The following is a 72,089-nucleotide window of genomic DNA, read 5'->3' on the forward strand; positions in this document are numbered from 1 at the left end:
TCAAGGCTGGGGTGTGATAACTAGAATAATGTAAGAACGAGTTACGATCCGTCTCCTTTTTAAAAACCTCTGTGTGTAATGAGATGCCATCTGGGGCTTTCTTGATCAAAACATCGAGGAAGGGTAAATTATACATATCAAACTTTAATGTAAACTTTATCGTTCTTCTACAGGAGTTCAGGTACTCAAGGAAGGCAAAAAGTTCGGATGATGAACCAGACCAAATAAAAAACAGATCGTCAATATAGCGCATATACGATTTGACACATTTCTCAAACAGGTTATTATTAAAGATATGATCCACTTCATATTTGGACATATAAAGATTGGCTAGGTTCACAGCGGCTGGAGAGCCCATGCTGAGGCCTCTGTTTTGTAAATAGTATTTATCTTGGAATCTAAAATAGTTTCTAGTTAGAACTAGATCCGTTAAACTAACCAGCGCTTCTGTAGGGGGGAGTAATACTTCCCTCGAGTTTAAATAAAAACTCAGCGCGTCCAACGCATCTGCATGTGGAATGCTGGGGTAAAGGCTGACTACATCTATCGTAACTAGTAAGTCTGTAGGACTAATGTTGCAGGACGAGAGCCTGTTCAAAAAAGTAGTAGTATCCTTCAAGTAACCACGCTGAGAAGAGGCCAAATCCTTAATATGCGCATCAATGAACTGAGAGATTTTTTCTGTGGCAGAGCCAATACCGGAAACAATAGGTCTACCAGGAGGGTTAATCATATCCTTATGGATTTTAGGTAAAGTGTAAATAATAGGAGTAACCGGGTACTCTACGAACATAAACTTGAATTCATTTTCTGTAATTGCCTCAGACAATCTCAGGCTTTTAAGGACCGTTTTGATTTCCGTAGAAAATCTGAACACAGGGTCTGAATTTAGAAGGGTATATACCTCAATCTCATTCAATTGTCTGTTTATCTCAGATATATACGAGCTCTTGTTTTGGAGCACGATACCAGACCCCTTGTCAGCTTTTCTAAAAATTAAATCTTCCTTCTTCATGAGCTCCTTCAGTGCTGCAGACTCCGATTCAAGTAAATTTGGATAAAGATGGGCTTTGTGACTGGTCTCACATAACTTAAGGACATCATTTTGTACTAATCTGCAGAAAGTTTCAACTGAGGGAGGATTGAGATGGGGAGTAAACAGACTACGGGGTTTAAATACTTTTCTTTTAAAGGTGTCTGGCTCTATCTCAGGCCTAGCATCAGCATCATCATCACTTATCAACACATTTTCATTAGCGTATTGAGTTCTCTTATCAAACCCTCTGGCATAAAATGCTTTCAACTTAATATTTCTAAAAAACTTAAATAGTTCTACCTTAGTAGTAAATGCATCCACCTTGCGGGCTGGTACAAAAGATAAACCTTTAGACAGGATATTATGATGTGGGTCGCTCAATAATACATCTGAAATGTTGACAATGTTAGATGTAATGCTCATCACCGGAACCGTGGATTTTTTCCTCTGGCCCCGCCTCGTCTTCCTATGGGTTCTCTCTCCGGTCGGGGCGGGAGCGGAGCGTCCTGCTCGCCTCGAAAAACAGACTGGCTCCGGAGCGGGTATCTGCCTGGCTGAGAGGGCGCCTCGTCGGAGCTCACCGCTGTGGAGGAGGAGTCGGTATGTCGTTGCCTGTCTCTGGGCTGCCAAGTCGGCCTGCGGTTCCTGGAAGGTGGATTGTGGAGCCATGGATACACCATATGTGTTGCGTAGTCTTGAACATCTCTTCTCCTCTTGGCTCTCTTGTGCAGTTCGATGTCCTGTTTATACTTATCAAGTTTCTGGTTCACTGACACGAGCAGTTCGGTCAGTTGGTCAGGGGTTAGAATAGTTTTAATTTCTTCCTCTAACAAGGCAAGATCCTCTCTGACTTTGGCTAATTTAGAGCCTTCATTATCTATGATTAAAAGCAGTAGATCCATGGAACACTTATCCAGGATCGAACACCACTTTTCACAGAACTCAGGTGAATCTCTTCCCAGCGTGGGTTCTTTGTTGATGCGAAGGCCCCTCGGTATAATGGCATCCTGCCAGTAATTGGTGAGGGTCGTACCGTGGAGTAGGGTACGCGTCTCTCTCTGCCTTAGACGTGAGAGCGACAAGGCCAGTGCTTCTCTTCCTTTGGGTGGAGCAGGTGCCGAACTCTCTGGCACTGGGAATAAGCTGCAGATTCTGTCGCTTTCCCCCTTGGAAAAAGCAAAGCCTCTTTTCTCCATGTTTAGCAGTATGAGCTGCTGTCGTCCTCCAGGGAATTGGGTTCGTAGAAAAATGTTTGGAGCTGCAGGTCTCGAAAGCTATTTGGGTAGCTTTGAATCAATATAGTCAAGTTAGACCGCGCTCACAAGTACTCACACTGGGTGCTGTAATCCCATAAAGTTCAGTATAACAAAGCAGGATAGCCGGACCAGCACTCACAGGTTCAATGTTTTTTTAATTGGCAGCCTGAATCAAAGCAGACATGTTTCGGACTAATGTCCTTCTTCAGTGGTATGGCTAGCACTGGAAATGAATTCAAGGTGATGATTAAATACACCTGGCAGGTAAATGACACGGCAGGAAATGACATCACAACGCAGGTGTGCCTATGCAATATGACTAAATGAATGACCTATCAAAATAGAGTACAATCATAATTTATACATATGTATAGATATATCTATATCTATCATCAATAAATATTTATAAACAATACAATACAAAACGAAACAAAATTACCAGAAACTTGATAACATATAACATGCCCTTTCATTTATAGGGCTAATTGAGCCACTTTACTTGAATTGAATTAATTAATTTCAAATTATCCATAGGGCATCTAGTTTGGCAACAAACAACATCTTAAATCAGACCAGAAATAACAATGTGGGAGTAAGGAGGTTAAAGGAAACAGGTTAAGACGTTCTCTTCATTCATACCTTTAGGTTCGATACAATTAAACAGGTGGATATAATAACATTCACGTTGCAGCAGCAGCTTGTGTCTGTCTCCACCTCGCGCTGGCCTGAGTACTAGCTCTAGTCCCATATATTTGAGGTCGTTGACGGTATGCTTACACTTAGAGAAATGCCGAGCTACCGATGACTTGACATCTAAATTCCTCACAGCACATTTGTGTTCACTTATTCTTGATTTAAAGGCTCTCGTTGTTTTGCCCACATAGGAAAAATTACAAGGACATTTTAGCAAATACACCAGATTGGACGAATTACACGTTATCCGTCCTTTGACTCGGATATTTTTCCCCGTTTTTGGATGTGCGAAAAATTTATCTTTAATCATACCCTGGCACTGAACACAGGATTGGCAGGGAAAATTTCCGTCTGGGATGTTGGACATAAAATGAGAAGGTTTCTTTAAGGGCAAATCAGTTTTGACTAGGAGATTAGATAAATTTGCTTGTCTCTTGTAAAAATAGTTAGGCGAATGCTGAAACGCTGTCCCTATGAGAGGGTCGGACTGCAGAATATGCCAATGTTTATTGACAATAGTCCGCGTGTCTCTCGTAATAGGGCTGTAAGTAGACACGAAAGATACTTTGTCAGGTTTATCTTCTTTCTTTCTGGGGGTAAACAACGTGGCCCTGTCGATATGCTTGGTTTTATTAAAGGCTTTTAGTGTCAAATCAGCACTATATCCTCTCTCGTGGAAACTGCCACGGAGTACCTTTGCTTGTGCAATAAATGTATCGTCAGTATCACATATTCTCTTATAGCGAAGTATTTGGCTATAAGGAAGACTGTTCTTCAAGGCTGGGGTGTGATAACTAGAATAATGTAAGAACGAGTTACGATCCGTCTCCTTTTTAAAAACCTCTGTGTGTAATGAGATGCCATCTGGGGCTTTCTTGATCAAAACATCGAGGAAGGGTAAATTATACATATCAAACTTTAATGTAAACTTTATCGTTCTTCTACAGGAGTTCAGGTACTCAAGGAAGGCAAAAAGTTCGGATGATGAACCAGACCAAATAAAAAACAGATCGTCAATATAGCGCATATACGATTTGACACATTTCTCAAACGGGTTATTATTAAAGATATGATCCACTTCATATTTGGACATATAAAGATTGGCTAGGTTCACAGCGGCTGGAGAGCCCATGCTGAGGCCTCTGTTTTGTAAATAGTATTTATCTTGGAATCTAAAATAGTTTCTAGTTAGAACTAGATCCGTTAAACTAACCAGCGCTTCTGTAGGGGGGAGTAATACTTCCCTCGAGTTTAAATAAAAACTCAGCGCGTCCAACGCATCTGCATGTGGAATGCTGGGGTAAAGGCTGACTACATCTATCGTAACTAGTAAGTCTGTAGGACTAATGTTGCAGGACGAGAGCCTGTTCAAAAAAGTAGTAGTATCCTTCAAGTAACCACGCTGAGAAGAGGCCAAATCCTTAATATGCGCATCAATGAACTGAGAGATTTTTTCTGTGGCAGAGCCAATACCGGAAACAATAGGTCTACCAGGAGGGTTAATCATATCCTTATGGATTTTAGGTAAAGTGTAAATAATAGGAGTAACCGGGTACTCTACGAACATAAACTTGAATTCATTTTCTGTAATTGCCTCAGACAATCTCAGGCTTTTAAGGACCGTTTTGATTTCCGTAGAAAATCTGAACACAGGGTCTGAATTTAGAAGGGTATATACCTCAATCTCATTCAATTGTCTGTTTATCTCAGATATATACGAGCTCTTGTTTTGGAGCACGATACCAGACCCCTTGTCAGCTTTTCTAAAAATTAAATCTTCCTTCTTCATGAGCTCCTTCAGTGCTGCAGACTCCGATTCAAGTAAATTTGGATAAAGATGGGCTTTGTGACTGGTCTCACATAACTTAAGGACATCATTTTGTACTAATCTGCAGAAAGTTTCAACTGAGGGAGGATTGAGATGGGGAGTAAACAGACTACGGGGTTTAAATACTTTTCTTTTAAAGGTGTCTGGCTCTATCTCAGGCCTAGCATCAGCATCATCATCACTTATCAACACATTTTCATTAGCGTATTGAGTTCTCTTATCAAACCCTCTGGCATAAAATGCTTTCAACTTAATATTTCTAAAAAACTTAAATAGTTCTACCTTAGTAGTAAATGCATCCACCTTGCGGGCTGGTACAAAAGATAAACCTTTAGACAGGATATTATGATGTGGGTCGCTCAATAATACATCTGAAATGTTGACAATGTTAGATGTAATGCTCATCACCGGAACCGTGGATTTTTTCCTCTGGCCCCGCCTCGTCTTCCTATGGGTTCTCTCTCCGGTCGGGGCGGGAGCGGAGCGTCCTGCTCGCCTCGAAAAACAGACTGGCTCCGGAGCGGGTATCTGCCTGGCTGAGAGGGCGCCTCGTCGGAGCTCACCGCTGTGGAGGAGGAGTCGGTATGTCGTTGCCTGTCTCTGGGCTGCCAAGTCGGCCTGCGGTTCCTGGAAGGTGGATTGTGGAGCCATGGATACACCATATGTGTTGCGTAGTCTTGAACATCTCTTCTCCTCTTGGCTCTCTTGTGCAGTTCGATGTCCTGTTTATACTTATCAAGTTTCTGGTTCACTGACACGAGCAGTTCGGTCAGTTGGTCAGGGGTTAGAATAGTTTTAATTTCTTCCTCTAACAAGGCAAGATCCTCTCTGACTTTGGCTAATTTAGAGCCTTCATTATCTATGATTAAAAGCAGTAGATCCATGGAACACTTATCCAGGATCGAACACCACTTTTCACAGAACTCAGGTGAATCTCTTCCCAGCGTGGGTTCTTTGTTGATGCGAAGGCCCCTCGGTATAATGGCATCCTGCCAGTAATTGGTGAGGGTCGTACCGTGGAGTAGGGTACGCGTCTCTCTCTGCCTTAGACGTGAGAGCGACAAGGCCAGTGCTTCTCTTCTTTTGGGTGGAGCAGGTGCCGAACTCTCTGGCACTGGGAATAAGCTGCAGATTCTGTCGCTTTCCCCCTTGGAAAAAGCAAAGCCTCTTTTCTCCATGTTTAGCAGTATGAGCTGCTGTCGTCCTCCAGGGAATTGGGTTCGTAGAAAAATGTTTGGAGCTGCAGGTCTCGAAAGCTATTTGGGTAGCTTTGAATCAATATAGTCAAGTTAGACCGCGCTCACAAGTACTCACACTGGGTGCTGTAATCCCATAAAGTTCAGTATAACAAAGCAGGATAGCCGGACCAGCACTCACAGGTTCAATGTTTTTTTAATTGGCAGCCTGAATCAAAGCAGACATGTTTCGGACTAATGTCCTTCTTCAGTGGTATGGCTAGCACTGGAAATGAATTCAAGGTGATGATTAAATACACCTGGCAGGTAAATGACACGGCAGGAAATGACATCACAACGCAGGTGTGCCTATGCAATATGACTAAATGAATGACCTATCAAAATAGAGTACAATCATAATTTATACATATGTATAGATATATCTATATCTATCATCAATAAATATTTATAAACAATACAATACAAAACGAAACAAAATTACCAGAAACTTGATAACATATAACATGCCCTTTCATTTATAGGGCTAATTGAGCCACTTTACTTGAATTGAATTAATTAATTTCAAATTATCCATAGGGCATCTAGTTTGGCAACAAACAACATCTTAAATCAGACCAGAAATAACAATGTGGGAGTAAGGAGGTTAAAGGAAACAGGTTAAGACGTTCTCTTCATTCATACCTTTAGGTTCGATACAATTAAACAGGTGGATATAATAACATTCACGTTGCAGCAGCAGCTTGTGTCTGTCTCCACCTCGCGCTGGCCTGAGTACTAGCTCTAGTCCCATATATTTGAGGTCGTTGACGGTATGCTTACACTTAGAGAAATGCCGAGCTACCGATGACTTGACATCTAAATTCCTCACAGCACATTTGTGTTCACTTATTCTTGATTTAAAGGCTCTCGTTGTTTTGCCCACATAGGAAAAATTACAAGGACATTTTAGCAAATACACCAGATTGGACGAATTACACGTTATCCGTCCTTTGACTCGGATATTTTTCCCCGTTTTTGGATGTGCGAAAAATTTATCTTTAATCATACCCTGGCACTGAACACAGGATTGGCAGGGAAAATTTCCGTCTGGGATGTTGGACATAAAATGAGAAGGTTTCTTTAAGGGCAAATCAGTTTTGACTAGGAGATTAGATAAATTTGCTCCGCCCCGACCGGAGAGAGAACCCATAGGAAGACGAGGCGGGGCCAGAGGAAAAAATCCACGGTTCCGGTGATGAGCATTACATCTAACATTGTCAACATTTCAGATGTATTATTGAGCGACCCACATCATAATATCCTGTCTAAAGGTTTATCTTTTGTACCAGCCCGCAAGGTGGATGCATTTACTACTAAGGTAGAACTATTTAAGTTTTTTAGAAATATTAAGTTGAAAGCATTTTATGCCAGAGGGTTTGATAAGAGAACTCAATACGCTAATGAAAATGTGTTGATAAGTGATGATGATGCTGATGCTAGGCCTGAGATAGAGCCAGACACCTTTAAAAGAAAAGTATTTAAACCCCGTAGTCTGTTTACTCCCCATCTCAATCCTCCCTCAGTTGAAACTTTCTGCAGATTAGTACAAAATGATGTCCTTAAGTTATGTGAGACCAGTCACAAAGCCCATCTTTATCCAAATTTACTTGAATCGGAGTCTGCAGCACTGAAGGAGCTCATGAAGAAGGAAGATTTAATTTTTAGAAAAGCTGACAAGGGGTCTGGTATCGTGCTCCAAAACAAGAGCTCGTATATATCTGAGATAAACAGACAATTGAATGAGATTGAGGTATATACCCTTCTAAATTCAGACCCTGTGTTCAGATTTTCTACGGAAATCAAAACGGTCCTTAAAAGCCTGAGATTGTCTGAGGCAATTACAGAAAATGAATTCAAGTTTATGTTCGTAGAGTACCCGGTTACTCCTATTATTTACACTTTACCTAAAATCCATAAGGATATGATTAACCCTCCTGGTAGACCTATTGTTTCCGGTATTGGCTCTGCCACAGAAAAAATCTCTCAGTTCATTGATGCGCATATTAAGGATTTGGCCTCTTCTCAGCGTGGTTACTTGAAGGATACTACTACTTTTTTGAACAGGCTCTCGTCCTGCAACATTAGTCCTACAGACTTACTAGTTACGATAGATGTAGTCAGCCTTTACCCCAGCATTCCACATGCAGATGCGCTGGACGCGCTGAGTTTTTATTTAAACTCGAGGGAAGTATTACTCCCCCCTACAGAAGCGCTGGTTAGTTTAACGGATCTAGTTCTAACTAGAAACTATTTTAGATTCCAAGATAAATACTATTTACAAAACAGAGGCCTCAGCATGGGCTCTCCAGCCGCTGTGAACCTAGCCAATCTTTATATGTCCAAATATGAAGTGGATCATATCTTTAATAATAACCCGTTTGAGAAATGTGTCAAATCGTATATGCGCTATATTGACGATCTGTTTTTTATTTGGTCTGGTTCATCATCCGAACTTTTTGCCTTCCTTGAGTACCTGAACTCCTGTAGAAGAACGATAAAGTTTACATTAAAGTTTGATATGTATAATTTACCCTTCCTCGATGTTTTGATCAAGAAAGCCCCAGATGGCATCTCATTACACACAGAGGTTTTTAAAAAGGAGACGGATCGTAACTCGTTCTTACATTATTCTAGTTATCACACCCCAGCCTTGAAGAACAGTCTTCCTTATAGCCAAATACTTCGCTATAAGAGAATATGTGATACTGACGATACATTTATTGCACAAGCAAAGGTACTCCGTGGCAGTTTCCACGAGAGAGGATATAGTGCTGATTTGACACTAAAAGCCTTTAATAAAACCAAGCATATCGACAGGGCCACGTTGTTTACCCCCAGAAAGAAAGAAGATAAACCTGACAAAGTATCTTTCGTGTCTACTTACAGCCCTATTACGAGAGACACGCGGACTATTGTCAATAAACATTGGCATATTCTGCAGTCCGACCCTCTCATAGGGACAGCGTTTCAGCATTCGCCTAACTATTTTTACAAGAGACAAGCAAATTTATCTAATCTCCTAGTCAAAACTGATTTGCCCTTAAAGAAACCTTCTCATTTTATGTCCAACATCCCAGACGGAAATTTTCCCTGCCAATCCTGTGTTCAGTGCCAGGGTATGATTAAAGATAAATTTTTCGCACATCCAAAAACGGGGAAAAATATCCGAGTCAAAGGACGGATAACGTGTAATTCGTCCAATCTGGTGTATTTGCTAAAATGTCCTTGTAATTTTTCCTATGTGGGCAAAACAACGAGAGCCTTTAAATCAAGAATAAGTGAACACAAATGTGCTGTGAGGAATTTAGATGTCAAGTCATCGGTAGCTCGGCATTTCTCTAAGTGTAAGCATACCGTCAACGACCTCAAATATATGGGACTAGAGCTAGTACTCAGGCCAGCGCGAGGTGGAGACAGACACAAGCTGCTGCTGCAACGTGAATGTTATTATATCCACCTGTTTAATTGTATCGAACCTAAAGGTATGAATGAAGAGAACGTCTTAACCTGTTTCCTTTAACCTCCTTACTCCCACATTGTTATTTCTGGTCTGATTTAAGATGTTGTTTGTTGCCAAACTAGATGCCCTATGGATAATTTGAAATTAATTAATTCAATTCAAGTAAAGTGGCTCAATTAGCCCTATAAATGAAAGGGCATGTTATATGTTATCAAGTTTCTGGTAATTTTGTTTCGTTTTGTATTGTATTGTTTATAAATATTTATTGATGATAGATATAGATATATCTATACATATGTATAAATTATGATTGTACTCTATTTTGATAGGTCATTCATTTAGTCATATTGCATAGGCACACCTGCGTTGTGATGTCATTTCCTGCCGTGTCATTTACCTGCCAGGTGTATTTAATCATCACCTTGAATTCATTTCCAGTGCTAGCCATACCACTGAAGAAGGACATTAGTCCGAAACATGTCTGCTTTGATTCAGGCTGCCAATTAAAAAAACATTGAACCTGTGAGTGCTGGTCCGGCTATCCTGCTTTGTTATACTGAACTTTATGGGATTACAGCACCCAGTGTGAGTACTTGTGAGCGCGGTCTAACTTGACTATATCTCTCTGGAGAAGACAATAAGCTAATTTCCCAAAATGTTGGCGTGTTCTTTTAAGTACAATTTCAAGCGTATACTTGTACTTTACGTGAGTATTTTCATTTTAGGGAACTTTATACTTTTTACTCCACTACATTTATCTGAACCCATCGGTTACTAGTTACTTTTAAGAAAAATATTTTGCATAGAAAACATGGCATAAATATATGAAGATTGTGTACTTTTAATATTGAAGCCTGTCAACTTCAAGATGATGTAATCAGAGCAGCATAACTGGACCACATACCACTTTAACATAACCTTTAATCAGAGCAGCATAACTGGACCACATACCACTTTAACATAACCTTTAATCAGAGCAGCATAACTGGACCACAAACACCTTTAACATAACCTTTAATCAGAGCAGCATAACTGGACCACATACCACTTTAACATAACCTTTAATCAGAGCAGCATAACTGGACCACATACACCTTTAACACAACCTTTAATCAGAGCAGCAAAACTGGACCACATACTACTTTAACATAACATTTAATCAGAGCAGCATAACTGGACCACATACCACTTTAACATAACCTTTCATCAGAGCAGCATAACTGGACCACATACCACTTTAACATAACCTTTAATCAGAGCAGCATAACTGGACCACAAACCACTTTAACATCACCTTTAATCAGAGCAGCATAACTGGACCACATACCACTTTAACATAACCTTTGATCAGAGCAGCATAACTGGACCACACACCACTTTAACATAACCTTTAATCAGAGCAGCAGAACTGGACCACAAACACCTTTAACATAACCTTTAATCAGAGCAGCAGAACTGGACCACATACCACTTTAACATAACCTTTAATCAGAGCAGCATAACTGGACCACACACCACTTTAACACAACCTTTAATCAGAGCAGCAGAACTGGACCACATACCACTTTAACATAACCTTTAATCAGAGCAGCATAACTGGACCACATACTACTTTAACATAACCTTTAATCAGAGCAGCATAACTGGACCACAAACACCTTTAACATAACCTTTAATCAGAGCAGCATAACTGGACCACACACCACTTTAACATAACCTTTAATCAGAGCAGCATAACTGGACCACATACCACTTTAACATAACCTTTAATCAGAGCAGCAAAACTGGACCACATACTACTTTAACATAACCTTTAATCAGAGCAGCATAACTGGACCACATACTACTTTAACATAACCTTTAATCAGAGCAGCATAACTGGACCACATACTACTTTAACATAACCTTTAATCAGAGCAGCATAACTGGACCACAAACCACTTTAACATCACCTTTAATCAGAGCAGCATAACTGGACCACATACCACTTTAACATAACCTTTAATCAGAGCAGCATAACTGGACCACATACCACTTTAACATAACCTTTAATCAGAGCAGCATAACTGGACCACATACCACTTTAACATAACCTTTAATCAGAGCAGCAGAACTGGACCACACACCACTTTAACACAACCTTTGATCAGAGCAGCATAACTGGACCACACACCACTTTAACATAACCTTTAATCAGAGCAGCAGAACTGGACCACAAACACCTTTAACATAACCTTTAATCAGAGCAGCATAACTGGACCACATACCACTTTAACATAACCTTTAATCAGAGCAGCATAACTGGACCACACACCACTTTAACACAACCTTTAATCAGAGCAGCAGAACTGGACCACATACCACTTTAACATAACCTTTAATCAGAGCAGCATAACTGGACCACATACTACTTTAACATAACCTTTAATCAGAGCAGCATAACTGGACCACAAACACCTTTAACATAACCTTTAATCAGAGCAGCATAACTGGACCACACACCACTTTAACATAACCTTTAATCAGAGCAGCATAACTGGACCACATACCACTTTAACATAACCTTTTAATCAGAGCAGCAAAACTGGACCACATACTACTTTAACATAACCTTTAATCAGAGCAGCATAACTGGACCACATACTACTTTAACATAACCTTTAATCAGAGCAGCATAACTGGACCACATACTACTTTAACATAACCTTTAATCAGAGCAGCATAACTGGACCACAAACCACTTTAACATCACCTTTAATCAGAGCAGCATAACTGGACCACATACCACTTTAACATAACCTTTAATCAGAGCAGCATAACTGGACCACACACCACTTTAACATAACCTTTAATCAGAGCAGCATAACTGGACCACAAACACCTTTAACATAACCTTTAATCAGAGCAGCAGAACTGGACCACATACCACTTTAACATAACCTTTAATCAGAGCAGCATAACTGGACCACATACCACTTTAACATAACCTTTAATCAGAGCAGCATAACTGGACCACATACCACTTTAACATAACCTTTAATCAGAGCAGCATAACTGGACCACATACCACTTTTAACATAACCTTTAATCAGAGCAGCATAACTGGACCACATACCACTTTAACATAACCTTTAATCAGAGCAGCATAACTGGACCACATACCACTTTAACATAACCTTTAATCAGAGCAGCATAACTGGACCACATACCACTTTAACATAACCTTTAATCAGAGCAGCATAACTGGACCACATACCAGTTTAACATAACCTTTAATCAGAGCAGCATAACTGGACCACATACCACTTTAACATAACCTTTAATCAGAGCAGCATAACTGGACCACATACCACTTTAACATAACCTTTAATCAGAGCAGCATAACTGGACCACATACCACTTTAACATCACCTTTAATCAGAGCAGCATAACTGGACCATGTACCACTTTAACATAACCTTTAATCAGAGCAGCATAACTGGACCACATACCACTTTAACATGACCTTTAATCAGAGCAGCATAACTGGACCACATACCACTTTAACATGACCTTTAATCAGAGCAGCATAACTGGACCACATACCACTTTAACATAACCTTTAATCAGAGCAGCATAACTGGACCACATACCACTTTAACATAACCTTTAATCAGAGCAGCATAACTGGACCACATACCACTTTAACATAACCTTTAATCAGAGCAGCATAACTGGACCACATACCACTTTAACATAACCTTTAATCAGAGCAGCATAACTGGACCACACACCACTTTAACATAACCTTTAATCAGAGCAGCAGAACTGGACCACACACCACTTTAACATAACCTTTAATCAGAGCAGCAGAACTGGACCACATACTACTTTAACACAACCTTTAATCAGAGCAGAATAACTGGACCACATACTACTTTAACACAACCTTTAATCAGAGCAGAATAACTGGACCACATACCACTTTAACATCACCTTTAGAGGTCAATGGTCAGAGGGTTGAACGCTCCCAAGCACTGGAATACACAAACATCACGTATAATGTGTCGTTTTACTTTAGACACTTAAGTACAATTCAATGGCAAATACTTCTCTACTTTTACACAAGTAGAATTTTAATGGATGACTTTTACTTTTACCAGAGAGTACTCATTTGTCTGGGTATTTCTCCCTTGAAATCTAACAAGCTAACTGTCAATCAAAGGAGGTGGGACTTGTTACAGCTTCGCCAAACAGAAAGTGAAAGTGAACACACACACAGGTGGGATCATTATTGCGAGAGCAAAGAAAATGGTGGCCATGGACTTTGCAGCGGAGCGGTTATACGAGGTAGGGAATGTATTCACCTTGTAGATTACAGAACAGCAATGGAAAACAGTTTGGGGGTGGAAATGTGAATATAAACAAAAGCGGGTTGTTTACAACAAAACGCCATTGGATACCTTTACACTGACAACAAGAGAAACGTCAAATACTTCCCAAAGGTCAGTGAATACCACGATCACAACACCAGAGGGAGCTCCACAAATCATGTTAAACCCAGATTCGGCTCAAACAAGGGACCCTGATGTAAACAAGACGAAAGTCTTTCTCAGGTCTGCATCCCCTTAACAATTGTGTGTATTGAGATGTACTGTATTGTACCCATTCTGCAATCTGTTAAATAACGTTTTCATTCATTCATTCATTCATTCATTCATTCATTCATTCATTCATTCATTCATTAATGCATTCATTCATTCATTTCTCTGGTCTGCATCCCCTTAACAATTGTATGTATTGAGCTGTACTGTACTGTACCCATTCTGCAATCTGTTAATAAACTTTTCAATCAATCAATCAATCAATCAATCAATGACAACAACAACATCCCTTTTTAGATGTGAAACACCTCTATAACGGGCGCTCACTCACTCATCAGTCACTCACTCAAGATTCAAGATATGTATTTGTCATATGCACAGTTAAACAGACAAGTTACACCGTACAATGAAAATCGTACTTTGCTATCCCCCCCCCCTTCACACAGAATCACACAATATAGACTTATATTATAAAATATTAAGAAAAACTTGAATGCTAAAATAGAGAATCTTGAAAAAGACAAATAAAGTAGAAAACATGTCATAAATGTCTAAATGTAACAGTACTGTCTACCTGTATGTCATGTATATATGTTATGATGAATTGAAAATGGGGGACCCTGATGTAAACAAGACGAAAGTCTTTCTCTGGTCTGCATCCCCTTAACAATTGTGTGTATTGAGCCGTACTGTATTGTACCCCATTCTGCAATCTGTTAATAACATTTTCAATCAATCGATCAATCAAAACTCACACGTAGCCACTCTGCCCCCCTAGTGGCAACTCACAGGCATGGCACTTTGTGTAAGACCAGTTCAATGTGAGAACGCTTCGCGATCTGTGACATTATGTGTTTTGACTGGGAGGTGGTGCTGGTGCTGCTGGTGTGGTGGTGGTGGGGTGAAGAATGAAACATGTATTGATGGAGTCAAAGGTGAATCATAGTGACCTCTAACCTTGGCCCTCCTGGTTCACATGACCTGGTCTGACCCACTTCTACCAAAACACAACAAACTCAGCTTGGGACTGAACACACGCCGCAAGCAGCATCTCTCACGCTTGAAACCCGCCACCAGGCGCGGGTTTCGTGCGAGAACAGCGCGCGTGGCCGTCCACACCGAGTCCGACTTCAGAGCGGGCGAAAGCACACGGAGGAAGAGGCACATTTACATTAGAACAGCTGTAAATGCCTATAGTCTATATGCGAAGTCAGTCCCCGTTTGAAGATATTTTTTTTAAAGATTTCCAGTTCCAGTGTTCTATTGTCCATTTTGCATGTATAACCAGCTATTATATAATTAGAATGTTAGAATTCATTTTAGAATGATGAAATCAGTGTGACTGGGGGACCCTGATGGAAACAAGACAAACGTCTTTCTCAGGTCTGCATCCCCTTAACAATTGTATGTATTGAGCCGTACTGTATTGTACCCATTCTGCAATCTGTTAAATAAAGTTTTCATTCATTCATTCACACTGTACTCCTGAAAAAGTATAGTATGGTTTATTTGTATTGGGAAAGTCGATACAGACACATTAGCTGGTTGAACAACATCTAATATGTGTGGTAATCAGGGGTGCGTTGCTCATGGGACGGGGGTTGCACGCCGAACAACCGGCTCTGTGAGCAGAAGCACGCGCACCGCACGCACAATGCGGTGCACTCGACTGATGCGCCAACTCACCAAGTAGTACCCACCTGGCTACAGTGCATAACAACAGCGCAGGTCGTCAGGTGTGTTCAAATACGTTCTCAGATACATTCACACACAACTTGTGAATGAAATGTGTTACATTCCGTTCGTAGAGGCAATTAGGCATTGTCTTTAGTCTGTGCGAACACGAGGGAACATTTATGCGCATGCACTGGAGAGCGTGCACGCGCCCCGGAGCGTGCACGCGTGCACGTGGCGTCATTAAAACACAGTGCAACCAGCTTTGAAATCACCAACGCACCCCCTGGTGGTAATAATGCAGCTATATTGAGTGTAATATTTCTGTGAAAATGCGCATGGTGCACGCCTCTGAATCCAACCAAAGCAATTAAATTCGCTTCCCGCCCGCGCACGGCCGGTGCGAACAGCAACCCCTGTTAACATGTCACACCACTTCTCAGGGACCTGCACTGGCTCCCCATTGCTGCACGAATCCGCTTCAAGGCCCTCGACCTAGCATACCGTGCGGCAAAGGGAACTGCTCCCGCCTACCTCCGGTCAATGGTCTCTAACTACACACCCTCAAGACCCCTACGCTCTGCATCTTCTGGCCGCCTCAGACCTACTCCTATCCGAGCTCCGGGAGGGTCATCAAGGAGAAGTCGCCTATTCTCAGTCCTTGCCCCACAATGGTGGAATGAACTACCCACCCCAGTTAGGACAGCCGGAACACGTCCAATCTTTCGCCGTCGACTAAAGACGCACTTCTTCAACCATTATCTGAATTTTAAAAAAAAACAATAAAAAAAAAAAAAAATCTAACCCTAACTAACCTTACTGTCATACACTTGTCCTAATAAACTAACCTACACTGTAGCACTCAACACTTTGATGAACATTGTTACTCAGCTGATAGAGTTGTACCCTTCCTGATGGCTTGTCGTACAGAACTTGTAAGTCGCTTTGGATAAAAGCGTCAGCTAAATGACTAAATGTAAATGTAATGTAAATGTAACATGTGAAAAGTGAAAGTGAAACTGATCGCACGCCCGCCTCATGCCCGCGTCCCGCGCCCGGTGGGTTTCGTGCGTCAGTCTGGATGCTCAGACCCGGGTTCCCAAACCTTTCCACGTCAACGCTAATGGACTGTTGTACGTTTGGCAAGATTTGGCCCCAGGGACCACATTTTAGTTGTACAGTATTATTATTATTATCATTATTTAATTAATCTTTTATTTTTATATTATTTTTTAAAACATGTGCCTGAAGTTGTCTTCTGGTTGGAGAATCCTCTTGTATATTTTAAAATGACTACTGAATAAATTCAATCACTCAAATATATTGAGTATATTATTGAGTGATATATATTGTAAATAAATACAAGTCACCTTGTTGATGCTATTATAGAGTATGGGATTACAAAAACATTATATGGTTAAAGTATGCAAAGTAATCCTTTTCATATAACCATACTACTGAGTGTCCCTATTATCTGCGGTCTTCAATCAAATTATATTCTATTTTATACTATACTACTATACTGTTGAACAGTAATCCAGAACTATTTTATTGCACTGTAAAAAAACTGATTTTATATGTCTTCACTTTATGTGCTAATTCTATATCTATCTATTTTATTGCACTGCACTATTGCACTATTTTACGATGTCTATTTTATCTGTACTCTTTTTATTATTGTCTATTTAAAACTTAATCAAACAATAAACAAGGTGGCCTGTTGGGATGTTAGATCCTAATGTGAAAAACTGTGATTTTATACTGTATGTCTGCACTTTATGTGCTATTTTCTCTGTTGTGAAGCACTTTGAGCTGCAGTTTCTGTATGAAAGGTGCTATACAAATACAGTTTATTATTATTATTATACAGAATTGTATAACTGTCTATTCTAACAGTGGGGTTGAATGAAACCTATAATCAAAGTAGACGTTATATTTTCTCTCATAGCATGAATGGAATTGATTAATTACTCCTCATTTGACCAGGAACCTGCTGCCAGACGAGTGTTTAACCCTTTCACTACCACACAACAAAGGGTTAAACACGGGGTCACCTGCTGGGAAGCGGACACCACAAACAGCACCTACTTCACTGACATCATGAAGGTAATCTTGTGTTTCTGAACCCTGGCATGTTACAGTGTTAAGGAAGACATTCTGTATACTTAGTATATAGCGTACTGTACAACTACTGAAACAAGAGAGGTAAAATATCGGTATGTTAATATAAGAAACATGTTAAAGGTCCTGTGTCTTATAAATGGCATTTTCCAGTGTTTGGCATTGTTTCCTAGCAATGGGGGATTATATCAATGTGGTCTGTGTCTCTAATTATTATTTTGACTCATCAGTCTAGTCTCGAGTTCACGAGATCCTCCCTCACTCAACTAAGCCGTTCTGATTTGACTGTTTTGCTGACGTGAAAAAGGCACTGATCTGCGGAACTAACGCCCCCTCAACAGCAGAGCGAGTGGAACTACCATCACTTCCTCAAACGGGTGGGTGCCGACAGAGAGAGGCAGAGAACGAGCGAGCGAGAGATAGAGAGAGAGAGAGAGGGAGAGAGAGCGATAGATAGGGAGAGAGAGAGATAGAGAGGGACAGGAGTTTCTGTCGGGGAAACAAACACACAACCTGACCGGCGCGCGTGGAGGGACTTCTCCCGGAGCACGCTCATATCACTGTCAAAATATCTTTGACTCCCACGCGCACGCCCATATTCCGATCCGTGCAATAATATTCACAGCTGTATATATTGTCATTTGAAACAAGTTACCAATGCATTGTCCCGTGGGATTATGCCCCTCGCATCTAAATGAATTAGTATCCCCCTCCTCTATCTCTCTATCTCTCTCTCTGTGCCAGTGCAGACTGTGGGTGACTGTCACTCAAAACATTCTGCGAGTATGGGCGGAGCCCATCCAAAAACAGCCTGAAATCCTGAAGTAGAAAAATTATGCTTTTGAGTACTTCATTAGAAATACAAAACAATGAATAAAAAAACTAAAAAACTTTACACATGTGTTCCATAGACTCACAGGAATTGTGTAAAGTTGCCCAAATAGTGGAAGGAATAGCAAGACATGGGACCTTTAAGGCAATATTTGTGCTGTGAGTGTGAACATAAGAATACTTGCTTGTAAAAAAGTGAATAATTCAATTGCAGTGTATAATTGAATCTATGAGAGTAGAGTCATTTGAAACTTTGGACCCAAATACTGTGGGTCCTGCAAAAAGTGATTAAACAGTGATAAAAAAAAAATACACAGTGTTAAATGTACTCCAAAAAGAAAATATACACAGTGAATTAACCAAATTACAGCAATTAACATTCATTGCATAATGTGTAGTGAAGGTCCATCGCTACAATCCTGTTGAACCACAGTGTATATCGGATTTCACTTTTACAACACAGAAGACAAGTCAAAGACCAATGCAGACTAACGCTGACAGAACATAAAGAGAACATGAAGATAAAGAGAAGGAAAGTATAATTTAAGAGGGTTATGTATTCTTAAAACATGTAAAAAGCTAGATGTGTTTACATTTTGGGAGTTAAACTATGGAATAGCCTTAGTGACGGGTTGAAGTTGTGTACTTCTCAGGGGAGATTTAAAAAGGCCTTAAAAAGTTAAATAATTCAGGAGTACAGTTTTGAGTAAAACATCTTCTTTTTTTCCTCTCTCATCTTGCAGCATATTTAAAGTATTTTTTTTATATACAAATTAGTGCCGTCAATAGATGATTTTTTTTAACTAATTAATCTCACAATTTCTGTAATTAATCTAGATTAAAAAAAATCTACTTAAAACCGAAGCTTGTAACAGATATTTACTTGAGTAAAATCATGGAATTAATGTAAAATCAACACAAAGAAAGTATATTTAGATTCGAAGACTATTTTAATAGCTATCTTTGAATACAGTTTCTCTCCTGTGAAATACAAATGTTCAACAAAACCATCAACAGTGACTCAGCTAGACCTCTTTCTTATATCCGCGGCGCTAAGATTGAAGATTTTTCACTCCATAGATTAATCTAGATTAATTTATTTTAATGCTTTAAATTATTTAAATGAATCTCAAGTTAAAGCATTAACTTTGACAGCCCTAATTAAAATATATTTAGTTTTTAAGAATTGTAAAAAAGAAAAAAAAAAAAAAGCATGTGCTTCAGCCTATTCCTTTTTTCGGTCATTGAGTTGGGATTTTGTGTGTGAGCTTACTTTGAATAATGTACATTTGTGATTTCTTTTCTTTTTGTAAATCCACACAAGTGTGTTTTTTGATTTGTTGTAAACAAAGACCGAAAAATAAACTACTCACTCACTCACTCACTCACTCACTCACTCACTCACTCACTCACTCACTCACTCACTTACTCACTCACTCACTCACTCACTCATTCATTCACTCACTCACTCACTCATTCATTCATTCATTCATTCATTCATTCATTCATGCATTCAACATAAAGACGCATCGTGAGCTCGTATGTCTTCAAACAGGAGGAGGCTACAGCGGCGGTCTGTGGCAGTCGTCTCCTGGGAGCCGGTCCGTGGTGGGAAACCCCAGCGGAGGGTTAAAGGTAGAGGCTGGAATGCGTCAGCTGATGCGTAGCCCCGACGTCAGGGCGGTGGGGGGGGGGGGGGGGGGGGGGGGGGGGTGGGATGGTCCTCCGCGCTGAGCTCCCAGCCTCTCTCTCTCTCTCTCTCTCTCTCTCTCTCTCTCTCTCTCTCTCTCTCTCTCTCTCTCTCTCTCTCTCGGCACGACGCAGCTTCCTGACAAGTGGCTCGCTCTCCTCCTCGACACACACACATCATGTGCCTCTGTAGCAGGAAGTCAGCCCCGTTCAGCCCCCTCTCTCTCTCTCTCTCTCTCTCTCTCTCTCTCTCTCTCTCTCTCCCCCCCCCCCCCCTCTCTCTCCTCCCTTCTCTCTGTGTTCCTCTGACATCCCCCTCTCACACACCCCCTCCCTCCCTCCCTCCCTCCCACTCTCTCCACCCGCCTCCCTCTTTATCCCGTTTCTGCTTTTCACTTCACTCTCCTCTTCCGCTCCGCCGGGCGTCAAGAGAGGCAGCCTGTCAAATGCGTGCGGCGGTGTAGCAGCTGAGGCGGAGGGAGGGAGAGAGAGAGAGAGAGAGGCAGGCTCTGCGAGGGGGAGGCTGGGCAGAGAGGACCGGGAGAGAGAGAGGCCCCCCCACACCACCACACGCTTCGTGTCCTTTCCCCCCCCCCCTCCCCTCCCCTGGGGGGGAGAGAGAGAGAGAGAGAGAGAGGGGAAGCCAGCCATGGAGGCCCCGCTGCCGCTGCTGCTGCTGGAGGAGACGGAGCTGCTGCCGGGGACCAGGTCGGTGCCGTCGGTGCCCCCCCCTCCTCCTCCTCCGCCCACACTCGGCCCGGCCGTGCCCCCCTACGTGACGCTGGGCCTCACCGTGGTCTACACCGTCTTCTACTCCCTGCTGTTCGCCTTCGTCTATGCGCAGCTGTGGCTGGTGCTGCGCTACCGCCACAAGCGCTTCAGCTACCAGACGGTGTTCCTGTTCCTCTGCCTGCTGTGGGCCGCGCTGCGCGCCGTCCTCTTCTCCTTCTACTTCAGGAACTTCGTGACGGCCAACACCCTGGGGCCCTTCCCGTTCTGGCTGCTCTACTGCTTCCCCGTCTGCCTGCAGTTCTTCACGCTCAGCCTCATGAACCTCTACTTCGCACAGGTGAGAGCAAGAGGTGGTGGTGGTGGTGGGTGGCCTGTGTGGTTAGGTCACACCACCCCCCCCTGGTGGTCACTCACTCACGGCGCCAAACGCGGGTTCTGTGCAGGGATGCACCGGTCCGATATTGATATCGGATATCGGCCCCCCGATATGACTAAAATAGCTAGATCGGGTATTAAAAAAAAATGTACTTTTAATTTTCTTTTTTATATATATATTTTTATTCAGTACATTTATTATCTATGTGTTAATTTGTTACATTTTGTTTCACTAGGTTAGGAAAGTAATGTTTTAAGTCGAGCCTGATGTTGCCTTGCACAAAAGAATGATCCCAGTCTCTTCCACACAGTGAGGCGTACAGTTTATTAATTGAACAATGGGTATCGGATCGGTACTCGGTATCGACCCAAAGCCCAGGTATCGGTATGGGGACTGAAAATGCATCGGATCGGTGCATCCCTACTGGCAAGTATTGTATTCTGAGAACAGTTGTTTGTCAAACTCCAGGCTGATGCAGGTGTCGGTATCCACGGTGTTGCCGAATGGCCCTTGGCCCGGTTGCGTGTTGCTTTTTAACAGCGGAGGAGTGCAAGAATGTGACCATGTGACCGCGGCAGCGCGAGAGAGTGGCAGCACGGAAATAGGCTGTCTATTGCCATTCTCTAAGACAAACGCTAACCATAACCAGCTCCTTAACAGCGCCTAAACTTAACCTTTCTAACCTTAACCAACTCCGAAACAATGCCTAACCTTAACCTTAACCTTAACCATGCCTAACCTTAACCTTAACCATAGAAAGAATATTGCCATTCTCTAAGACAAACTCTAACCTTAACCAGCTCCTTAACAGCGCCTAAACTTAACCTTTCTAACCTTAACCAACTCCGAAACAATGCCTAACCTTAACCTTAACCTTAACCATGCCTAACCTTAACCGGCGAAAGAATACATGTTAAAAAAAAAGAAAAAAAAAATTGATGGGATTCGAACTTGAAACCAACGGACCGCAGGACCGGAGGACCGCCGCGCTGCCAGGTGAGCTAAGTTTCAAATGAAAATCATCGCGGTTTACGGGTACATAATGCCGCAAGCTCTGCCGCTCCGCTCTGCGGCTGCCGCGCCTGCCGCGGGGCGTGTCGCAGCCAATCAGGGAAAACGCGGAAGCATTCGGCGCACTCCTCCGCTGTTAATAAGCAATAGGCGGCCCGGTTAGCTGTAGGCTCTTTTCTGAAGGTGCAAACACAGCGATTTACATGATGCACTGGATGTTTTTTACAAGACGTTCGTTACTCGTTTTGGTAGCGTGTTGTGCTTGTGAAACAACAGTGTCGTCGTAACACATGATTGAATGGTTTGCTTCAGAAGAAGGCAGGGGCGTACTGTGATCCCACCTTCTTCTGTGTTCTAATGAGAATTAAGATGATAGAAGGCCAGAGGAAGACGTGGGTATATAATAATAATAATAATAATAATAATAATAATAATAATAATAATAATAATAATAATAATAATAATAATAATAATAATAATAATAATAATAATAATAATAGATTTCATTTATATAGCACACTTTAAACTCAGTGAGCTCTCAAGGTGCTTCACAGCAGAAGGAAAACAAAATTAAAAAATTTATAAAAAGGTTTAAAACAAGAAAACATTCAAATGAATAAAACTTTTAAGATAACAATAAAAAGGTTTAAAACATAAAAACATTTCAAATGAATAAAATAAAATAAACAAAACAAAACATAGGAGCAGATTAAAAAACAGGCCCTATTGGAAGGCAGAGCAAAACAAATGGGTATACTCTATATGACTGTATACTCTTATCTACAGTATATGACTGTATACTCTTATCTATATGACTAAACTCTATATGACTACAGTATACTCTATATGACTATACTCTATATGACTACAGTATACTCTATATGACTGTATACTCTATCTATATGACTGTATACTCTATCTATATGACTATACTCTATATGACTACAGTATACTCTATATGACTGTATACTTTATATGACTGTGTATACTCTATATGACTGTGTATACTCTATATGACTGTATGAGCTTTACAACTTGTTCCTCACTCAATGTGGAAGTGAAACTGACTCCTCGTGACGACACAGTGAAACTGACTCCTCGTGACGACACAGTGAAACTGACTCCTCGTGACGACACAGTGAAACTGACTCCTCGTGACGACGACACAGTGAAACTGACTCCTCGTGACGACGACACAGTGAAACTGACTCCTCGTGACGACGACACAGTGAAACTGACTCCTCGTGACGACGACACAGTGAAACTGACTCCTCGTGACGACGACACAGTGAAACTGACTCCTCGTGACGACGACACAGTGAAACTGACTCCTCGTGACGACGACACAGTGAAACTGACTCCTCGTGACGACACAGTGAAACTGACTCCTCGTGACGACACAGTGAAACTGACTCCTCGTGACGACGACACAGTGAAACTGACTCCTCGTGACGACGACACAGTGAAACTGACTCCTCGTGACGACACAGTGAAACTGACTCCTCGTGACGATGACACAGTGAAACTGACTCCTCGTGACGACACAGTGAAACTGACTCCTCGTGACGACACAGTGAAACTGACTCCTCGTGACGACGACACAGTGAAACTGACTCCTCGTGACGACGACACAGTGAAACTGACTCCTCGTGACGACACAGTGAAACTGACTCCTCGTGACGATGACACAGTGAAACTGACTCCTCGTGACGACACAGTGAAACTGACTCCTCATGATGACACAGTGAAACTGACTCCTCGTGACGACACAGTGAAACTGACTCCTCATAGGGCTGTTTCCCCGAAGCCTGTCTTTGGGCTTCGAACTTCGTCAGGGTTTTTCGAACAGACGTTCGAACCTTCGTAAAAAAAAAAAAAAAAATTACATTTTTTAAAATAAATATCCTCAAACTAAATCCTCAATTTGAATAAAGTGATTAATCTGATTAAATTAGTTTTTCTTTTATATCAACTTTCTTTTATGAATATCAGTTTTAATACTATAATATTAGTGTAGCCTAATCATTATCTGCAACTGTGACGAAAAACCCCATTGGTTTAAACAGAATGAATAGACACATAAAAAAAAGATATACACAAAAAAGAATAAAAAATGTATTTATTATTATTTTTTTATTTTAAATTCGAATGTTGATTTAGAATTCGAATGCCAACGTAACGAACGAAGGTCCGAAACGTTTGAACGTTTGGGCTCAGCTCCTCATGACAGTGAAACTGACTCCTCATGACGACACCGCGACATGATGTGATGCTCTATTGATCTATTTCTGTTCCAACAGGTTGTTTTCAAGGCAAAGTCGAAATATGCACCAGAGCTGCTGAAATACAGGTAAGCCCCAGTCAGGAGAAACGTACCTTAGCATTGTATTTTATTGTCATGACTTTTTTGTATCATGTCTGTAAGGGCCAAATGGATGTAAATGTGTAATGGATTTATGTGACCATGGGGTGGTGCTTGTTTATATAAGCGCCAGGTACACTGTAGGACAGGGCTATTCAACTGGCGGCCCGCGGGCCAGATCCGGCCCGCGGGATGATTCTGACCGGCCCGCCAAAGATTACATGATAATAAAAAAATAAAAATAATAATAATAATATTTTTTTTTTTTTACTTTTTTCTTTTCATGTCAACGTTAACACGCACAATTGAGCCAAAAGTCACTCAATTAATGACAGATTTCATTGATAAATTGAGGGAAAACTTTGCAAGTCGATTTGATGAATTTGACATGTCCAGAGAATTGATGCATTTTGTGAGCAACCCATTTGCCAATGTAGCTGCTATTTCCACAAAAGGACAAGAGTTCCTTGCATCACTTCACATTGATGAAGGTCTCCTGCAACTTGAAATAATTGACATGCAAGCATCATCTGCTCTGAAGCAGGCACTTGAGAATGAATCCACCACAACATTTTGGATAAAGTGTATTCATGTCAAGACATTCCCCAAAATAAAAACGCTGGCAATATCTGTGCTAACAATGTTTGGCTCAACATACACCTGTGAATCCAGTTTCTCTCACATGAATGCCATTAAAACAAGCAACCGTGCCTCCTTGACAAATGAGCATTTGCATCACTGTTTGCGGGTAGCCCTCACTTCCTATGAACCCTCTTTCTCTGCCATTGCCCAGTCAAAGAAGTGCAATCGCTCTCATTAGATGTGTGTATGATGTTTGAGAGTTAAGAGTGGACAATAAGTGCTAATAAGATGCTGTGATTTGCTGTTGTTGCACAGACATGAAGCACTTTTTCATAAGCTCAGCTGCACTATAAATGTGTTTTTTTGTTCAAGTGTTGATGTTAGAATGTTCAGATGCACATCATGCACTTGTTTGTTTTTTATTTTATTTTTATATTGAAATGTTGAAGAGGAGATGTTGCAGTTGTTGCACAGTCATAAATGAAGCACTTTTTGCAGGAGATGTTGCAGATGTGGCACATAAACGAAGCACTTTTTTTGAAAAGTATACTACTTTTGCAATGTAGTTAAATAAAAGTTGTGAAAATGTGGTTGCGTGTTGTGTCAAGTGTACATATATTCATAGCACGGGGAGGCGCCGTGGCAGTCCGGCCCCTGGCCCCTTGGGTTTCTGACAATGTGGCCCCCTGAACAATTTAGTTGAATAGCCCTGCTGTAGGAGGTAGGAGTTTGACCCAGAAAGGGCAATGGTTTTTGACCGCAGGTCGCAGGTTATCGCTGTATGAACACGCCGCAGGGTGTAAATGTTTGTATATGCAAGTTAGTTATTGTAACAATTATTATTGATCAATTTATGTAGGCCAAGTTCAAGATATCCTGTTTGCACGGTGAAGCAAAATAAATATAATTTTCCAAGAAGAGCTGCCTGCATTTTATCATTGGAACACTGACGGTTTGGTATCAGATCAAACAAATATATAACGGCGCATCAGCCAGGTCCATCTACGGGATCACATTTCTTAGTAGCTCCGTATAAGACAGAAGCTCCTTTTAATAATGTGTATTTTGTTTTTGTATTATTAGTATTTTTGCACAATCTAGGCGGGCAATTGGCCACCGTACATTTCACTACATGTCTTGTATGTGACGAATACAACTCTTTGAATCCTGTGACCTCCAGGTTACCCCTGTACCTGCTCTTCCTGTCCATGAGTGTGGTGTTCCTGGCGGTCAACCTGGCCTGCGCCCTGCTGGTGAGGATGTCCGTCGCGGGGGCAGAGACCGTCGTGCTGGTGAGGGTGGCCATCAACGACACCCTCTTTGTCCTGTGTGCCGTCTCGCTCTCGCTCTGCCTCTACAAGATCGCCAAGATGTCCCTGGCCAACATTTACCTGGAGTCCAAGGTAGGACATTTAATTTAATATTTTTTATTAATTTTTTTTTCTCTTTTTTTGTCCATGGATAAAACAATACATGACAACACATAATACAAGAATAATAATAAACAGACCAACACCAGACAATAATAATAATAACAATAATGACAATAGAATGACAGTGGAACAACAAAAATTATAAATACAGAACCTAAAAATATAAACACATTATATTATCACAAACACCACAAAAGACATTTCCTCCCCCACTCCCACCGCCCCCCCCCCCCCCCCCCCCCCCCCTCCCACCACAGGACCCCCGGACTCCCCAGGACCTCATTTCATTTCAAACCTTCATTTCAACTCGTAAGACACTGAGGTTACCCGATTTACAGTGACGGCGAGCTGACGAAACGAGACCTAGTTTATCAGCAATTTCATACATATAGACACAATATAAGAATAAACTATATAAAATCTGCTATAATCAGTGGTCGGAGATCATACTTTTAAATGCGGCAAACGAAGGAAGAGGCTTCAGAGTCAGTCGGAGGGCATTAGAGTGTGGTGATGTAAGGGGGGAGTTTACCAATGCATTTATAATAATAATAATAATAATAATAATAATAATAATAATAATAATATAATCATCATTATCATCACCACCTCATTCTTCATCATCATCATTTAATTTTTATAGCAAAAAGTCAATAAGACTATGATAATAATCAGACACAAAATAAAACAATGAGAAAAACAAGTCAAAATCCATGAGACAAACACGATTTACATGAGAGAGAAAAACAGACAATAACACAAGAATGAAATCAGTAAAACGACCCAGGATTATTCTGCCTACTACTGTTCTAGAGACACAAGTAGTAATTGCAGTATGGTGCCCTGTATTGCCCCACAACTGGCTTTGTTTACATGGAGATTTACTGGATTGAGGACATGTTTTCACTCTTAGAGTAAACATATTGCCTGAGCTTCTTAAGGACTGCCATTGTGCAACAGAAAAGCAAGAGTTTTCATGACCGAACTCATTGGACGCCAGACCCGATGATAGTCGTGTTAACTCGCCATCGCTTGAGCGCCAGACCGAGTATAGTCGGGTTTTAATCGCTTTGCGCTTTTATTAGCGATATCCATTCATTTTCATCCATCCAACCTGATGTTATCGTTGGGAATGTGTCTGAGCTTGCAAAAGGGCAAATACTGCCGCCTATCGTCTCCCGGATGGTATTGCACATCATTGGAATCCCTCTGGCTGGGGCTGTGCATCAAAAAAAAAAAGTCTGGTCCAGGTTTTCCTTCTCGGGCATGCAGTATCGCTATAACACATTGACTGGGGACACTCTGAGCAGCGTGGATTATGTGTTTTGGATATATAACGTTGGATCAATAAACGCAGCCCACCACTTCTTTTCACCTGGCAGCGCGGACTCTCACTGAGAGAGTGTAACGTGTGGAAGTGGAAGGTCACACTACCTCTCTCAGATCCTTCCCTCGCTGTGCAGGCGCCCCGACCGAACTGTAGGAGTCGCTGTCCACAACGACCCGGACCCACCCCGCTTCCCTCCCGCTGACTCTGCCAATCGAGCCAGTATGACGGCCGGGCCAAGCCGGAAGCAACGCTGACAGCTGGATTCGATACCAGTGTCTCTTGCGTTGGTGACGAGCGCCTTGTCCGCTGCGCCACTCAGCCGTTTTTTTTTTTTTTGTTTTTTTTTTGTGATTTGCTCCACAACTACAAATCAAATATATTATTATTAGTATTCTGCGTGAAACTGTAATATATTTGTGTTGTTTAATTGAAATCAAACCGACTGCCTGCTGTGTGCAGCACCTGCGTGGGGTTGCATTTGCTGCGAGGATGTTTCCACTTAATTGAAGCTTTACCCTTAGTGAGTGTTCCTTAGCAACTCAGCTTGCGACCTGTGCATGACTGCATGCTCAGTGTGCACGTGTGTGCAGGTGTGTGTGCAGTGCATGTGTGTGTGTGTGTGTGTGTGTGTGCACGTGTGAGCTCCATGAGTCACCAGGCAACAGCACAGTTGGGTGGTCAGTATTTTTTGTCTCACACCCACTTATTTATTCATTTATTTTAAATCTCATTCACTGATATATGTGATCGTGTTGATCATGCCCAGAAATTCGCGGCACAAGTCTCCCTCTGTCATTTTTCGGATTTTTACAGATTACGAAAGTACAGTACACAGAATGTAAGCTTTCAAATGATGTAGAAGATATGCTTATTTGAAGTTTCAGAGTAGAGAAAAACAGAGAAAGTTTGGCTGCATTTTTAACACCAGTCAGGTACTAGGTGTCACAAACTGCCTTTTTTTTTTTAAAACAAAGGTTTTTACTATTTAGTAGGGGTGCAACGGTACGCAAAAACCACGGTTCGGTACATACCTCGGTTTTGAAGTCACGGTTCGGTACGGGTTTTCGGTACAGTGGGGGAAAGTTTGCCTTTCCATGTTCCACTCAGGGGTGATGTAGTGTGCAGTAACTAATTGTACTTGTAGGGCTGTCAATGAATATTCTCTATATTTTTTTGATCCACTTTTTTCTCCTTGTTTTCTATTTTTCTCCCATCCCAATTTTCGTAGTTCCAATTCAGTACTGTATCTACAAAACCTTCTGTTTAATCGTCTTCCATTTATTAATTTGCTTCGATTTTTCAGGTCTGGTCAATTTCAGCATGGTGATATTCACAGTGAAAGATAAATGTAATTGATATTCTCATTTGGTTCCTTACAATTTACTCAAGCCTAGTAACAGACACAGTATTTCTGACACTGAGAATACATTCCCTGAGATCCATAGATCCATACGTCTGTAAAAGGCGCTCCAGTAGCACACCATGTACTGCGTTGCGGATCGGCCCACCCGAGTTCGATTCCCGGACCCGCCGTTATTTGCCGAATGTCTTCCCCAGCTCTCTCTCCCGTTTCACCCTCACTGCATCTGTCGGTCATGTCTGACCAGGAAAAGGTCAGGTCATGTCTGACCAGGGGGAAAAAAAAAAATATCTTAAAGGGGAACTATCTTATAAATGGCCTTTTTCAGTGTTTAGCATTGTTTCCTAGCTATGTGAACTTATATTAATATGATCTATGTCTCAAAATTCTCATATTGGTGCATTCTTCCAATTCTCCTCTCACAATATTCACCCTCACTGAACTGAGTCATCTGAAAATGTGCCTATCTGTGATGTCATAAAGACACCGCTGCATGTTAATGTTGAGATACAAGATGAGCTGCACACAGTGGCACCTGCACTCTTGCCACATCAGCTCAAAACGGCTCGAGATCTTGAGGTAGAAAAATGTTGTTTTTGAGGACTTGATTAGAAATACAAAACAATGAATTAAAAAAATATATATATTACAGAGGTGTTCCATAGACTCACAGGAATTGTGTAAAAGTGCCCAAATAGTGAAAGAAATAGTAAAATAGTTCCCCTTTAAAAAAAAAATCTTAAAAAAAAAAAAAGTCTGTAAATGTGTATTCTATGTTCTTATGGAATGAATGAGATACAAATATATATAAATTTTTTTCTTTTTTTTTCTTTTTAATTAATTTTGAGTTAATTTTCATAACGCGATAATTTGCTGTGTAATTAATTAATCTAATGAACGCGATAAACTGACCGCCCTAGTTATGTTGTTTGACCCAGGGGACGTCGGTGTGTCAGGTGACGGCCATCGGGGCCACCGTGGTCCTGCTCTACACATCCAGGGCCTGTTACAACCTGCTGGTGCTGGGGCTGTCCAACATCCAGAGCATCAGCTCCTTCGACTACGACTGGTACAACGTCTCAGACCAGGTAACACTGGCACAGCCTGGTACAACGTCTCAGACCAGGTAACACTGGCACAGCCTGGTACAACGTCTCGGACCAGGTAACACTGGCACAGCATGGTACAACGTCTCAGACCAGGTAACACTGGCACAGCCTGGTACAACGTCTCGGACCAGGTAACACTGGCACAGCCTGGTACAACGTCTCGGACCAGGTAACACTGGCACAGCATGGTACAACGTCTCAGACCAGGTAACACTGGCACAGCCTGGTACAACGTCTCAGACCAGGTAACACTGGCACAGCATGGTACAACGTCTCAGACCAGGTAACACTGGCACAGCATGGTACAACGTCTCAGACCAGGTAACACTAGCAGCACAGCCTGGTACAACGTCTCAGACCAGGTAACACTGGCACAGCCTGGTACAACGTCTCAGACCAGGTAACACTAGCAGCACAGCCTGGTACAACGTCTCAGACCAGGTAACACTGGCACAGCCTGGTACAACGTCTCAGACCAGGTAACACTAGCAGCACAGCCTGGTACAACGTCTCAGACCAGGTAACACTGGCAGCACAGCCTGGTACAACGTCTCAGACCAGGTAACACTGGCACAGCCTGGTACAACGTCTCAGACCAGGTAACACTAGCAGCACAGCCTGGTACAACGTCTCAGACCAGGTAACACTGGCAGCACAGCCTGGTACAACGTCTCAGACCAGGTAACACTGGCACAGCATGGTACAACGTATCAGACCAGGTAACACTGGCAGCACAGCCTGGTACAACGTCTCAGACCAGGTAACACTGGCACAGCATGGTACAACGTCTCAGACCAGGTAACACTGGCACAGCCTGGTACAACGTCTCAGACCAGGTAACACTGGCACAGCCTGGTACAACGTCTCGGACCAGGTAACACTAGCAGCACAGCCTGGTACAACGTCTCAGACCAGGTAACACTGGCACAGCCTGGTACAACGTCTCAGACCAGGTAACACTGGCACAGCATGGTACAACGTCTCAGACCAGGTAACACTGGCACAGCCTGGTACAACGTCTCGGACCAGGTAACACTGGCACAGCCTGGTACAACGTCTCAGACCAGGTAACACTGGCAGCACAGCCTGGTACAACGTCTCAGACCAGGTAACACTGGCACAGCCTGGTACAACGTCTCAGACCAGGTAACACTGGCACAGCCTGGTACAACGTCTCAGACCAGGTAACACTGGCAGCACAGCCTGGTACAACGTCTCAGACCAGGTAACACTGGCACAGCCTGGTACAACGTCTCAGACCAGGTAACACTGGCACAGCCTGGTACAACGTCTCAGACCAGGTAACACTGGCAGCACAGCCTGGTACAACGTCTCAGACCAGGTAACACTGGCACAGCCTGGTACAACGTCTCAGACCAGGTAACACTGGCACAGCCTGGTACAACGTCTCAGACCAGGTAACACTGGCACAGCCTGGTACAACGTCTCAGACCAGGTAACACTGGCAGCACAGCCTGGTACAACGTCTCAGACCAGGTAACACTGGCAGCACAGCCTGGTACAACGTCTCAGACCAGGTAACACTGGCACAGCCTGGTACAACGTCTCAGACCAGGTAACACTGGCAGCACAGCCTGGTACAACGTCTCAGACCAGGTAACACTGGCACAGCCTGGTACAACGTCTCAGACCAGGTAACACTGGCAGCACAGCCTGGTACAACGTCTCAGACCAGGTAACACTGGCACAGCCTGGTACAACGTCTCAGACCAGGTAACACTGGCAGCACAGCCTGGTACAACGTCTCAGACCAGGTAACACTGGCACAGCCTGGTACAACGTCTCAGACCAGGTAACACTAGCAGCACAGCCTGGTACAACGTCTCAGACCAGGTAACACTGGCACAGCCTGGTACAACGTCTCAGACCAGGTAACACTGGCACAGCCTGGTACAACGTCTCAGACCAGGTAACACTGGCACAGCCTGGTACAACGTCTCAGACCAGGTAACACTGGCAGCACAGCCTGGTACAACGTCTCAGACCAGGTAACACTGGCACAGCATGGTACAACGTCTCAGACCAGGTAACACTAGCAGCACAGCCTGGTACAACGTCTCAGACCAGGTAACACTGGCACAGCCTGGTACAACGTCTCAGACCAGGTAACACTAGCAGCACAGCCTGGTACAACGTCTCGGACCAGGTAACACTGGCACAGCCTGGTACAACGTCTCAGACCAGGTAACACTGGCACAGCCTGGTACAACGTCTCAGACCAGGTAACACTGGCACAGCCATGGTACAACGTCTCAGACCAGGTAACACTGGCACAGCCATGGTACAACGTCTCAGACCAGGTAACACTGGCACAGCCTGGTACAACGTCTCAGACCAGGTAACACTGGCACAGCCTGGTACAACGTCTCAGACCAGGTAACACTGGCACAGCCATGGAGAAAATGCCACTAAAATGCCATTCTAAAGACCCGACTAGAATGGAGATGCATGTACTGACACATGATGTATATAAATATACATACATACATACATACATACATACATACATACATACATACATACATACATACATACATACATCATATATATATATATATATTAGTGCTGTCAAACGATTAAAATATTTAACTCGATTAATCGCATGATTGTCCATAGTTAACTCGTGAGTTCCAAGTTTTAATACTCTTATCAACACAAGAGTCAACAAATGCTTGCTTTATGCAGCCATTTAACACAAAAGGATGACCCTCATGCATTGCAAATTTGCATCAAAACGATGCACAAAATAACTTAAAAGGAAAATAATAATTTAAAACAATGAATAAAGTGTGCATGAAATAATAGGGGAAAGAAAACGTTAGGAACTTGTTACATTCACCCACACAAGGGCTGAGTAATCACACCACCCCCCCCCTCTCTCGCTCTCTCTCTCTCTCACACACACTCTCCCAGCTCCCTTTCTCTCTTGCCCCTTCCTCATCTCTCTCACCCCCCTCTCTCTATATATATCTCACACACACACACACACACACACACACACACACACTTCAGAAACAAACATAGTATCAATGAGAGCATCAATAATACACCTGAGTGAAGTCTAGTACAAAATAAAAATAAAGTAAAATAATAATTTCTTAAAAGTTAATCATGAGTTAAAAAAAAATAGTGGCGTTAATAGAATCGGGCGTTAACGCGTTAATACCGTGTTAACTTTGACAGCCTTAATATATATATATATATAAATAAAAAACCTAATAAAAAGAGGAGTTGAAGCCAGCAAATCAGGGGGGGAAGATGGCCGCTCAGCAGAAATAGCTGCAGAAAAGCTGGAATAACGTTCTAATTCCATTTTCCTGAAGTCATTTTGAAATTTCAGAACCCGTGCCAGATAAAACGGGTACTTTTAGGAAAAGTCATTGAGTGACAGAGCTGGAGCTCAACCGAGTGACGAGGATACATTTGTCATGTGACCCCTTGTCGGCTGTGCTAGTGGTAATAGACCTGTCCCAATGTCTCAGACCAGGTAATAGACCCGTCCCAATGTCTCAAGACCAGGTAATAGACCCGTCCCAATGTCTCAAGACCAGGTAATAGACCCGTCCCAATGTCTCAGACCAGGTAATAGACCCGTCCCAATGTCTCAGACCAGGTAATAGACCCGTCCCAATGTCTCAGACCAGATAATAGACCTGTCCCAATGTCTCAGACCAGATAATAGACCTGTCCCAATGTCTCAAGACCAGGTAATAGACCCGTCCCAATGTCTCAGACCAGGTAATAGACCCGTCCCAATGTCTCGGACCAGGTAATAGACCCGTCCCAATGTCAGACCAGGTAATAGACCCGTCCCAATGTCTCAGAGCAGGTAATAGACCCGTCCCAATGTCTCAAGACCAGGTAATAAACCCGTCCCATGTCTCAAGACCAGGTAATAAACCCGTCCCAATGTCTCAGACCAGGTAATAGACCCGTCTCAATGTCTCAGACCAGGTAATAGACCCGTCCCAATGTCTCAGACCAGGTAATAAACCCGTCCCAATGTCTCAGACCAGGTAATAAACCCGTCCCAATGTCTCAGACCAGGTAATAGACCCGTCCCAATGTCTCAGACCAGGTAATAGACCCGTCCCAACGTCTCAAGACCAGGTAATAGACCCGTCCCAATGTCTCAGACCAGGTAATAGACCCGTCCCAATGTCTCAGACCAGGTAATAGACCCGTCCCAATGTCTCAGAGCAGGTAATAGACCCGTCCCAATGTCTCAGAGCAGGTAATAGACCCGTCCCAACGTCTCAAGACCAGGTAATAGACCCGTCCCAATGTCTCAGAGCAGGTAATAGACCCGTCCCAACGTCTCAGACCAGGTAATAGACCCGTCCCAATGTCTCAGACCAGGTAATAGACCCGCCCCAATGTCTCAGAGCAGGTAATAGACCTGTCCCAATGTCTCAGAGCAGGTAATAGACCCGTCCCAACGTCTCAGACCAGGTAATAGACCCGTCTCAATGGAATAATGTTGCTGTTTGCAAGGGAACAGCTTAGGCCAGACCTGCAACATGACATACACATGGGCCCATAGAATACCAGACTGGTTCATTAGATGGAAACCGTTTCTTTTTTTTTGTATTATTATTATTATTATTATTATTATTATTATTATTATTATTATTATTATTGGTGGTAGTAGTAGTAGTAGTAGTAGTAGTAGTAGTAGTAGTAGTAGTAGTAGTAGTAGTATTATTATATATATTGTTATTATGTTGATCAATATTATTATTAGTAGTAGTAGTTATTATTATATTGTTGTTATTATGTTTATCACTATTATTATTATTATTAGTAGTAGTAGTAGTGGTAGTATTATTATTATATTGTTGTTATTATGTTTATCACTATTATTATTATTAGTAGTAGTAGTAGTGGTAGTATTATTATTATATTGTTGTTATTATGTTTATCACTATTATTATTATTAGTAGTAGTAGTAGTATTAACACATTCAGCGCCAGAGGTCGCTGTGGGCCGTATGGCCGTGTGTGCCAGCGCTTTAATCAATGGAGATACATGCCGGTGTTTGCAGGGCTAAAACTATATTAAATATCTTAGCTATGGATATAAAACTATTGCCCATTTGACATCGAGCATCTATCGTTCAATTTGTGAAAAATAAATATTTTTTTCATCCATACATTCCCGCTTTATACCGTGGTGAATGTGAGTATAGTTTTAAAATGTCAAAGTATTCCTTGAACGCCACAGCTGCTGGACCCCTATGTGACGTGGTGTATTTGCTCTCGGGCAGATCTGCGGTCGACCCCGAGGCGATGTAATGTGTGACGTGGTGTATTTCTGTGTTTCATTATATGTGCATGGCTTACCAACTGTTCGCCTGTTTTATTGCAACACTACGATCACCGACATCTAAGAAGGGAGATCCCCCCCCTTGAACGGCCCTTCTAAGGTTTCTCTCCTCCACATTGCCTGTGGTGCATTTTTCCCTATTGCTAGGTTTTAGTGAGTTTGTCCTTACCTTCGCGTGGGGTATGTCTGGGAGTGTTGCATTAATTTATTTAAAAATAAATTGGACTTCATGGTGTTTTTGTTTTGTTCTTGATTTATTGTGATGTTTCTTCTTGACTTGTTTACTTGTCCTGCCCATGGGGACATTTTTATTATTATTAAACCTTTATTTACCCAGGGTAGGTTCGATTTGATTTGATTTGATTTGATTTGATTTGATTTGATTTGCTCTCAGGCAGATCTGCGGTCGACCCTGGGCGACGCCGGCTACATCGTGTTCGGGGTGGTCCTGTTCGTGTGGGAGCTGCTGCCGACCTCGCTGGTGGTGTTCTTCTTCAGGGTGCGACGGCCCGCCCAGGACCGGGTGAGACCACCGGGGGGAGCACTTCAGCTGTTTATAGTGGCAATTTACAAACAATTTCGTATTTCTTATTTGCCACTTCCACTCCGGGGATAGCTTCAGTCTACGCGCACATAATAAAGATTCTGATCCAATCCGTTTGGCTGTCACAATGAATCAATAATTTATTTCCAAGCTGCGTAACAAACAAAACTCTTATATCTAATACATGCGGTACATGCGTGCGGTGCGGTAGAAAAACTGTTTGCTTTCCCGGTCCACCCCTCCCCCACGCAGGCCACCACCCCTTATCAAGGTAAACCATACAGGTGAATAGCTCGGGAAGGTCTCTTTTAAAGGGAAAGTACTAGGGATGTCCGATATTATCGGCCTACCGATATTATCGGCCGATATCGGCATTAAAATGTGATATCGGAAAATATCGGTATTTTTTTTTTTTTTACATTTCTATAACCTTTGGTTTATTACAAGCATTATTAACGTGGCTATGATTCAAGCGGTTTGTAAAAAAAAACATCTTTAAATTTTTTTTTATAAGTATGCAGTATCATAACTACATCTTTGATGTTTATAGCAAACCAACCCGTTTGTAAATCCGTCAATATTTCAGCGAGTTATGAGTATTTTTGTCTGTGCAGCTCACTCACTCTCACTCAAGGCTAACTGGAGCAAGATGGCGGCGGTTCAGTGACGCTGGTGACTCCGCCTTAAGCTATCTAGTGTTCTATAGATATCTATGGGGACAGGGGCCTTGTGATGTAAGAGGTTGAGGTACGGGGGGGGAGGGGCCTTGTGATGTAAGAGGTTGAGGTACGGGGGGGGAGGGGCCTTGTGATGTAAGAGGTTGAGGTACGGGGGGGGAGGGGCCTTGTGATGTAAGAGGTTGAGGTACAGGAACACAGGGGCCTTGTAATAATTCTCCCCTCATGAATTGCTTAGAGTAGACCTGTGTCTGGGTTGATGGTTCTTGGATTAATAATAATAATAATAATAATAATAATAATAATAATAATAATAATAATAATAATAATAATAATAATAATAATAATCTTTATTTTATTTTATTTTATTTATCATTTATTTATCCAGGAATGTCCCATTGAGATACAAGATCTCTTCTTCCAGGGAGTCCTGACCAACACGGCACACAACAAGTTTCAACATAAAACAGGGCATTAAACAAAAAACATACAATTCAAATATAAATACAGAAGACTATTTGTGCAGTGGCAAGGAGCATAATCAGATCAGCAATAGCATCAGGTAAAACAGTTACATGTTTCATAAAGGGCTTATTTATTAATAATAATAAATGTTATTTGTATAGGACTTTTCATACAAGAATTGCAGCCCAAAGTGCTTCACAGCAATAAGGTAGATATAAAATAGACATAGGCATTAAATGAGCATAAGATTGGCATAAATATAGACGGGTATAAAATGTGTATAAAATCCAAAGCGCTTTATAATTTTGTTCCTCACATTCACCCATTCACTCACACATTCACACACCGACGGTGGAGGCGACCATGCAAGGTGCCAACCTGCTCATCGGGAGCAATTAGGGGTTAAGTGTCTTGCTCAAGGACACTTTGACACGCTGCCCCGGAGGAGCAGGAATTGAACCTGGAACCTCCGAATTACCTACTGTCGTGCTCGACAAAAAAGCAGTGCAATAAAATAGCTCTTGTTTACAGTGAAACAATCATAAAAATAGAAATAGAATTTCCATTGGATAGAATACAATTGTGCAATAGTGCAGTACAATAAAATAGCTCTCATCTACAGTACAATAATCATAGTGTGGATGTAATGTCATGAGTCTAAGTGGCACAGTGTAAGGCTGAGACGATATGCCATTTGGAAGAATCGATGAATCGGGACAAAATTATCGATAAATATCAATATTTGTCATTATTTTGCATGTGTAAATTTTTTTTTATAAAAAGTTTCAAATACTTTTTTCTTAAAAAAGATTTATTTTTTATTTTACGCTAGTTGGTGTGTGTTTGTGTATGTCACATGCACTCACTGTAGTTTTTGCGATGCTGTAGTTGGCCCACGACACACACACACAAACTAACGTTAAATAATAGTTTTTATTTATACATTTTTTACACCTGCAAAAAAATCGATAAGTGACGCCACTTATCGATTTCACGCAGTTATCGATAATGATCGATAAATCGATAAGTGGTCTCAGCCTTAGCACAGTGTATCGAAAGGCTGAGGGGAAGAGGTATGTTTCTAGTAGGGCTGTCCCCGACTAAGGATTTGGATAGTCGACTATGATTGGCCGAAATTAGCCGATAGTCTACTATTAGTTGACTATGACATTTTTTATTTTGAAAAAAATAAAGTAGGCTATAATTCTTTTTTATTTTTATTTTTAAATGTTTTGTATCATTCCATTTGGGCTGTGGGGGGTGCTTAATGTCTGAAGGAGTCGACGGAAGGCTTCTTGTCCTCTGCAAAAGCATGCAATTGGTCCACTGATGGATACATCTTGATATTTGTCTAGTCTAGTGTGTTCATTAGATGGGTGAAATCCTCTTTCAGTGCCTCTGTGCCTGTTTTCTTAGGCAGTTAGCCTCTGGTATGTGTGCCATTAGCGTTAGCCACGCTGCTAGGCCTCTTTTCTTTTGGAAAGAATAAAAAATATATCTCTCGTACTGCACCCCGACTCTGGAACTCCCTCCCCCAGTCCATCAGAGATTCCCCTACACTCTCCACCTTCAAAGCTCGCCTCAAAACCCACCTGTTCTCCCTTGCCTTCAACCCCCCCCCACCCATAACCCCCCCCCCCCTCCAACCTGATTGATGTCTGTCTCCAGTCTTTTTGTGCTATCATGCTGTCTTCCCTGTTCCCCCCATGGTCTCATGTTTCTTTGTTGTTTCTTTGTTTTTGTTTCTTTGCTTTTGTTTCTTTGTTTGTACTCTTGCTCCCGACTATTGTCAGCGACTTCGGGTTACTGAGAAGCGCTATATAAATTAAATTAATTATTATTTATTATTATTATATATATATATTTTTTTTACTAAGAGGTTGGCAGTCGATTACGGCTCCTTTCGATCGATTAGTCGACTAATAGGGGTCAGCCCTAGTTTCCAGCTCACTTTTTGAACATGTTCCCCCACAGAGCAGCACAGGGATACCAGGTCACGTGTTCTCATCCAGGGCCTACTTCTTTGACAACCCGCGCCGCTACGACAGCGACGATGACCTCGCATGGAGCATCATCCCCCAGAACATCCAGGCCAGGTGAAAACTACACCACCTCCTCCTGATAGACCTGTTCGCTGTCCACATCAGACTCCGTGATTGCGCGCATCAAGGGGGCAAAAGGAACGCAATCCTGGTCAGAACAAACGGGGCAGACTACAATATTATTTGCATTTGTTAGCCATGCTAGCGATCTCTAAACAATCAATCCATGCCAAAGCTTAGATATGTAAAAGGTGAAAGACTCACACTCACAGCCATTGATTGATTGATTGAAAACTTTATTAACAGATTGCAGAATGGGTACAGTACAGTACAGCTCAATACATACAATTGTTAAGGGGATGGAGACCAGAGAAAGACTTTCGTCTTGTTTACATCAGGGTCCCCCATTTTCAATTCATCATAACATATATGACACACACGACATACAGATAGACAGTACTGCTACATCTATACATTTATGACATACCAGATTTGCAAATACAGTACTGTTTGTGATACAAAAAGAGTCCAGAAAAGAGAGTATATACATTTGACGTAGAAACTGTACATTGGAGGAGGTTGGGTAGGTGGGGTTGGGTGGGTGGGTGGGTCGGGGGGGGGGGGAACTGTACATTGGAGGTCGTTGGGTGGGTGGGGTGGGTGGGGTGGGGGTTGGGTAGGAGGGGTGGGTGGGGGACACTGTACAACTGTACAAGCAAAACTGTACATTGGAATATTGACGGAACCATACTTGGTCATTTACTGTACATTGGAGGGGGTTGGGTTAGGACATTTACAGGGGCCAGTTTCGAATTGCAGTCTCCCATGCTGCTGATTTGGCTAAATGACATTCAGACAGTTTTAGTTTTAAACAACTTTTAGTCAGGGGAGTGTTATGGTTTCTCCATAAAGCCCTGACGTACTTTTTTAGCACAGCAGCTCACGCAGGTAGGGGGCACCTTAGTCACGTGACTCAGTTGGTATTGCTGATTGGCTCGAACATGGTATGTTTGTATACAGCGAACAGGTCGCCAAGACATTGTAGGCTACTGTAGTATAATATGTACAGTGATACAGTTGTAAAGACAGTATGGTAGTAAGTCATACTGGCCAGCAGCGTAACTAATATGAGTAGGATATGTACAGATATAGATCTAGTATCTACAGATATGTAAAAGGACTATGTGCAGGTAAATAGACAGGTCTGGATAGATATGTAGGTGGTGAGAATAAAATAAAAATAAAAAGGTACAGCATTTGTACATGCTATCATACAGAGCTAGGGTTATATACAGGTGTATAAGTAAGTATATAGAGGGGGTTATATGCAGGTATATTCAGACAAATATGTAAATGATAATGTAAATATAAATATGCTGTATATACTGTACAGCACTGTCGTACATGTTATACAGAGTATTATGGGTAGACTATGGTATGAGGTGGGTAGTGATTACAGTTGTAGACAGTGAAAACTATATGAAACAACCTGATATTTACAGGGACCACACTGTCCGCACTGTTTAGACCACGCCCACCGCGAGAAGCATGAAGCAAGGTTTAGGGTGGCGTGCCCTATCAAAAGGTTCTATGACAATGTTGCTTGCTTTGCTAGCAAACACTCAGTCCAAGCATTAGGGTGTGATCAGATTGGACGCCTTTTTCTTGCGCTTAAATGCGAGGCCCGGCGGTGAACATAGAGAATACTAAAGTACACAAGGAGCAACGGGCGCTACCATTGATTACTGTTGCTACCTCAGCTAACGTTACATACAGTACTGTTGCTACCTCAGCTAACGTTACATAAGTTACATACTGTTGCTACCTCAGCTAACGTTACATAAGTTATAATAATAATAATAATTCATTTAATTTATATAGCGCTTCTCAATAACCCGAAGTCGCTGACAGTAGTCGGGAGCAGGGGTACAAACAAAGAGACGAAAGCAAAGAAACAAAACAAAACAACAAAGAAACAAAAACAAAGGAACATGAGACCATGGGGGGAACGGGGGAGACAGCCTGATGGCACAAAAAAAAAAAAAAGACTAGAGACATATCGATCAGGTTGGAGGGGAGGGGGGGGTTTAGGGGTGGGGGGGGTTGAAGGCAAGGGAGAACAGGTGGGTTTTGAGGCGAGCTTTGAAGGTGGAGAGTGTAGGGGAGTCTCTGATGGACTATACATTACTGTTGCTACCTCAGCTAACGTTACATACAGTACTGTTGCTACCTCAGCTAACGTTACATACATTACTGTTGCTACCTCAGCTAACGTTACATACATTACTGTTGCTACCTCAGCTAACGTTACATACATTACTGTTGCTACCTCAGCTAACGTTACATACATTACTGTTGCTACCTCAGCTAACGTTACATACATTACTGTTGCTACCTCAGCTAACGTTACATACATTACTGTTGCTACCTCAGCTAACGTTACATACATTACTGTTGCTACCTCAGCTAACGTTACATACAGTACTGTTGCTACCTCAGCTAACGTTACATACATTACTGTTGCTACCTCAGCTAACGTTACATACATTACTGTTGCTACCTCAGCTAACGTTACATAAGTTACATACATTACTGTTGCTACCTCAGCTAACGTTACATAAGTTACATACATTACTGTTGCTACCTCAGCTAACGTTACATAAGTTACATACATTACTGTTGCTACCTCAGCTAACGTTACATAAGTTACATACTGTTGCTACCTCAGCTAACTTTAAATGAGTTACATACAATACCGTTGCTACCTCAGCTAACGTTACATAAGTTACATACATTACTGTTGCTACCTCAGCTAACTTTGCATAAGTTACATACATTACTGTTGCTACCTCAGCTAACGTTACATACATTACTGTTGCTACCTCAGCTAACGTTACATAAGTTACATACTGTTGCTACCTCAGCTAACGTTACATAAGTTACATACATTACTGTTGCTACCTCAGCTAACTTTAAATGAGTTACATACAATACCGTTGCTACCTCAGCTAACGTTACATAAGTTACATACATTACTGTTCTCAGCTAACGTTACATAAGTTACATAGATTACCATTGCTACCTCAGCTAACGTTACATAAGTTACATACATTACTGTTGCTACCTCAGCTAACTTTACATAAATTGCATACATTACTGTTCTCAGCTAACGTTACATAAGTTACATAGATTACTGTTGCTACCTCAGCTAACGTTACATACATTACCGTTGCTACCTCAGCTAACGTTACATACATTACCGTTGCTACCTCAGCTAACGTTACATAAGTTACATACTTTTCAGATACCTCAGATTTGTAATCCCTCCCCTCGGTTGATTTGATTGGTCCGTCGATAAGAAGGTGACATTGACGTTGGTGCGCTCCGCGGCTAAAGTTGAAACTTTTTCAACCGAATATATGCTGTATATACAGCACTGTCGTACATGCTATCATACAGAGTATATGGGTAGAACCGACCAATCAAAATCGAGGAAGTGGCGGGACTAAAAAGATCAACAAACATGGCAGAGGAGAGGCTGATTCTTGCGGTGTCTGACAACCCAGTAATATATGACCTAAGGGATATATACGACCTATAACGCAGATGACGCAACAATAATCGCTCCCGGTGCTTTGGAAGCGCTCTGGGCCTTCATATATTTGATATCCAAAGCGCTCCGCCTTGAAAATAACGCTTTCTGTGGACACAGCGCCTTGTTCCTCGCTGCTAGCTAAACTGTAGCTTGCGGCTAATGGTAGGCTACCTATTGGATGCAAGGGGGAAAGTGAACAATCATAATTAGGGATGTCCGATATTATCGGCCTACCGATATTGGCATTAAAATGTAATATTGGAAATTATCGGTATCTGTTTTCAAAAAATATATAATATATATACATTTTCTTTTACATTTATTTAACCTTTATTTACCCAGGCAAGCAAGTAAGAACAAATTCTTATTTTATTTATTGTGAAAAGTATGCATAATGTTGTGTTTTTGGGGGGGGAAACCCTGCATATATCGGTAACGGTTGATATCGGTATTGAAAATTAAGAGTTGGACAATATCAGTAAGAAAGCCAATATCAAACATAATCATAATGCATTTGTTTTTGGTGTAAAGTGTGTATTTGTTATTATGCAATCGCTTTTTTCTTTCTCTACGTTTTTATAAAATAAATTGAGTTTGGGAAGCCGCTTAATAAAAGGTTTTCTCATAATGCCTGTTGTTTTCTCTTCCTTTCATCCCCTCCCAGTTTGACCGCCGACAGTTATGACTGGGGAAGCCATAGCAGCAGCATCACAGCTTATATAGGAGGGGAGGAGCCTTATCCCCCGCCCCCAGAGGAGCTCAACCCATACTGACAGACTGACTGCGCTCCCATTGGCTCCGTCTGAGGGGAGGAGCCTTATCCCCCGCCCCCAGAGGAGCTCAACCCATACTGACAGACTGACTGCGCTCCCATTGGCTCCGTCTGAGGGGAGGAGCCTTATCCCCCGCCCCCAGGAGGAGCTCAACCCATACTGACAGACTGACTGCGCTCCCATTGGCTCCGTCTCACCTGTGTTTAAAAAGAGAGAAACATTTTTAAAGTTTGCACATTCTTCCTCTGATGACCTCCAAGGCACATGGGGGAAGAACGCCACCCTGGGCAGGACTGTACATTCCAGAATTTACCCTACACAGCCAACACTGCGAGGAACAATTGTAATATTAATAGGATATTATGATTTAAACCCTATATTCCAACAAACACAAGCCAGTGATGGGACCATAATGTGTTTAGAATGTTAAATGTGCGCTATGTAGTTTCAGGAGAGTCAGTGAAGCGAAAATTCTATGTTATATTTTCATAACCGTATAAACAAACTTCGTCTTCTGAGGGAGACGGATTTCCTGGAAACACTGACGCTAGAGGGTTTAAGTTTCCCCATTGTTGTTATTGTTGTTGTTTACATAGGCTGGGCCTGCACGTTTGTTTCCAGACATATTCTACTAGGCTTCGGAAAAGATAGTTAGTTTTGATTCATGATTATTCCATAATGACACAATAATGCGATGTGTAAACTAATTGCAGGCTCAAAAGTAGTGTAGTGCACCTTTAGTGTTTTTAATTATGAATGTATCAATAATAGAATGTAACTTTAGTGGTACAGCCTACTGAGCCTAGATGTTATGGTGTGCGTTCAGCTGGTCCACGTGAACTCGTTAAAATGGGGGGGGGGGAATGTTGAGCTTGAAACGTCCGACCTTGTGGTAAAGTTACTTGAGTTTTTACGAGTTGTGACTGTATCAGTGACCTTTCACCTTTTTCGTGGCGCAAAAACACACTTCATTATGAACATGGCATGTCACGACACATCATCAGAAATGTGATCAAACCAGCGCCCTCGTTTATCAATAATGCGTAGAAAGTGTTCTATTTTCGTTCCTGCGCCCAGAATTTAGAATGTCTCTACGCACGGGACATTTTATCAACCGTGCGTGCACAAGTCGTACGCGCACACTGCGTGTCGATGAATACCAATTGTTCTTACCGTCTATGTTTGTGCACGATTATAATAATTTGCATACAGAACCGCCCCTAATTAACCATATATGGTAATGAAACACCCCACGGAGGTCATCTAACCAACAAATTGAAGGTAGAAAGCATTTCGTTGTGAACAACCTTATTTGGAAACGTGACACAAAATAATAGTATTTAGCTTTTTATTTGAAACAATATTTCATTGCGTTTGGAGGTGGGTTTTCTGCGTCTGCAGAAATGTGCGTTGTTGCGTGCTCCAATTTGTGTCCCGGGTAGCGGACTCTACTCTCACGGCAAATAGACCGCCATATCCGTGACGAGTCTTCCGATAACGCAAGATTATCCATGCTGCATTCTTTCGGAAAGACCTATTCCAAATGCTATTTATAGGGTTTGACAATAATTACATTTTACATCTCTATTTTACAATGAACTATAATTAATTATGAGTCATACCGAACACGTCTTTGTTGGAACTCTAATGCATGAAAGCTTATTCCGTCCGTCTGCAGTCGTCCTATTCTACCGCTCGGTGACAGGTACACATGGTCCGAGCTGTGCGTAGAGATATACGCACAATCTCAAGCACACGTTCAAATTGATAAATCCGAACACTTTGCTTAGAAATGATCGCACGCACGGTTTACGCACATATCTGTGCGTATGCAGCATTGGTAAATGAGGGCCCAGGATCTGCTGCCTGGGATCTGATTGGTCCTGACCTTCTGACCTAGCTAGCGCACCTGAGCGCTATCGCCTCGTATATACAACTTGGTTATATAAAAAACGCAGTGGAGGAAGAAGTACACAGTTCCTTTACTTAAATAAAAGTAGAAATACTCAGATAAATTAGTACTCTTGTCAAAAGTAAAAGTCCATTAAAATTCTACTTAACTAAAAGTAGAGAAGTATTTGCTATTGAATGTACTTAAGTATCTAAAGTAAAAGTATGTGTATCCATTGACCTTGATTGATTGTGTTAAAGTGGTATGTGGTCCAGTTATGTAGTGGAGTAAAAGTATAAAGTTCCCTCAAATGAAAATACTCGCATAAAGTACAAGTAGCTAGAAAATGTACTTTCTTAAAAAAAAGTGCAGTACTCGAGTAAAAATACTTAGTTACTTTCCACCACTGGAAAAACGCCCACCTTTTACGAGTTGACAAGCACCGACTGAAGGCACCATTAGACCCAAGTTGGGATCAGAACAGGCACTAATATAAAAAGACAAAATATAATGATTCACAACCACCACCACTACAAACAAATGCTCATGAAAACACTTTAATCCCTTTTTTACCCACTAGTTTGTCTAAAACAGACGTAACAAGAGTGTTTTCTCAAGGCCAGTATCTGTGTATTTTTTATGTCCTTTCATGGGACATAATTAACTTGCACACTCTTTGTACAGAAGCATTATCTGAACCTGACTACTCTCTAAAAGTTCTTCACTGTACTGTATAGTTTATGTTATGAATACTGCTTACTATATTTCTCAGTCTTTGTATGGAATATTTGCTCCAATTACTTTGTTTTTATGTGTTTTTTGGACGCCACACACACTTTCATATGAATCCACTAGTGTGTGCCTGTCTGTATGTGTGTGTGGATGAGCGATTCATTCATTTCATAAAAATACAGGTTTTAATGCTGTGACGGAAAACGTTTCGCAATTATGCCACAATAATGTGGAACGCCCTACCCACAGCCGTAAAGGAATGTGAATCCCTACCCTCCTTCAAAACCGCTCTCAAAGAGCACCTACGGGTGGCTGCTATTAGAAACTGGCAAAAAAAAATATGTCTTGTATGTCATAAATGTCTTGATGAATTGAAAATGGAGGACCCTTATGTAAACAAGACAAAAGTATTTTTCTGGTCTGCATCCTCTTAGTAGTTGTTTGTATTGAGCCGTACTGCATTGTACCCATTCTGCAATCTGTTAATAAAGTTTTCAATCAATCAATCAATCATCCATGATTGTGTCTTATGAGAGTGAATGCAAGTTGTTCATCTATTAAGGTCTGATTGTAACACAATTAACACATGTGGCATCGTACAATTATGAAGATAGATACAGTATAGATAAATAGATAGATATAGATAGTAATACAAACATTGCCTCATCCATGATCGTGTCTTATGTGAGTCATTTTGTGAATGCAAGTCGTTCATGTATTAAGGTCTGATTGTAACACAATTGACACGTGACATAATGCAAAGACATCATACTGATGGATGTTAGACTATACAATGAAGTTAACATAACATATACAACACATAAGCTATAGTAGACACAAAAAAGACAATTGCACTTAAATTAGGCATACATGTCTCAAAGCGCAGTCATTGTGGAGCATGGGCCCTAGACTTAGAGACACCCAGACGTGTCTCAAATCCAATGGAAACTCAATTATCTAAGACACAAGTCACGGTATGTTGTTTTGGCACACGTGTGAAAAATCTCTTACAACAACACTACCGGGTGGGCTCCCTCCCTAATGCTTCCAGTTTTCGGAAAACATTGCAACTTAGAAAGGTTGGCTTGGGTTGGGAGCCATCACGTCGCGGTCTAATACTCTGAGTCTTCTCCCTCGCCATCCTCCCCTTCCACGCTGTCGACTCCCACCTCTTCATAATCCTTCTCCAGCGCTGCCATGTCCTCTCTGGCCTCAGAGAAGTAGAACTCTCCCTCCTCCATGCCCTCACCTACCTGAACACAGGGGGGGGGGGGGGGGGGGGGTTTACAGTTAAAGTGGTACCTGGACACAGGGGGAGGGTTAAAGGATAACTCCACTATTTTGGGAAATTAGCTTATTTAACATCTTCCCTGGAGTTAGACAAGAAGATGCATACCTTTTTTGTCTCTGTGCGTGCATTTTAGCTTTGGGAATAGATGCTCCGTTAGCATAGCTTAGCTTCATCACTGGAAGTGAGGCAGGACAGTAGCCTTACAGTGCCTTTAGCTCTAGGTCAACTCCTGAAAAGGGGGTCAATGTCAGACTTTGCAATCAAAAGTTAGGGGGCTAATAACCCTTGCCATAATTTCAGTGCGCCCCTAACTTTTGATTGCAAGGTCTGACATTGACCCCCTTTTCAGGAGTTGACCTAGAGCCCACCAAGGTCATGCATATCAAGTTTGGTCAATGTCAGACCTTGCAATACACTGTAAGGCACTGTAAGGCTACTGTCCTGCCTCACTTCCAGTGATGAAGCTAAGCTATGCTAACGGAGCATCTATTCCCAAAGCTAAAATGCACGCACAGAGACAAAAAAGGTATGCATCTTCTTGTCTAACTCCAGGGAAGATGTTAAATAAGCTAATTTCCCAAAATAGTGGAGTTATCCTTTAAAGTGGTACCTGGACACTCTGTGGAGGGCCTCCTTCTCTGCCCTGGTGCAGTTGGAGAACCACACCAGTAGTCCCTATGTGAGCACACTCTCTACTGTGTAGTGGTAGAAGTTAGCCATCAGTCCCTGTGGGAGTTTTGCCCATTTAAGTTTCCGTAAACTCTATCCTTAATCAAAGACTCTGTGAATAACGTGGTCAGAAGATGTCCCTGAGGACCCGTCTGTACTCGTGGTGATATCAACAACAGCATACATGGTCTGGAAGGTTTTATGTTTTCTGATATCTTAATGTGGCAACCCCAAGCCACCCCTGGGCTTGGTGATTGACGGGTGCTACGTGGCGGCCCAATGGCTGGGCGCTGCCCATGTTTGGGCGTCCGCTTCCGGACGCACCTGTCACTAGAGACCCATCAGGAGTGATTATGTGATTATCGAATCACGGCGCGGTGCGCCTGTTGGCGAGGGGGGACTTAATGGAGCCGAGGAGCCTCCTCTCAGTCCCCCGTAGCAGCGCAAGGTGAGAGGCCACAGAGCGGAGACGCCGCCCGGCCGACAGATTACCGCCAGCAAGCGATCATTATTTGAATAGAAAATAAAGAGCATGATTTTGGGAACTGCAACCTGTCTGTGTGTTGTTTATTCTGCCACCCCTACACCTGGAATTGCCACATTAAATAAACAATAGTGGTGATATGACATAATGGCAAGAGTAGTTATATATCGTATGGCTATCGCGTCCCGCTCTAGCCTAATGAGATACCCCTTATCTCCTAGTACCTACAGTACTGTACACCACCACGAACAACTTTATGCACCCATACCTGACCGGGCCCCGCCCCTATGGAGGCGTAGCCTATAAGACCATGGTCATGGTTACCAAACACCCTTCCTCTATTTTCATTCCACCATATCGGCTGCGTGCACCGTATGTAACTAGCAGTATGAAAAAGATTGGAGGAATTGTGTAATGTTGAAAGCTTACCGGAGGTTGCTGGCCCCTGGCATCTTCGAAGCATGTTTTCAGCGACACGACGGGCCTATGTTGATGTTTCCTCGTCTGATGGCAGCAGGCCAAGGATCATCTGTGCAAGGTTGGCTGTCGGGCCAGCTTGCACCCAGGTAGGCCCTGTGTCTTCAGGCATGGGTATTAGTGTTAGTAATGCTGGTTTGTTTTGTTACACAACCATGTTGTGTGTCGGCGCCGGGGGCAGGATGGTTTGGTGAACGTTTCACTGCAGTGAACGGTTTCCAAAGGGTCCTGGGCGTGATGTTAAACAACTAATGCTATGCTACATGCTAACGCTAATGCTACATGCTAATACTACTGCTACATGCTAACTGCTACGCTGTTCTAATGTCTCCGCCGTGAGATGTTGTCACTTCTCCCTCCTCTTGCCCAGTTCATCAATGAAGGTCAGTCGGTAGCTGTTGTGGGGGTTTGGCTGAGTCCTATTTACCTTTTTTACGGGTAAATGGGTTGACAACAGGGTAGGCCGTGGCTAGGTAGCCTAGCCAGTTACGTTACCTTTGTGTTACGGCGGGGTCTGTGGAACGGTGTCCCCATCTGGGGCCGATGCGTGAGCTCGGCGGTGTAGCAGTAGAGCTATATTACTGCAGGATGGGACTTAACGGCGGGTTATGGCTCAGCTGGCTAGTTCCTATCCACATTGGCGTCGGGTAGTGGGGCTATGGGTCCAGCCGACATGGTAAACATGTTGCGTGTCTGTGCGCAGTTGGTTGTTGATCTGGGTCCCACATCGCCTCACGCTAGGCTGTAGTAGTGTAGTGGGCTACTGTTTTGTTCTGTCACTCTGCTATGAGAAGGTCTGTCTTTGCTACAGCTTTCTCTCCTCTCAACCATTTCATACTGACGGTCAATCGGTATACTGGGGGAGTAGTGCGGGGGGGGCTTTGTTTACCTTTTTTGGTAAATGGGCTAAGCTAGGGCTGGTGTGCTGTTGTGAATATTTTGAATGAAGGCGGGACTAGTTCGCTCTGGTCCGCCTCCCCTTAACGTTGTGTATATGGGTTTGCTCATTCTACAGTATTTTGTGGTTTAGTTCTTTTATTCATTTAACCCTTTCATGGTGCACACCACAGTGGAGGTTGCTGTTTGCAACCACCACTGGTGCTCCGTGTTAACATCAGTCCTTTGTTTTTGACATATTGAAACAGTGCCCCGCCCGGCCGACGGCATGGGTGGGTCGGCCTGGCGAGTGGCTGGTGGGCTGTTAAAGCCTGTACCGCCACGGTATGGAATTGGCAGCGATTAGAACTGTGTTCGAATTGCTGTTTTTTTTTCTATTAAAAAAATGGTGTCTGGTGGCGGGGCGAGGTTGTTGACGTTATTAGCTTTGACCCAGCCGCAAGCTATAACCGCTGAATCGACAGGTGTCCACAAGGCCGACAGCCTTGGCGGCCGAGGGATCGGCCATGTTGGATGGGTTCGGCTTGAACAACAAGCCGTCACCGTCCTGCCGCGAGCAGCCCGCTCTCCGATCACTCCCTTCCCCAACACCAGCGGAAAAAGTGGGCTCTGATTGTTTCCTTTGGCTGCGGGCCGCGTGCCTTCGTTGAAGCACGGGCGGCCCCACTTTTCGCTTCTCATGGGGACAGGGGCTGACACCCAGTTGATGGCTGAGCCTGGGTCTGTCCGTGAGAATGTTGTGCTGTCAAGCGGCTCCCACACCATAAGCTGTGTTGGTTGAGCCTGGTGTTACGTCTGTCAACTTAAGTGTTGTCAGCAGGGGGGCTCGAAACCTTTTGAGGCACACAGTGCAGGCTTCCCCGGCCTCGCCTTCGCCAGGCCATGTTGGTGCCTCCCACTCCTGAAAAATTGGCAGTGGTCTCGCAGGCACGCGTGATTTGGGGTGGTAGTAATATCACTGCAGGGCTACGGTGTGTAGGAACCCATGGGGTCCTTACACCTTGCATGTCCGGCTGCAGAACAACTCCTCAGCATGTTCTGGAGGGGTGTTCAGTGGGGGGGCTTTTTTCATAGGAAGCCCCCCGTATCAAACCGGCCCTTTCTGTCGGGGTCCCCCGTTGGGTGCGATTGCCTCTTGGGTGGTGTCAGGGTCAGATGTCCCGACACGGAACGCTCTGCTCGCACGTTTCCAGGGTTGGCTACGCACAGCGGGTGGGACCGGGCCAACTATCTACAGTTCCTGGCGGACCTGCGCCACATGGCGGCGGGTACGTTGGGAGTGTCATCACATATGACTACGGCAGTACCATATGTCGAGGTGGATGGAGAGAACGCTGAGGCGGGGACTTGTGTTTACACAACCCCACCCGTTTTCAGGTTTGGTACAGACCCTATTGTCAGGGTCTCCAGCAGTGACAGCTCTGGTCAACGAGATCCAATCTCTGTGGACGAAGCAAGCCATCGTCGTGGCGTTCTCCTCCCGGTGTTCTCTGATGCCTGAGAAATCGGGAGGGGGGGGTGTCAGACCCAAGCTGGACCTGTCCCATGGGAAGGTTCAGCATTTTTTGGATCGTCTCCTACCTGTTGAACACTGTCAGGTGGGGGTCTGGTTCTCCTCCATAGACCTGTAGGATGCGTATGCGCATCTCCGATCTTCCATCCTAGGGCTTACCTACGCTTCCTTTGCAGGGTATGAGTACCAGAGGCTGCCGTTCGGTTTTCTCTGGCTCCCCGCATCTTCACCAAGTGCGTGGAGGCCGCACTGGGGCCTCTGCGTCGTCAGGGGTTACGAAGTGTGTTCTGCCCTGACGACGTTCTGATCCTTGGCGGTCAAGGTGGATCGTCAGGTCTCGTACCAGGCAGGTCTCTACCAGCCTGGGGTTGCTGTAGACTGGAAGTAGAGTACTCCTCTTCCCAGTCAACGGTTGGAGGGCTATGGGCATCCCTCTCAGAGCGTGTTGTCAACACGCTCGGGAGGTTCCGTCCTAGGACGGTTACGGCGCTGTCTCACGTCACGTTTTTCACCGACGCCTCCCTCGCTGGTGACGCGTCAGGCCAACGCAGTAGGGGGCAGCTGGCAAACCATGCTGCCCGGTCTGCGCTACGTTCAATGTGTTGGTGTTGAAAGCGGTCCTTCTGGTCCACAAATGGTGTTGATCAGGACGGACGATACGACGTCAGTGTCGTGTATCGACAGACAGGGAGGAGTACGCTCCCCCCGTCTGCACCAGGTGGCGGGCGGCTGGCTATGGGCGTCCTCCATCTGCGCGGCCTGAGGGCTCCCCACATCCCCGGCAGGGAGAATGTGGGTGCAGGTGTACTGTCGCGGGGCGGTCCTCATCCTGACGGGTGGGGATTACGTCCGGACATACAGTAGCCAGGCAGGTCTGGGACCGATGCCGTGCCGCCTGGGATTCTTCCCCATACATCTGTTAGGTCAGTTGTTGGGACGGGTACGTTGAGGGGCGCAGGTTCTTGATCCTGATGGCGCCGGACCGGGGCACAGCTGTGTGGTTCCAGGTCCTGATCCAGCTACTGGTAGTCTGGAGAGGATGGACCCTTCTGTGGTTGATACCATCCGGAATGCGCATGCTCCCTCCACTGTCGCGCTTACGCGGTTAGATGGCGTATGTTCCAAGTGTGGTGTAAGGCGGGGGGCCGGGACCCAGTCTCCTGCCCCCTGGATGCTGTCCTTAGTTACCTCCAGTCTCTCCTTGATAGACTGTCGGCTTCGACAGTGAGGGTATATGCAGCAGCTATATCCTCCTATCATGAGGGGTTTGAGGGGATGTCTTGTTCAGCCACCCTCTTGTGAAGCGTTTCCTGCTTGGCGCTCGACGCGTTAAGCCGGTGCAACGCTCCTGGGCTCCGACTTGGGATCTTCAATTGGTCCTCGGTCGGTTGTCCTTGGCCCCGTTTGAGCCGCTCGAGCAGGCGCCGTTGGAACAGCTGTCGTTCAAGACCGCGTTCTTGCTGGCCGTCACCTCCGCTGACGCGTGGGTGTGCTTTGTGCTCTCTCGGTACGACCAGACTGCCTGTCTTTCGTTCCGATTGCGGTGCCACTCTGCGGCCTAATCCTGCCTTCGTGCCTGTAAATATCCGGAGTTCTTCCGCTCCAGGGATATTGTGGTTCAGGCGTTTCATCCGCCTCCTCACGGTGGTGAGTTAGATGCGAGCCTTCACCTGTCATGTCCGGTCCGTGCTTTGGGAATTACCTCAGCCGTACTCAGGACCTCGGGGTCACCGTTCAGATTTTTGTCTGTCACGGTGGTTCTCATGCCGGTAAGGCACTATCGAACAACGCCTGTCCCATTGGTTGTGCGAGGGCATTGCCCTCTGCTACACGTTGGCTGGGCAGGATCCCCCTGGGGGCGTCAGGGCGCATTCCACTCGTGGGGTGGCTGCCTCTGCCGCTCTCCTGGGTGGGGCCTCGGTGGAGGACATCTGTGCTGCAGCTTCATGGTCCTCCCCGGGCCCCTTTGTAAGGTTTTACCTCATGGACGTGACCGGGGGTTCTGTCTCCCAGGCGGTTCTGGGGTCTGTGGCCTTTCCTGCTTCCCGTCCTTTGGTAGGGTAGCAGGAGTGTGTGGGTATGGGCCACAGTGTGTTAGTCACACGTGGTTCCGCCTGTGCGGTGTGTTCAAGGGGTTCTAGTTCCCCCTTGTTCGCATTCAGGTGGAGTTGACTGCGCCCCCCCTTCGTTAGGAAGGATGGGGTGACAGGGCTCCCCGCACCCCTTGATGTGGGCTTACGGGTCCTCAGGGGGTACATCTGTCGGGTCTCGCGTCCGCTCTAACCCATATCTCATTAGGCTAGAGCGGGACGCGATAGCCATACGATATATAACGATAGGTTATGTATATAACCTAGTTATATTAGTATTGGCTGAGCGTCCCGCTCTACGCGGCCCTGAGTTCCCTTTTGAGGGATCTTTTACTGGAACGAGATTTGGCGAGGAAGGGTGTTTGGTGACCATGACCATGGTCTTATAGGCTACGCCTCCATAGGGGCGGGGCCCGGTCAGGTATGGGTGCATAAAGTTGTTCGTGGTGGTGTACAGTAGGTACTAGGAGATAAGGGGTATCTCATTAGGCTAGAGCGGGACGCTCAGCCAATACTAATATAACTAGGTTATATACATAACCTATCGTTATATATCGTATGGCTATCGCGTCCCGCTCTAGCCTAATGAGATATGGGTTAGAGCGGACGCGAGACCCGACAGATGTACCCCCTGAGGACATAATCGTTAAGAATTGTGGCATAAGAAAAACGAAGGAAGGAGAGAAGGAGACAGAGGGATTTGGGGAAGAGAGCACGATTTGTACTGGGAGTGTGAGAGCAAGTTTTTTTATTTTGTATTTAATATTAGATTTTTTTTCTATCTGTATGTCTGTACATGTGTTCCGTCTGTGTTATATGTTTTATCTTGAACATATCTGGGAAAAAAACATCAAGTGATCCGTCATTGAATTCTTGTATTCTTGTATTTTATAAATGCTGATTATACTCTGATGTGTTTTACAAAAATAAAAATGCCAATAAAAACAGTATACAAAAAAGAATTATGGAATACACGTGTGCATTTTAGTTAGAGTTTACAGAAACTAGCTAGAAACGGAAGAAAACCTAAATAGCTGAAGTGTAGAGAAGGAAAACCGTGGCATGAATGACAGAAACCTGTTCCTTTACATGGTTTTGTAGCTGAGACGTGTGTCTACAGACATTATGACATTTCAAATTAATCAAGTGTGACGGATCGTATTGGTTCACTCTGCGTTGATGTTAAATGGTAATGTCCCGAGGGGGAGTCGAACAGGGGAGCTCCCGGTCCGCGGGCGACGACATAGACCGCTGCACTAAGAAGTGAATCCACTCCTAAGTACCGTACCTATGCGTCTATTAACCCTGTTATGAGGAAGTGAGTTTAACTTACCAGCCCGTAATGCCACAGTCACTTGTCAACACCCCTGTTTCTGTGACTGTGGATAGACTCACGGGCCTCCCCGTTACACAAGTATAAAATATGATTCGAGCGATTCAAAAAATGTTTTGTCCTGGATCTCAAGAATCAGTGATATATAATATATACACAGTATATATATTATATATTCATTGGTGCCACTGCTGGAAAATAGAGCTAGACCCGGGCAGCATGTCAATGTGTCCTTGAGCAAGACACTTAACCCCTAACTGCTCCCGATGAGCAGGTCGGCACCTTGCATGTCGGTGTGTGAGTGAACGGTAAAAAGTGAGGAACAAATTCTAAAGCGCTTTGGATAAAAGCTGTTATATAAATGCACCATTTTTACCTTATTTTTATTATTATTATATTTTTTTTTAATCTAAATCACAACAAGCCATCTTCAAATGGCCGCAGGCTCTGAACAGGACCGACCCTAATCCCAGAAGCAAGCTGTGCCCTCACCCACCGCCGCTGGAAACACTGAACCAACACACCGACCCAAACCGTAACAGAATGAATGAATGAATGAATGAATGAATGAATGAATGAATGAATGAATGAATGAATGAATGAATGAATGAAAACTTTATTTAACAGATTGCAGAATGGGTACAATACAGTACGGCTCAATACACACAATTGTTAAGGGGATGCAGACTAAAGAAAGACGTTTGTCTTGTTTACATCAGGGTCCCCCCCCCCCCCCCCCCCCCACTTCACACAGTAACGTCTCTAGAAGAAACATCGTTACCTCTCGAAAACGTCCCTGACCACCGGCGTGCAGACGGGCTCCTCGCAGAGGGACATCGCCGTCGCCCTGCTGCGGGATCTGCCTCTGGATCGGCGTATCGGAAACCCTGGGGAGATAGTAGTAGAGGGTCGATTCGCTCGGGATGAATGAATTATTTTATTTCGGATGTTAACAAATAAATAAACAATAAACAAATAATTGTTTGAAATGTTTACAAATAAACAAGCGAAAAGGATAGGTTTGAAGCCAAATGGCTTATAGAACAACCTGCCCCTAATTCAAAAACAAATTCAAAAAAAGTTAAAGTTTACGTTCTACATCTTGCATCTCCAAGAACACACCCTAATTCTGAAAGCCTACATAGACAAAGGTTCGCCTGGACATAGTGTTTTTGACAAATCTGAGCTTATTCTTTGAGTGAATGAATGAATGAATGAATGAATGAATGAATGAATGAATGAATGAATGAATGAACACTTTATTTAACAGATTGCAGAATGGGTACAATACAGTATGTGTAACTGAGGGGTACAATTCCCTGACTGTATTGATAAGTATGGTATCATTAAACCACTACCGTCTTATGTACATTCCTACTGGCCATACAGTACACAGGTATCTAATGATGAACACTTCCCCACAATAACTCGGTTCCACACAAAACTGGATTTAAGTATTTATTAGCAGCAAAAGGTACATAATATACTTTACTTCACTCTAGATGCGCTTATAAGGCAAAGGAATGTGCGTAGGCAAATCAATAACGAATGTCCATTCTCATATTACGCAGGAGATAATCATACAACCTGAATCTTAGGGAATTATATCTATGGTACACTAGTAATATAGCGGGAGATACTGGTAGGGTCCCCCCGGTTGTAAGCCAGCAAGGGTAGAGGATTTGTCGGTAGTAGAGTCTGGGTCAACGATGATAAGGAGACTCCGAGTACAGTAGACGGTGCAATAAGATCTTAATCCGCAGACGAATACAGCTGTTCTCCGTAGCATGTAGCTCCACATGGAAGAAAGCTAGCCGGCCTCAGACTTCTGAGAGGCAGACTCGACGTGGCTCCTCACAGGTTAAATCCCACACACTTGTGGGTGTCGGCGATTCTCCGCTCCATTAATTACAGGACCAAAAGCAAATATAATCCAGCCGAAAAGGGCTATGCAGTCGTCGGTAGGTTATCCAGTGTACATAATCCACACGGTCCTCGTCTAGGGCCCCTCGGGTGAAAGCGCCATGGTAAGCAGCCCAGCCTGGATAAGCACTCTAGCTGATACAAGGAAACGTTGGTGATGCTGGTCACTGTAGAACTTTAGCCGCACGATACACTATACACAAATAGACTATTACTGACTTAATAGAATAGGTCGAACTCGACGGTACAGCGTTAAACTCTGACACTTCAGTTATTAATTCGCACGCGGTCTCAATGCTCTATTTGGGGCCAAACAGGCCATACTTCACCGCACGTCGTATCGTGGGTGAGGCTTCAACTTTAGTTACTAAGTGCTTCTGTATTCACCTGCGCCGTATTTATACGCTTAGATGAACAAACTAGTACCAGCTTTATTCCTGTCTCATATCCTTGCGCAATACCGTTCATGTCCAGGCATGTCCCCGGCGGTGACTTTGAACCAGACCTTGAAGGTATGGCCATGGCGCCTGCTGTCCAATAGGAGAATGAAATATTATTGTCTGTACTAGGCTAAAGGGATATTCCGTGTATATGTACAAGGAATATACAAGGGATATCAAACGATATACAAATATTATGCAATATATATCAATCAATAAACATATATATTCGGTTTAATCTGATCCTTCGTAACAGCCGCCTCCTAATTAGTCCCACCTAATTAGCTAAGCAGAGACAGATTAACCGCACTGTCCACTACTCAATGTCTGTTGTGAGGGTAGGGCAGTTCACAAAGTCATGGGGTCATGGTCGTCATCAATAGTATCGGGGAGCCTTGGCAACTCTATTAGCCTCGCCACGGGTCGGGTGTAGATCCGCCCTTGGACGAGCACTTCGGCCGCTCTGACCTTTCCGTCGGCACCGGTGATCACTTTGCTTACGCGGCCAGCCGGCCACATAGCTCGGGGTAGTGACTGGTCGATAATCATGACGACTGTTCCTTCTGTCAAATTGTCTCTCTCTTTCACCCATTTCTGGCGGGTCTGTAGAGACGGTAGATAGTGGAGTAGGAAGCTGTTCCAAAACTTGTCAGCCAATACTTGACTGTACCTCCACATTCTTCGGCCGTTCGCTTCTTCAGGCCTGTACACTGTCTGTGGTAGCGCGGGGTCCAGCCGCCCCATCAAGAGAGTGTTGGGGGTGACTGGGTCGACATCTGCTACATCACTTGAGACGTAACCGAGGGGCTTTGAGTTCAATACTCCCTCGATCTCCGTGAGGACTGTCATTAGGACTTCTTCCGCCACGGTCTGGGCCCCAAGCACGGCGTGCAGGGCTGTCTTTATTGAATGTACTTCTCGTTCCCAAGTTCCACCGAAGTGAGGTGCATTCGGGGGATTAAACTGGAAGTCAATCTGGTATGGAGCGAGGTGGGTCTTAAGTTCTGGGCCCATAGCTTGGAAGCTCTCTCTCAGCTCTCTTTCTCCGCCTTTGAAGTTTGTCCCGTGATCAGACAATAATATAGACGGTTTGCCTTTCCGCGATGTGAATCTTCGGAAGGCCATAAGGAATGAGTCTGTGCTCATGGTTGGAAGGAGTTCTATGTGCATCGCTCGGGTGGTCATGCATTTGAATACAATACCCCACCGCTTCTCGGTCCCTCTTCCTTTCTTTACATACAGCGGGCCGAAACAGTCCATACCGGTGGAGTGAAAAGGCTTGTCGCCGAGTCGGAGGCGACAGGGAGGTAGGTCAGCCATCCGGGGTATACTGGGCTGTGCTCGCCATTTACGACAGTCTAGACAAGTCCGCTGGAAACGTCGTACTGCTTCTCTCCCTTGCAGTATCCAATAACGACGTCTGATCTCCGCGAAGACTCTCTCTGCCCAGGCGTGATGCACATCCTCGTCGTATTTCTTTATGATCAGCTCTGTGACCTTGTGTCGGCTGTTTAAGACTATCGGGTACTTGACGTCATCCGGTAAGTCTGGAGCTCTCCGCAGACGACCACCCACTCTGATGAGACCATGGGCGTCGCTCTCGGGGGCTAGGTGGAGCAATCTGCTGTCTGACGGGACGGGCTTTGCTCCCTGTAGACAGTCTAGCTCATCGGGAAACGAGTCTCTCTGGGCTCGCTGTAGGAGAAGAAGTTCTGCTTCTTCGTAGTTAGCTGCAGTAATGTCAGTAGTGAGCTGAACCTCTGGGTGGTGCCACAGGAATGTCTTTAGCTGCGCACTCTCAAGGGTGAGGCAATCGTCTATGTCGGGGTCTGTGGAGACGAGTGTGGTCAATCCACAGAACATAGATTTCTTGTTCTCTGCCTCCTCTTTACGCGCTTCCCGTGGGGTGGGTGTAGGCCACTCTTCTTCCGGGAGCTTGAGGAACTCTGGCCCGTCACTGTATAGATTGTGACGGGTGAGGTCATCCAGGGACATTCCCCGGGTGATGACGTCAGCTGGGTTGTGTTTTGTGTCCACATACCTCCAGCTTGCTGCTTCTGTTAAATCTTGGATCTCTGTGACTCTGACTCCCACGAAGACCTTGTATCTACACGAATCAGACCGGATCCATGTGAGTACTGTCGTGGAGTCTGACCACAAGATTGTTCTTTGCACCGGGATGGTGAGTTCACGTTGGATTAACGTGGCGAGTTGCGCTCCTGCTAGGGCTGCGCAGAGCTCTAGACGCGGGATAGATTGTTGCTTGCGTGGGGCTATTCTTGAGCGAGCCAGGATGAAAGCAGTATGTATTTCTCCTCCCTCCTCTCGGGCACGCAAGTAGGCCACCGAACCGTAGGCTACTTCGGAGGCGTCGCTGAATACGTGCAGGTCCATCTGGCACGTCTCCGGCCTCACTGTGGGTGGGAAGTAGCTGCGGCGTATGTTGACACCTGGGAGTGAGCTGAGTTCTGTCTCCCACTCTCTCCATGTGGAGGCAAGGTGTTCGGGTATGGGGTCGTCCCAGCCCTGGTCCTTGTCCCATAACGCTCTTACAATCATCTTTGCCCTGGTGGTGTAAGGTAGAATACATCCCAACGGGTCATATTGTCTGGCGAGTGTTCTGTATACACTCCGTCTTGTGGTCGGTAGTGCAGTCGACCTTCCCTGCTCCTTGGTCAGGGGTGTGTGTTTGTAATGGAGCGAGTCTGTTTTGAAGCGCCAGACTAGTCCTAATGTCATTTCTTGGGCTTCTCTTTCTCCGCCTTTGAAGTTTGTCCCGTGATCAGACAATAATATAGACGGTTTGCCTTTCCGCGATGTGAATCTTCGGAAGGCCATAAGGAATGAGTCTGTGCTCATGGTTGGAAGGAGTTCTATGTGCATCGCTCGGGTGGTCATGCATTTGAATACAATACCCCACCGCTTCTCGGTCCCTCTTCCTTTCTTTACATACAGCGGGCCGAAACAGTCCATACCGGTGGAGTGAAAAGGCTTGTCGCCGAGTCGGCGGCGACAGGGAGGTAGGTCAGCCATCCGGGGTATACTGGGCTGTGCTCGCCATTTACGACAGTCTAGACAAGTCCGCTGGAAACGTCGTACTGCTTCTCTCCCTTGCAGTATCCAATAACGACGTCTGATCTCCGCGAAGACTCTCTCTGCCCAGGCGTGATGCACATCCTCGTCGTATTTCTTTATGATCAGCTCTGTGACCTTGTGTCGGCTGTTTAAGACTATCGGGTACTTGACGTCATCCGGTAAGTCTGGAGCTCTCCGCAGACGACCACCCACTCTGATGAGACCATGGGCGTCGCTCTCGGGGGCTAGGTGGAGCAATCTGCTGTCTGACGGGACGGGCTTTGCTCCCTGTAGACAGTCTAGCTCATCGGGAAACGAGTCTCTCTGGGCTCGCTGTAGGAGAAGAAGTTCTGCTTCTTCGTAGTTAGCTGCAGTAATGTCAGTAGTGAGCTGAACCTCTGGGTGGTGCCACAGGAATGTCTTTAGCTGCGCACTCTCAAGGGTGAGGCAATCGTCTATGTCGGGGTCTGTGGAGACGAGTGTGGTCAATCCACAGAACATAGATTTCTTGTTCTCTGCCTCCTCTTTACGCGCTTCCCGTGGGGTGGGTGTAGGCCACTCTTCTTCCGGGAGCTTGAGGAACTCTGGCCCGTCACTGTATAGATTGTGACGGGTGAGGTCATCCAGGGACATTCCCCGGGTGATGACGTCAGCTGGGTTGTGTTTTGTGTCCACATACCTCCAGCTTGCTGCTTCTGTTAAATCTTGGATCTCTGTGACTCTGACTCCCACGAAGACCTTGTATCTACACGAATCAGACCGGATCCATGTGAGTACTGTCGTGGAGTCTGACCACAAGATTGTTCTTTGCACCGGGATGGTGAGTTCACGTTGGATTAACGTGGCGAGTTGCGCTCCTGCTAGGGCTGCGCAGAGCTCTAGACGCGGGATAGATTGTTGCTTGCGTGGGGCTATTCTTGAGCGAGCCAGGATGAAAGCAGTATGTATTTCTCCTCCCTCCTCTCGGGCACGCAAGTAGGCCACCGAACCGTAGGCTACTTCGGAGGCGTCGCTGAAGACGTGCAGGTCCATCTGGCACGTCTCCGGCCTCACTGTGGGTGGGAAGTAGCTGCGGCGTATGTTGACACCTGGGAGTGAGCTGAGTTCTGTCTCCCACTCTCTCCATGTGGAGGCAAGGTGTTCGGGTATGGGGTCGTCCCAGCCCTGGTCCTTGTCCCATAACGCTCTTACAATCATCTTTGCCCTGGTGGTGTAAGGTAGAATACATCCCAACGGGTCATATTGTCTGGCGAGTGTTCTGTATACACTCCGTCTTGTGGTCGGTAGTGCAGTCGACCTTCCCTGCTCCTTGGTCAGGGGTGTGTGTTTGTAATGGAGCGAGTCTGTTTTGAAGCGCCAGACTAGTCCTAATGTCATTTCTTGGGCTTCTCTTTCTCCGCCTTTGAAGTTTGTCCCGTGATCAGACAATAATATAGACGGTTTGCCTTTCCGCGATGTGAATCTTCGGAAGGCCATAAGGAATGAGTCTGTGCTCATGGTTGGAAGGAGTTCTATGTGCATCGCTCGGGTGGTCATGCATTTGAATACAATACCCCACCGCTTCTCGGTCCCTCTTCCTTTCTTTACATACAGCGGGCCGAAACAGTCCATACCGGTGGAGTGAAAAGGCTTGTCGCCGAGTCGGAGGCGACAGGGAGGTAGGTCAGCCATCCGGGGTATACTGGGCTGTGCTCGCCATTTACGACAGTCTAGACAAGTCCGCTGGAAACGTCGTACTGCTTCTCTCCCTTGCAGTATCCAATAACGACGTCTGATCTCCGCGAAGACTCTCTCTGCCCAGGCGTGATGCACATCCTCGTCGTATTTCTTTATGATCAGCTCTGTGACCTTGTGTCGGCTGTTTAAGACTATCGGGTACTTGACGTCATCCGGTAAGTCTGGAGCTCTCCGCAGACGACCACCCACTCTGATGAGACCATGGGCGTCGCTCTCGGGGGCTAGGTGGAGCAATCTGCTGTCTGACGGGACGGGCTTTGCTCCCTGTAGACAGTCTAGCTCATCGGGAAACGAGTCTCTCTGGGCTCGCTGTAGGAGAAGAAGTTCTGCTTCTTCGTAGTTAGCTGCAGTAATGTCAGTAGTGAGCTGAACCTCTGGGTGGTGCCACAGGAATGTCTTTAGCTGCGCACTCTCAAGGGTGAGGCAATCGTCTATGTCGGGGTCTGTGGAGACGAGTGTGGTCAATCCACAGAACATAGATTTCTTGTTCTCTGCCTCCTCTTTACGCGCTTCCCGTGGGGTGGGTGTAGGCCACTCTTCTTCCGGGAGCTTGAGGAACTCTGGCCCGTCACTGTATAGATTGTGACGGGTGAGGTCATCCAGGGACATTCCCCGGGTGATGACGTCAGCTGGGTTGTGTTTTGTGTCCACATACCTCCAGCTTGCTGCTTCTGTTAAATCTTGGATCTCTGTGACTCTGACTCCCACGAAGACCTTGTATCTACACGAATCAGACCGGATCCATGTGAGTACTGTCGTGGAGTCTGACCACAAGATTGTTCTTTGCACCGGGATGGTGAGTTCACGTTGGATTAACGTGGCGAGTTGCGCTCCTGCTAGGGCTGCGCAGAGCTCTAGACGCGGGATAGATTGTTGCTTGCGTGGGGCTATTCTTGAGCGAGCCAGGATGAAAGCAGTATGTATTTCTCCTCCCTCCTCTCGGGCACGCAAGTAGGCCACCGAACCGTAGGCTACTTCGGAGGCGTCGCTGAAGACGTGCAGGTCCATCTGGCACGTCTCCGGCCTCACTGTGGGTGGGAAGTAGCTGCGGCGTATGTTGACACCTGGGAGTGAGCTGAGTTCTGTCTCCCACTCTCTCCATGTGGAGGCAAGGTGTTCGGGTATGGGGTCGTCCCAGCCCTGGTCCTTGTCCCATAACGCTCTTACAATCATCTTTGCCCTGGTGGTGTAAGGTAGAATACATCCCAACGGGTCATATTGTCTGGCGAGTGTTCTGTATACACTCCGTCTTGTGGTCGGTAGTGCAGTCGACCTTCCCTGCTCCTTGGTCAGGGGTGTGTGTTTGTAATGGAGCGAGTCTGTTTTGAAGCGCCAGACTAGTCCTAATGTCATTTCTTGGGCTTCTCCTGGGATGGTCGCCATCCAGGTCTCGCTGCTTGCTGCCTTGTCCTCGGGGGAGAGGCTGCGCAATACTTGGGGGTCGCTGCTGGCCCACTGCCTGAGATCAAAGCCGCCTTTGATCAGGGAGGCGCGGAGCTTGAGTAGAAGGGCCTCGGCTTCTTCTGGCGTCGAGACGCTTTGCAGACAGTTGTCCACGTAGAAACTATTTCCTACACTTTGTCGGACCTCTTCATCAGCTGCTGGGTCCTCTGCGACGTGTTTTTGCAGTGCAAACGTAGCACAGCATGGGCTGCATGTGGTTCCGAAAGGGAGGACTTCCCATTGATAGATGGCTGGTTGCTCGTCCCCGATCCTCTCTCTCCATAGGAACCGCAGCAGGGGCTTGTCCTCCTCCACTAGTCGCACCTGCAGGAACATCCCTTTGATGTCGCCGCTGATGGCCACCTTGTCTTGGCGGAAACGTAGTAACACGCCTAGTAGAGAGGGGCCGAGTGTTGGGCCGGGCAAGAGCTCTTTATTCAGATTTTGTGATCCGATCTGGTAGCTGCAGTTGAACACAATACGATCCTTGCCGTTGTGGTGGACTTTGTGGTGCGGCACGTACCATGATTCGGTCGTCTGATCGGCCTCTTTAATGTCAATTTTCTTTATGTGTCCCGCTGTGATTAGCTTGTCAATCTCAGCGCGGTACACAGTCTCTTGAGCGGGGTCTCTGGCTAGGCGCCGCTCTGTGTTCAATAGATACCGCTCCGTCGCTTCTTTTGGGGCGTGGAAGGTAGGCATACCCTCTCGCCTCAGGAGTGGAGTTGCGTATCTCATCACTCCGTTGACTTTGACTCTCTTTGTCCCCTGCTCGAGGAGGGCTATAGCATAAATGTCTTCCTTGGAACGAATGTCTTTCTTTTCGTTCTTAAAGGGCATTGTCTCTAGTGTCCATAGCCTCTCGACATGCTGTAGGAGGGTAGTGTCTTCTTCTGTCACTCTGGAGTGGAGGCAGCTAGTGGCTGCTGTTCGGTTAAGAGACCTAGCGAGGGGGCCTTGTAGTGTCCATCCTAGGCGGGTCTCGACTGCTGCAGGACAGCTTCTGGGCCCTGTGTGGACCCGGTCCATCGGGACGATGAGGTCTGCATGGTCGGAGCCTATCAGCAGGGTCGGGGTGGCACCGTCTATGAGCGGTATAGGTAGTTGACGCAGGTGCACATATTTATCCATCAGCTTGGCGATGGGGTAGGTGTACTGCGACAGGCCTATGTCTTGGCTAGTGAAAGCGTTAGTGATCCTATACCGTCTCTCTGGCTGCCCGCTTGCTGCGATAGTGAAGGAGACATTCTCGCCCTTTATCGTCTTTAGATCTCTTCTTATTGTCCGAATCGTCATCTGGTCTTCGCTCCCCCGCAGCCCCAGCTGGGCCGCAGCGGACGCGAGGAGAAGGGTCTTCTCTGACCCGTCGTCAAGGACGGCGTAAGTGTCCATGACCTTGTCTTGGTAACTCAATGTTACGCGGACCACCTTTAAGAGCACCCGGGCGCCCCCGCTGCTGGCGGGGTCAATGTACATAACACTTGCCTTTGTGCTGCTTGAGGGTGCAGACTTTCTTCTGTTACTGTCGTGTAGGACGTCTAAGTGGGCTCCGTCACACCGACTACACCTCTTCTTCAAGCGGCAATCGGCTGCCATGTGACTGCGCGCACATCGGTAACAGCGTCGGTTGGACTTTATCCATTGACTCACCTCGTCGGTGGTCATCTTCTTGAACGTGTCACAGTGTGACAGCCAGTGTTCCTTTTCGCAGTACGGGCACACCATCTTCCACTTCTCTTTCATCGAGGGGGTACTGTGGTTCTTGTTGCTCGGTACTGATTCTGATTGGTGCATGACGGTCACCAATCTGCGGCCATCGTTTGCTCTCCTAGGTCCCTCTCTGGAGCTTGGTGTGCTCCGCATGAACGTATCCAACCGTAGGCTGTTGACTTCTCTCGCCAGGAAGTCGGCTAGGTCTAGGAGGGATGGCTCGGGACCGTTAGGATCACGGTGGTCTCTTTGCCGCCTGAAGCGCTCTTGTCGGGCGGGCGGAAGCTTCTCTAAAATCCTCTCGACATTAGAGTTCGCGTACAGTTCGTGCATACCTGTTGTGAAGGGCCAGATTAAACCGAATATATATATTTATTTATATATATATATTTAATTGTATTTGTATATTCTCTAATATTCCCTGATATCCCTTGTATATTCCTTGTACAATATGCATTGAATATCCATTCTAGCCTACTGAACATCCCATAATAGTCTCCATTCTACTATTGGTCGAGACCTTGGTGCCAGGCTGCCATACCCCTCAGACCCAGTTCAAACGTACCGCTCCACATGTACGAACAAGTCCTAGTTCCGCGTAGGAATCTGGCTACCGCACCACTAATGGGACTATTTGTTCATAGTGCGTATATATACTGCGCTACTAAAGTAGGACTTTCTTTTCAGTCCAGTTTCTTACCCTCCAATAGAGTCACAGACGTAAAGCCTCCCCGCGACGCCACGTGTGGGAGTAAGGCCAAGTTCGCCTACCATCGGTATTGAGACATCGTGTATATTAATATTTGAATAGTCATATTTGGCACTATATCGTCGAGTTGGACGTAGTCTATTAAGCTAATAATAGTCTGTTAATATATAGTGCTTCGTGCGGTGAGAATACTACCGTAGTCAGTACCCCATCGTTTCGGGCAGAGAACTGGCTGCTTACCCAGGGTGGTTGACCCCATGTGAAGCTGCACCCGAGGAGCCCCAGAGCCGACGAGCGAGTGGACCTGTATACCGGATTATTCTACCGACGACAGCCCGCCTTCCCAGGCACGGATTATGCTTTGTATACTTTGATTATTCCATGGATAAAGACCCCCGACACTGCCGTGTGTTGGAACCCCCCCCCCCTGGAGAGGACGCAAGGTGAGGAGACGCTCTGCAAGACGAGGTCGCTTCACGTCTCTCCCCCGTGGACCGGAGAGAGCCGGCCCACAAAGAGTCCACCTGCTTTCATCTGTGGTCCAAGGATCGCCGGCGCATTGAACGGCACTACAGTGGGTTCACCTGGGATACCCTTGGCCGGACGAGGCAGCCGGATTCTACCCCCCCCCCCCCTCCTACTCCTGTCGGCTTACAAGCGACCGGATTAACCCCCTCTAGTGTATCTAGTATATAATCATTAAAGTATCATTGCTGTTATTCCTTAACTATTCCAGGTCGTATATTTACCACCTGCGCCTTCAGAGATTGGACATTCTCTATTGATATACCGACGAATACTCTTTGCCATAAAAGTGCATACTATTTCAATTCATAAATGTAATTAAGTGATTAAGTGCTTGTTCTACACACCATCGCTGTGTAGAAATAAAGACCTGTTTCGACTTCGTACATTTGTGTTGGATCCGTTTCATCTACGTGAGAGTGTTTATGATAATATATTTATGCTGTGTACTGGGTGGCCGAATATTAAGTACAAAGGTAGTGGTAGTAAGTATCATATCTAGTAATACAGTCAGGGAATTGTACCCCTCAGTTACAATTGGTCCTTCGAGCCGGAGGGTAATCAGTGTAATATTAATATAGTGTTATTAATATTGAAATGGCCTATGATGAACACTCCACGAAACGATCCTCCTAACCAACGCCCGCAGCGCAAACGACGGCTCCCTCAGTACTTAGAGGCTTACGCTGTCAGTCAACAACCTAGTCTTCTACTAACAGTAAACGCGGTAAAACTAGAAAGTAAAAGTATGTCTAACCCCAACGCCCAGACTACCCCGACCATAGAGGCCCCTACGGGCTCTAATGTAACTGACCAAGTTCACGGTGGGGACCAGTGGGAACCAGACATGACTTCACACCCCGCCAGTACTGAAGAAGTAGTCCCCGATGAGTCCCGGGAGGAATACAACGCTACCGAGAGAGAACTCGGCACGGAAGAAGACGGGGAGAGCACCGTGGAGATAGAGCTCCAAGGCTCCGCAAGGAGTACCCCGAGGGAAGGCTCCCCTATACAACCGCCTTCTCCCAGCGAGGCAGAGAGGACCCTACAGCAGGCCTTCCTCATCAGCCTGAACGCCGCTGCTGAACGCGACCGACTGCAGATCCAGCAGCGAAGCGAACACGAGCAGATACGTCTAGAAATAAGACGCATTCAGATGGAAGAGAATGTGGCCCGAGAACGAGCCGGTGCTCAACGGGACGCAGCGCGCGACAGACAGCAGTCGCAACTAATAGAACAGCTGATCAGACGGACAACACCCTCTCCCTCCGCCAGAGGCTCCAGGAACTCGTCTAGACACACCTCCAGGGCGGCATCCCCTAGCCAAGTAAACAACCCTGAACTTGACCAACAGACGAGGTCTATACCCCCCACAGACCACCTCCCCCCACCGGTCCAAGCGAGACCTAGCAACCGGGAAGGAGCAGCATATCCTGTGGAGAGGCTAAACCAGAGACTACAAGCACTGGATGACCTAACTGAAGACGAAGAGGAAGAGGAGGAGAACCACGCCCGAAGACAGCACAGTACTCTACCGGACCAGGAGGTCCGGTACAGCCCAGGCTATACCCCCGCGGAGCTGCGCTACAGACCCCCGATTCTATACACGGGTGAGCACGACGCACGACCCGCACCGAGGAACAGCACCTGGACAAGCGGGCCATGGTACACTGCCGGTACCAGCCCATACCAAGGAGCGGGAGGAGACTCGCCTAGGAGGCCTCTCCCCCAACGCTCGCCGATGTATCCACAGTCAGCGTCATACATTGGCACGCCTATGGTGCCCGACTTCACCCAAGAGAACCGGGCCCAGTATACAGAACTCCGCATGTGTCTGGAGACCATGTTGGTGGATGTATTGGATGAACGCCACAAATACGCCATCCTACTGAAGCACTTAAAGGTGCCCCGCGCACATAATATAGCGCTCGCCTACGCGACTTCCACCACCCCATACACAGCAGCGCTGGTAGCATTGGACCAGAGGTATGGGCGCATATGGGATTACGTGATCCAGGAGATCCGACACATCGACCGCTTACCCCCAGCAATAGACAATCGAGCACTGGACGACCTGTCCATCAGAGTGCAGTCCCTGGTAGGGATGTTGGGAGCGCAAAGAGAGAAGGGGAGGCATGAACTTTACGCCAACTCAAATGTGGAAAGGATTCTGGAGAAGCTGCCGCCCGCTCGTCAGGAGCGCTTTAGGCGGCAGAGGGACCACAGAGACCCGAATGGCCCCGAACCGAACCTCCTCGATCTAGCAGACTTCCTGGCGAGAGAAGTCAGCAGCCTACGGCTAGATACATTCGGACGGAGCACCCCTGGCTCCAGAGAAGGAACCAGACGACTAAATGATGGAAGAAGATCGGTGACTGTGATGCACCAATCGGAGTCAGTACCGAGCAGCAGGAGCCACAGTACCCCCTCCAGAACGGAGAAGTGGAAGATAGTGTGCCCCTACTGTGAGAAAGAACACTGGCTAGCGCAATGTGACTCCTTCCCCAAGCTGAACGCGGAGGAAGCAGGTCAATGGATAAAGTCCAACAAGCGCTGTTTTCGCTGTGCGCGCTCACACATGGCAGCCGAATGCCGCTTAAAGAAAAGGTGCACCAAGTGCGATGGAGCCCATCTGGACATACTTCACGACAGTAACAGACGGCGCCCTTCACCTGCACCATCCAGCCGCAAAGCGAGCGTCATGTACATCGATCCCGCCAGCAGCAGTGGAGCCCGAGTACTCCTAAAAGTAGTGCGTGTGACACTAAGCTACCAGAATAAAGTCCTGGACACTTACGCCGTCCTCGATGACGGGTCAGAGAAGACCCTGCTGCTCGCCTCCGCTGCGGCCCAGCTAGGGCTGCGGGGAAGCGAAACCCAAATGACAATTCGGACAATAAGACGAGATTTGAAGACGATAAAGGGCGAGAATGTCTCATTCTATATCGCAGCAAGCGGCCAGCCTGAGCGACGGTACCAGATTGCAGACGCTTTCACCAGCCAAGAAATAGGACTGTCGCGGTACACATACCCCGTCGCCAAGCTGATGGAGAAATATGCACATCTGCGCAAGTTACCGATCCCGCTCATAGACAATGCTATGCCGACCCTGTTGATAGGCTCCGACCATGCAGACCTCATTGTCCCGATAGACCGGGTTCATACCGGACCCCGAGGCTGTCCTGCAGCAGTCGAGACCCGTTTGGGATGGACTCTCCAAGGCCCGCTCGCCAAATCTCTCAACCGAAGTACAGCCACTAGATGTCTCCACTCCCGAGTCACAGAGGGAGAAACCGCACTCCTGCAACACGTAGAGCGGTTATGGACCTTGGAACAAATGCCCTTTAAGAACGGAAAGAAAGACATTCGCTCTAAAGATGACATTTACGCCATTCACCTCCTCGAGACAGGGACCAAGAGAGTCCCGGTCAACGGCGTGTTGAGATACGCCACGCCACTCCTGCGGCGAGAAGGAATGCCTACTTTCCACGCCAAGACAGACGCCACAGAACGGTACCTGCTGAACACGGAGCGGCGCTTAGCCAAGAACCCCGCCCAAGAGAGTGTATACCGCGCTGAGATTGAGAAGCTCATCACAGCGGGACACGTCACAAAGATGGACATTAAAGAGGCTGACCAGACCACTGAATCGTGGTACGTGCCCCACCACAAGGTCCATCACAACGGTAAAGACCGCATAGTATTTAACTGCAGCTACCAGATCGGATCCCAAAATCTGAATAAAGAGTTACTGCCCGGTCCCACACTCGGCCCCTCCCTACTCGGCGTTCTACTCCGCTTCCGCCAGGAAAAGGTGGCCATCAGCGGGGACATTAAAGGAATGTTCCTGCAGGTGAGATTAGTAGAGGCGGACAAGCCCCTGTTACGGTTCCTATGGAGAGAGAAGCCAGGAGATGAGCACCCAGCCATCTACCAATGGGAAGTCCTCCCCTTCGGAATGACGTGCAGCCCCTGCTGTGCGACATTTGCACTACAGAAACATGTAGCAGAGGACCCAGCAGCGGACGAAGAGGTCCGACACAGCGTAAAGAACAGCTTCTACGTAGACAACTGTCTACAAAGCCTTTCAACCCAGAAAGAAGCCGAGGCTCTCCTGATTAAACTCCGCGCCTCATTGATCAAAGGCGGCTTTGATCTCAGGCAGTGGGCCAGCAGCGATCCGCAAGTACTGCGCAGCCTCTCCTCCGAGGACAAGGCAGCCAGCAGCGAGACCTGGATGGCTACAATCCCGGGAGAAGCCCAGGAGATGACCCTGGGATTGGTGTGGCGATTCAAAACAGATTCGCTTCACTACAGACACAAGCCCCTGACTACGGAGCAGGGAAGGCCGGCGGCGGCGCCGACCACCAGACGGAGTGTGTACACAACATTCGCCCGACAATATGACCCGCTAGGATGTATTCTACCGTACACCACCAGGGCAAAAATGATTGTACGAGCATTGTGGGACAAGGACCAGGGCTGGGACGACCCCATTCCCGCACACCTTGCATCCACCTGGAGAGAGTGGGAGATGGAGCTCCACTCACTCCCAGGCGTTAATATGCGCCGAAGCTACTTCCCACCCACGGTGAGGCCAGAGACATGTAAAATGGACTTACACGTCTTCAGTGACGCCTCAGAGGTCGCATACGGATCAGTAGCCTACTTGCGGGCCCAAGACCAGGGGGGAGAGATCTACACAGCATTTGTCCTCGCCCGCTCGAGAATAGCCCCACGCAAGCAACAATCTATCCCACGTCTAGAGCTCTGCGCAGCCCTAGCCGGAGCGCACCTAGCCACGCTCATCCAACGTGAGCTCACCATACCGGTGTCTAGAACAATCCTGTGGTCAGATTCCACGACGGTACTCGCCTGGATCAAATCGGACTCATGCAAGTACAAAGTCTTCGTGGGAGTCAGAGTCACCGAGATTCAAGACTTAACCGAAGAGTTAACCGGAGAAACAGAGTGGCGCTACGTTGATACAAAACAGAACCCAGCTGA

The 72,089-nt window shown here is 45.3% G+C and overlaps 1 protein-coding gene across 2 annotated transcripts; it reads left to right on the forward strand.

Annotated features, from left to right (window-relative positions):
• The first annotated feature begins 20,853 nt into the window (after positions 1-20,853).
• Positions 20,854-47,353, forward strand: gpr137ba (G protein-coupled receptor 137Ba). Of its 2 annotated transcripts, XM_084321486.1 has the most exons (7): positions 20,854-21,475; positions 24,826-24,875; positions 26,650-26,872; positions 30,531-30,680; positions 36,442-36,570; positions 39,708-39,829; positions 44,035-47,353. In XM_084321486.1, exons 1-7 carry the CDS (start codon positions 21,056-21,058, stop codon positions 44,141-44,143), a joined length of 1,203 nt encoding a protein of 400 aa, XP_084177612.1. In that variant the 5' UTR covers positions 20,854-21,055; the 3' UTR covers positions 44,144-47,353. The 2 variants fall into 2 exon arrangements, with proteins under 2 accessions (XP_084177612.1, XP_084177613.1); XM_084321487.1 differs by lacking the exon at positions 39,708-39,829 and having other exon boundaries at positions 44,035-44,151.
• Positions 47,354-72,089: the final 24,736 nt, after the last annotated feature.

This window comes from Notolepis coatsorum (genome assembly GCF_963971535.1).
Source record: "Notolepis coatsorum genome assembly, chromosome: 9".
Classification (NCBI taxonomy): domain Eukaryota; kingdom Metazoa; phylum Chordata; class Actinopteri; order Aulopiformes; family Paralepididae; genus Notolepis; species Notolepis coatsorum.

Bases quoted from the DNA above. Each gene is read 5' to 3' on its own strand.
- gpr137ba (XM_084321486.1), top strand. From the start codon at position 21,056: ATGGAGGCCCCGCTGCCGCTGCTGCTGCTGGAGGAGACGGAGCTGCTG. The intron at 24,876-26,649 runs GTAAGCCCCAGT...TGTGACCTCCAG, and splicing joins CCAGAGCTGCTGAAATACAG to GTTACCCCTGTACCTGCTCT. The intron at 30,681-36,441 runs GTAACACTGGCA...ATTTGCTCTCAG, and splicing joins GGTACAACGTCTCAGACCAG to GCAGATCTGCGGTCGACCCT.